Here is a 72,089-nt window from a genome sequence, read left to right as displayed (position 1 = left end):
GCATAGATATCGTCGGGCCTTTCGTCGAAGGGTCAGGGAAAAGACGATTTTTGATAGTAGCCACAGACTACTTCATTAAATGGGTGGAAGCTAAAGCCTTATCCAGGATCAGAGACGTGGATGTGTTTACTTTCATATTCCAGAACATCATTTGCAGGTTCGGCATACCAGCAGAAATCGTGTCCGATAATGGTAAGCAATTACAGGGGAAAAAAATAGACATGCTCTTCGATACTTTCAAGATAAGGAAGAACAAATCCACCCCCATATACCCTCAAAGCAATGGACAGGCGGAATCCACTAACAAGACCCTCGCCCTTATCCTCAAAAAACAATTATACGAACATAAGGGGCGATGGTGTGAACAGTTGCATAATGTGTTATGGGCATACAGAACAACAAGAAGATCTGCCACTGGGGAATCCCCGTTTCTCCTCACTTATGGAGCTGACGCAGTCATCCCAATAGAGATCCTCATGCCAACCACAAAGACCGAAGCATGGGAGAAAAATCTCACAACAGACATGATGTTAGAGAGATTGGACGATCTAGAAGGAAGAAGGGAAGCAGCATTGCAGAAGATGGAAAATTATCAACGAAGACTAGCAAGGGAGTACAACAAAAAGGTAAAGCTTCGAAATTTTATAGAGGGGCAGTATGTGTTGAGAACAATCCCACAGTATCAACGAGAAAAGAGATGGGGAAAGTTAGCACCTACGTGGGGATGACCTTTTATAATACACGACATTGCGGGAAATGGTTCCTACTACCTTCGCAATCTGAAAGGCGAGGTCCTCCGGCATCCTTGGAATGCTAAGTGGCTTAAACTATATTACCCATAGGAGCAACACAGCTTTGCATCTGCGTGAAGAAGACCAGAAGAAGAAGGAAGCGTGACCGCTCTACATGTTTCTATCTCTGGACGAGGAATTGCAGGCCTCAACCTATCAATCAAACAAGTTTTCTAAAATTCAAGTAAACAAAACCTATCAACGATATTGGGGAAAGTAGTTAATCTACAATCTCTCAGGGATCCCCCATCAGTGTCCATAAGTGTAAGACCAGGGGGAAGGCACCCAGCAGAAAGATATACCCAACCAATCTTAAGGCAACGGGTCGACGGAATGGGTGTATGTAAATATTTTAACCCCATATCCTAGAACGTTGCCTCGGCCCCCACCGTCTGGGAATCCTCTGGCCAAGGGTTCGCCAGCGGGGTGACAGGTCTCAAGACGATCACGAAGGTACCTCCCTTCGGTATCGCACCCAAACACTTAAAAAACTCTTCTTTTGTTTTTAGCGTCCTTCATCACAATTCTTAAAATAAACAACAAACTGATATTGCAGGTATATCAAAAAAATGATCCATTTCATAAAGGTTGGTTACAAAAAGCGGCAAGGCCATTACAAAGAATACACATCAAAAATATTCTTTTTACAAAATACTATCAAAATCTAACGGAAGGATAATGATGCCGCGGTCTCTACTTAGATGATGTCACCCCATCAGCAGGGTTGTTCCGAAGAGTTGAAGGGACGCTCCCACCAGATGAGGGTCCCGAGGATCCAGGCAAGGAAGCAGGTACTGGACGACGCGGATAACTCTTCACGAGGCCATGCTCGGTCTTAAGGCCAAGCTCAATCTTCTCCAACATCTTGTTTGTCTCCTCAGCCAATTGACACCTAGCCTTATGCATAATAACTGTCATCCGCTGTTGGGCTTGGGATAAGAACGAAGATAGACGATTCACTTCTTTAGAAGTAGCACCAACGGCCTCCTCGCGGGATGCCGCCAAACTCTTAAAATGATTAGTCTGTTCTTCCTGCTGCGCTAAGGCAGATTGAGCCTTTTCAAATTTTTCATTTGCAACGCGGAGTTGTCCCTCGAGCTCTGAAAAAGACAACATGGTAGGTTTCTAAAAAGACCTACAAACTAATACCGCAAGTGCACGGTGTCGATTGTAGCTTGTGCAAATACGGGTCGAATCCACAGGGACTAGGGTGTGAGTTGAATTTTTTAAGCTAGTTATCTAAATTAACAAGGCAGTAACTAAAGCAATAAGGTAACAGTGACAGAGAACAAAAAAAGTGAAATTCAGTGGCAGTGAATAAGAAACATTGAAACAAAGATAAACAAACCAAGGTTGTTAGCCAAGGGAAGTGATAAAGAAACAAAGGCAGGTCCTCCAGCTATGTTCTTGTCCCTTGTTAGTTATCAGTCAGCTTCTAGGCTTTCTGAATAACTAGATGACAGTTGCGGTTCAAAGCCGGCTGTTCATCTAAGGGTTGGTCTAGAAAGGAGGCTAAAGGCACTAAGATGAATTCTAAACCTTGTGATAGTTGGGGCTCTCACACTGCAACTACCCGAAAAGAAGCTTGCTTAGTGTTTTAACAACCTAAAAGGATGTTCAATCCTAGACAATTCAAGCACAACAAGATCAGAGCATGGATAGGATAAAAACAATTGAAGTTTACAACATCATTTAAAATAAAAACTAACCCTTGAGGCACTGGCTATTCCAGTCCTCTTGGGTGAAGCACTGGCTAGTCCAGGCATATCTTCAACACAACACCCACAACCCATATTTATAGTTACAATATACAGAATTAGGGTCACAGACATTTCCCCCAAATTCAAAACAGGGCAGTTGAATTAGGGTTACACAATTACCTAATTTGATGGGTCAAATCTTGCCCATGCTGACTGCAGCTGCTCCTCTTCCTCTGACTTCACTGCTTCATTCCCACGCCTCAATTTCTTCTTTAGCTTCACCTAATTCATCAATCTCTAACCTAGGGTTTCAGAGATAGGAAAGGTGCGAGATTGATGAAGTAGGAGGCTAGAAAGATGGGGGAAATGATGGGTTTCGCTTTTAGGGTGGAGTAGAGTGGTTTGGTGGTGTCAGGGAGTGGTGGCGATGATGCAGAAGGTGGTGACACTGGAGTAGTTGCAGAGGGAGTGGGAGGAAGAAGATGGGTTCGATGGAAAGGAGGGGAGTGTTTGGCGATGGGTATAGGTGTTAGGTGTTTGGGTGTTGAGCGGTTGCATCAAGTCTCGATGATTCGCGAAGCTGAGCCGTGGGATGCGGAAATGATAGATTGATCTAACGGCTACAAGTGAAGAGGCTGGTATCGACCGTCGGATTTCTGATACAACGAAACTGACGGCTCAAGATGGAGTTAGGTGCTGTAGTGTTAGACAGGAGCTTCAGACTTCGATGTACTGGCGATGCTGCGACCATTGGATTCAGATGTGATCCAATCTGAGGGATGACGAAGGAGACGGGTATGGATATTGGAAATGGGTTTGGGTAAGGGTTTGGGGCCTTGGGTATGCCAAGCCCATATCTTCTTTAAGAACAATTCTTTCTTGTTAAGCCCATTTCTAATTGATCCGGCTCTTGCAAACATCATTCTTCGCTGCCTTTCTGCGAGAGTCTTTGCCGTTTCTTTGCTCTTTTTGCTCCGTGAGTTAACCAGGCTTTATTTAGTACCTAAAAATGCAAAATTAATTAATAAAAATATTTATTCTTGAAAACAATGAAAATACAGAATATGGGATAAAATGTAGAATTAATGCACAAAAGATGAGTTAAATGCCAAGAAAAATATATAGAAATATGCACTTTTTAGCACTCATCACAACACCAGGGAGTTAGCACAGAAAATACACAATCACACTCGATGAAATAGGGTTATACCTTCGACACAAGCCGAAGCCTCTTCATACTCATTAACAACCGCATCTCGCGCTTCATCAAGATGGTCATATTCCGCGGATAATTTCTTATAATCTAGTTGAAGGTTGGCGAGAGTAAATTGACTGGCATCTAATTCTACCTGCTACATCGAATCCATGTGACGAAGGTGGTTGACTTCGTTGTTTATCTCTGATACCCCCTTGCTAAATCTATACATACATACTTCAAGATTTCTCTCAGACTCAGCCTGGCGAGCTATTTCAGCGCGAGACGCAGCAAGGGCCTTGCTTAGAGCCCCAACTTCGGCTCGGGCATCGTCCCTTTCTCTGGTAAGACACAGCATGCTCTCCTTAACTCCCGGAAAAGGAAGGGAGTGAGCCTTTCGTAATTCCTCTTCCAGAAGATGTATCCTAGACTCCAACAATGAAGTGCGCTCACGGGATTCCCGCAGATTCTCACGTGTCCACAGCATTGTACCATTGAACAAAGTACGGTCATGGTTATACAGATTCTGCATATCAACCATTTGAACATGCCTTGCGCGCCATACCTCAGCCCGAGCGTCCCACTTTTTGGCTTCGCTCTTAATTTTCTCGACCAGCTCTTTGATACGAGACTTTTGCCGTGCCCTTTCGTTTCGAAGCCATATCAGCTCGGGGACGCCACCCACTGGAGATAGGGTGGGGAGACTCAGACAGAACAACTAAGTAATATAGAGGAATTACGATGCACTGCGAGGGTAAAAGAGGAAAAAGAACCAAACCTGTGAAAGCTGAAACTTGCCCGCGAGTTTGCTCTAACTCAGCGCGAACGGCAGCAAGCTCTGAACGAAGACCAGCCTCCGCTTCACCCAGCCTTTCTTTCTCTTTAAGGCTTTTCTTCAGTTCTTCTATTTCCACCTCAGCCGCAGACAATTCCTTTTCTCTGTGACGAAGCTTAGCCTCCAGCTTCAAAGATTTGGCTTTAAAGAACTGATACAGCACATGGTTGCAATGCTCACTCCTCATCATCTACACATCAAAATGGCAAACATTATTACACCGAAGGATTTAATCGTCACGAAGAGATATGTAGGAAGACTTACCTCCAAGACACGCTGCTGAGGAAAACCATATTGGTACCCATCGGCTATGGCCATCATATTCGCGACAGAAGTAGGAGGCTCCGATATGAGGGAAGCTTCAGGAACACTCAAGCTTTTCCCCCACATCTCAAATACCCGCGCCTTGGAAGATAGTTCCATCATCCGACGGGTATACGCATCAGAATCCTTTTCACCAGCAACCACCGGGGCAGGATGAGGGACAAACAGCAGACCCTTTTTCTTGAGCCAATCCATTATATGTCCTAACCCTCAAACGTCAGCGAATGAGGGAAATCCTCGGAAGGCGAGTCAACCACGGACTTCCCCTTTGCTGATATTTCCCCATCAGCACAAGTTTCGGCATCAACATGCGCATCATGATCATCCGCGCCCCATCCTGAACAGTCGCGTCTTCCTTACCAGAACCCCCGAGCACATCCCAATCATCATTGGGGGAAAGCAGAGAGAAGTCTTCAGGAAAATCGAGAGAATCGTCAAAGAGTTCCCCTGCGGAATAAATCCTGTCAAAAGAGAACTCTTGAGAAATGGTGGGGAGAGTTTCCGCAGCTTCACCAGCAGGAACAGACATATCAGCGATAACACTGCCGTCAGCTACCGCGGCATTATTTCTCCCCTCATCACCATCACAACCCTCACGAATCTCCTCCTCGACATTGAGAGGGGAAGTATCAGCGCGTTCTTCCCCATCAGAAATCTCCTCATCCTCGGCAAACTCTTCGTTTACCGGACTGGTAACTTCTTCATGAACCTCAGCCTCACCCGTCACAATGGTAGAAGACTGCTTCGGCCCAATCTTTTTCTTCTTCGACACCTGCAAACCAACACGTTCCACAAAGAGTTATTTTTTCCTCGAACAATTTGATTTTTAAAAGGAGGAGAGGCGCGGCCAGAATCTGCATACCTTGGCAGTAGTGGCACTCTTCGGTGGAAGTATAACACCAGAACCTTCCTCCTCGTCTCCTTCAACGACGTCGAGGGCATAAGGAAAGTTCATGCCTTCGAAATTTAAACGCCAAGGACAGAAATCTCCATAAAGAGCAGGAGGAGATTCACGTGGCCTGCTACTCTCAGAAGGACGGCAACTGCGCGGACCGGGAATCCAACCGTACGCCCAAGGACCAACAATTTCAATAACAGTAGCGTGCCACTCATAATCATGGTCACGCTTGATCCTCTCACGTTCCGGAAAAAGTTTCCGCTGACTAGACCCCTCGGTGCCTGGAACATACTTCAGTTTGGCATCACTCACCTCACTTAACAGACGAATTTCTCCCCGAGGAGCAGCGAGATTCCGAAGGCTAACACTCCACGGTTTACGGTTCCTACTATTGACGTAATCACCGAAGGAGTTGTTGAAGTTTTCAGGAGTATATCATTCCCTCTCCGCAGGATTTGGAACGTAACACGTCATCGTCGTCTCCCCCTTACTCCGCAGATAACACTCCCTCAGTGCACGGAGATAATTCCCCGATAATTGCGACACAGAACGACTGTGAGTATTGGTGGAAGAGCCCTCACGACCAGCAAGCACATCGTAATAAAAGGAGTCACCAGACTTGTACACCGGCAGCATAAGACCCGCCTCGAAGGCTCCAACCGTAGTCAACAAGTGAAACTCATCAAACTGATACTTCGAGATGAGCTCATAAGTAATATCATCCTCAGGGGCATAGAAACGAACCTCGAAGGCTTGAAGCTCATGCTTTTCCTTGAAAACTTCAAGGTCAATATGCTTGAACGTAACTTTCTTCTTGCTGACCGAAACGCTGCGTATCACCGGGGCAGCCTCATCCTCTTCCGCGGGATCGGATGAACCAATAAAAGCCTCGGAAGCTCTTCTTTTCAAAGAAGGATTCTTCGAAGATTCAGCTCTCGGGACACCACCTTTGGTGTTCTTCCCTTTGAAAGAAATTATTGGAGGTGGCGGCAGAGGGTGCTGCACGGGCACTACAGAACGCAGAGGAGGAACATCAAAGGCGACAGCACGAGGAGGTGTCTGCGTACACCTAACGTCATCACGAGGACGAGAAACCGCACGATCGGCAGTGTTTCGAGACCCGGAAGGATTTTTTGAGGGACCCTCTTTCCTAGGAGGAGAGGCATTCGCCCCAGAAGAAGAAACTCTAATACCACGGGGATCCATTTGAGACTCTCTGCGCGGAGGGGATCTCGGTAGACTAGAACCCGGAGTTTGATAAGGAAGCCGCAGACGATCCGACATGGCTGCGAAGAGGTACAACATAAACAAGTTAGAAACAAACACAAGGACATCACCAAAGATCAAAAAACCACAAAATTAGCAGTCCATCTCAACATAGCACATAAACCCTAAAACTATCATACAAGCTTGAAATTCCCCAAAACCCTAAAACCCAAAACTCAAAAGTCCAATCAATACAAGTAAAACAATGGCCTCCTCGTTTTGAGACGAAGAACAGGGGCAAACTAGCATACAAGCATTAAAAGAGGTTCTTCATCACAAACAAGGGACGACAGCAGCAGAAATGGGAGGCTACGATACGATCAACAACAGAAAATTTACAATCAACACAGCTTAAAACAACAGGAACAAAGAAAAGAAACCTCACCACCACAAACAGCAGCAGGAAGAGGACAACAAACCAGAAACAAAGAAGAAGCGAGCGTGATTAATGCTAAGGCAGAGAGAATTTAATGGTTGAAGAACAAAGAATGAAGACTGACAGGGAGAATGAAATTAATTTTTAGGGAGAATGAAATTAATTTTCAAGGAGAATGAAATTAATTCTTCTTCTCTCCTTAATATACTCGAAAGAAAGAGAAGGAAATTAATGGAGGAATGGGAAATGTGCCCATTAAATGAGCAGTTAATGCACGAATAAGAAACATGCCCAAGTATCTAGGAGAAGTTATTAGGAGAGAGGAAGAATATGTAACGTCTGTTTTCTTCAATGCTCCCACTAAACATTCAAGCCCGAAGAAAAGGGGAAAATTGTGTGTACATATTTCATCATCGAACACGTGTATATAGGAAGATACGTGGAGAGCATGCAGGCAAAGTCATAAAAACACGATGACACACGCCCATAGCCAAGAAGCCTATCCCGGCGACGTAGGATCTTTGCCCGAACAAATCTAAGGGCAAAAGTTAAAAGATGCACCGAAAACACGATGTACTGCGGAGCACCAAATAACTCCCGAAGAGTTACTTTATCTCATCCCCAAAAGAAGCTAAGATCAACGGTGAAGAAAAAAGTTAACTGACATGGACGGGACAGGGGCAGAAGACACTTGTCTGACACGAGCAAGCGCCTCAACTACCCGCATTAAACACTCTGAGCAGTATACGTGTCGATCAACCCGTGGAACGAACGAGGATGGCTCTGCGTGATCAAGTAATGAACGAAGACCTCCGCGTGATGGACACAAAACACAAGAAGATAAGGTTCCAACGGCCCTCAGAGATGGGTCCCACACTCTAACCCTATAAATACCCACTCTCCACCAAGAGTGAGGGGATCGGAAAAATCAGGGAGAGAAGGAGAGAAAGATTGCGAGTGTAAGTTAGTCCTTTACAATATACAGACCTATGTAAACTCCAAAGTCGCTCGACTATCCCTGTAACCATCAAGTATATAGTGAAACAACAACCCCGTGGATGTAGGCCTTAGTGCTGAACCACGTAAATCCCTGTCTTATTTACATTTCAGCACTTTATATTCGCCTAACGCTCCTTGAGCTTTACTTTTATGCTTCGTTTTCTTTATCTTCCCCTGTGTAAACGCCCCTCACAATGTTATTAGATGAAGCTATGATAAACCCGAGGATTTTGAGCTAAGAAATCAATGCAATCGTATTATCAGTGTGAGACGGTACTTAGAGTGCGAACATTGTTTGTGAACATATAGATGCCTCGTGATTTACGTGTTCACATGTACAAAATAAATGAATAAGAAAATACATAATGATGTGTAGAAGTAGGATCTTTCAAAAATATTCTTGACATTGTAATATTCGAATTTTAAAGTTTTAATATGTCTGTTTTGTAAATTGCCCGTCTACACATAACATTAAATTTTAAAGTTTATAATTGGAAGTTAAATATGACTTATTTGCCATTTGAGGAACATAAGTCGCGGTATAATTTTTGAGCTAGCTTTGTGCGCCAATTATATGTTATAGAAGATACGATAAGATTGTCCACCCGTTCTTTGCAATATCTATATCCTCCTATAAACAGTCGAAAAAATCACAGCTCCTAGATAGAATGATGAAGCCGCTCATACGGAGCCTGCTAAAATGTCAGCATAGTAGTATACTCATCGTTTGTGAAATAAAGAGCGTCACGAACATAAATCATATTAAAACTACGACTCTACGCTGTATGCCTGCACTCGAAATGGTGCTGTTTTGAGGTGCTTGCAGCTTATCAAAATAAGAAAGTAAAAGCTAATAATACAATCTTTCATTTTTCATTTTACTATCTGTCTCTAAGGATGGTCATGGGGTGGGTATGGGGCGGGTAGTGTCAATCCCAGTCACCGCCCCGTTCGTAAAAAAAATATTCATCCCCGCCCCGTTACCCATATGAATTGGGGCGGGGCAGGTATGGGGAATACCCATATGGGGCAGGTTTCCCATGGGTTACCTGTAACACTGAGTTAATACATAAATTTGATTATAATCAAAACTTAAATATGATTCAAACAAAAATAATAACGTAAGAACGACGCATTCTGGAATCTTAAATTCAGTAATTTATCTTAAAGTGAAAAAAAGAATCTGTTAATGACTTATTAGTTTTTCTGTTTTTTCCTGTCCCGTTCTATCTTCGTCCACGTTAACCATTTCATTATCTGCTTCATTTTCTCTATTTTAACTTTTAGAGAATGTGTTTGATCACAAAAAAAAGAACGAAAGTGATGAATATACAAGAACGATCGAGAATATAATAAATGAAAGAAAGCTCGACTAAGTGGTGGAAGTATAAAAATTATACACATTGTTGCATAAAAGTCTAAACCCCTAACTTGTGAAAGATACGGGACGGGTATGGGGCGGGGACCTTGAATCCCATCCCCACCCCATCCCCGTAGCTTAGTTTTCGGGTATTACCCATACCCGATCCCATCTTCATTTGTGCGGGTAAAACCCTACCCGAACGGGGCGGGTACCCACGGGGATGGGTTTGGGTGAGGCAAATGGCCATCCCTATCTGTCTCACAAATTTATTTATGAACTCCTCTAGCAATCCTGGCAAGATTGGGGTATAATCAGATTCATTGGGGTATACTAGAGCTGGCAAACGGGCGGGCCGGGACTGGTTTGTGACCAACCCGCGGGTCACGGGTTAATACGGGCCAAAACTTGCGGGTTGATATTCTTCACCGGTGGTCATTTCTCCAACCCGCGCCCGTTACGGGTAAAGCTTGCGGATTCACGGGTTAGCCCGACTTATTTAATTAAAAGTAAAATCAAAAATTTATTAACTTAATTGATGAAAAATTACAAGGATCATACACAAATTACAAAAAATTCCCAAATACTAAATCTCAATATACATCTCAGACTTCATTGAACCATTTTCAGGCCTTTCAAATCATTCCTTGTAACACCTAACATACATCTAATCACTCCATTTTCAGCTCAAGTGCTCAACCCATCACTGCTTCAATTGCATCAAAACTCTTTCCACTATGCCTTAAGTAAGCTTCATTTATCGACAGTTTCAAAAATTCATGCATAAAAGGAGACGCCGGCTTATCCCTATGAAACATAAGAAATGCAACAATTCAGTACACAAAAACACTACTGGTTATCATTTAATACAATAGCAACGAAAATACCATGCAATTACCAATTAGTTTACCAAACCAAATTGTAGATGCCATAGTAAGTAAACACTAATCAGTAGTATATGTGGGGGCGAGGAATGGGATTATTAGTCAGCTGCTAGTAATATTAAGTAGCCCCTCGAAACGTCTTTTCTATAGGTATTCAATCTTTATATACCTTGATGCTATTAGTTACCAACATCAGTATAATTACTGTCAGTTTCTTATAATTGCTAACCAAAAACAAACTAGTGCATATGTATAAAAAGAAAAAAACAAACAAGATGAATCATAAACACTGAAGAGTACTGCCACAAAAGTTATTGTAGGAATTCAATTTAAGTTATTTTAACCCAATAACTTAAATTGAATCACAGCCCTAATCTTCTTCTTCTATCATTAACTCAATTCTCTTCTCAATTTCATAAAACCCCAAATTTAATTGAAGCCCTAATTTTTTATGGATTTCCCAATTTCAGTTCTTCACTGAAATTAATCCTAACTATTAGTATGATAATCTTCTTCTTCGTATTCTACTTTTAAAATCCACACTTAATCACTCACTTTCACTTCCAATCTCCAACTCAGAACCCACATTAGTTAGCCAACTAAAACTCAACCCAAAAACAGAAAGAAAAAGAAAAACGAAGAAGTAAATCCCCACATCAGTTACTTGAGCTTAAATCCATTATTGGTAAGCCTCAATTAACACATGCAAAGAAGAACAGACGCGGAGAAGAAAGAAAAAAGAAGATTGAGGTGGTGCTAGGAGGCGCAGAGAGCAGAGTGGAGAAGAAAGAAAATAGGAAAGAAAGAAAATAAAATCTTATAGGTTTTCTTTTTTAGTTTTATATCGTAAACGAACGGACATGATTAAAAATAATAATTATACGTTGGAAATTATTAGGAGCAGACAGGTTGACAGGGTTAACCCGCGGGTTTACGGTCCGGGACGGGCTAACCGGTTTTCTCACAAGCCGCTATTTCTCCAACCCGCGCCCGGCTTGTTTAGGACCCAGCCGGGACGGACGCGGGTTTTCAAGGGCCGGGCCGGATCAACTTGCGGGTTTTTGGCTGGTTTGCCAACTCTAGGGTATACCCATTTTATTCTCATCCAAATTAGTGTGCTAAGGGGTGTCTAAAAGGTGTTAAAAGACCAAATTGCTCCAAAAAAAAAACCATGCCGACCAAAATCCATCCAAAAAAATTTCAAAATCTTTTCCCAAAACTCTAACTATGAAACCAAATCAGGAAAAAAAAAACAAATTTGAATTATACGGGTTTTGAGATTGGGTATGATCCAAATTTTTATCAACAGTCGGCATGGTTTCTTTTTGCCGACCTTGCCGACTTGTATTAGTCGGGATCTTCCTAGTAGAATATTGTGCCGACTTTTCATCTCTGAAATTTGCATTTACAGGGTCGGCACGGTATTCATACTTATACCTTGCCGAGTATAGTTTAGTCGGCAGGTTATGAAATTAATACCTTGCTGGCTAATCATGCATTTGTAGCACCTTTCTCTGTATGTCAAAAATCCTATAGTCGGCAAGGTATTTTTTGTCGACCTTGCCGACTATAAGGTAGCCGGCAAGGTAAAAAATCAATAAGATGTCGACTAATGAAACATTTACAACAGTCTCCTGTGTGTCAAAAATAATAAAGTCGGCATCTTCTTCGTTCACCGACCTTGCCGGCCGGATATAGTCGGCATGTTATTCATCCGTAGACCTTGCCGGCCAGATATAGTCGGCATGTTCTTCATCTTTAGACCTTGTCGGCCGACTTTTCACAAAATTCGGAACTGGTGTTGATTGAACTCATGGGATAAAATTTTTAACCTACTCAATTAATCCATCTAAACTCAACTAATTAAGCTAATCAAATTTTTTAGTGTTAATTAAACAAGGGTATATTAGCCATTAGAAAATACATGATTAAGGGGTGGCTTCTTTTAATTCGAAATGACCTAGCTTTTGTCTCATTAGGTATACCCCAATCAAGCCATGAGTTAAGAAAATTTAAAAAGATATGCAATGGTAGTCACAACAAGGTATTGAAAGCGTGAAGAGAAGCGTGAACCGTTTTTTATTTTTAAGAAGCGATGCATGGGTTGAAGCGTGAAGCGTCGTTTCATGATTGATGTTTGAAGCGGATTTTTTTCCTATAAATAATACTAGTTTGTTATTAATAATTTAATATTAAGGAAGTGAATGATTGTATAAATTTAATACAAGTCTAGTTGATTTAAAAAACAGTAGCATGGCACAGTGGTTCACTTTAGTTTAAGTAAGTTGTAGGTCGGAGGTTCAAAACTCTCTTAGAAATGACTTGGCTAAGTCAAAAAGCGCATCAATTAAAGGAATATTCCGCTTCACGATAGATTCGGTCGGAGCGAATTAGAAAAATCTGGAGCGAAACGTAACATGAAGCGGCGCTTCTTGGTAGATTCGCTTCATAACTGCGCTTCAGAACGAATTAAAAAAATCTGGAGCGAAGTGTACGAAGCGTAGCGTGAAGCGACGCTTTTAAAAACCATAACAACCAAACATATTGCTTCTGTTTGATTAGAGCAGTGCTATCCCGCGCAGCTCCGCGGGAATACTAAATAAGCAAGCAGCTTATCAGTCGTAGGATTGTCTAGCTAGCCGTTGGATCAATATTAATAAAGCTTTTTCAGCTGGAACAACTGGCGCATTTATGTTCGGAGAGATATGTCCTTTTGAAAAGAAATTATTTCGTATAAGGTCCTTTTTTTCCTATCAAATCCATCTAGTAAGTTCCATGTGAAATAAAAATTTAATAGACTCAAGACATAAAAGGCACATCAACCAAGATCAGACAACATATAGCCGCCTCCTCCCTAAACTCTTCACTGGGAATGACACTCCAAATGAAGAAACGAACTGAAGTGCGCGTAGAGAAAAAGATGAAGAGAATGATTAAGATCGAAAAAAACAGACGACGATGAGCTAGAACACAAAAAGCGTGATGAGGGAGTTAACAAACAAACAAGACTGGTATAGTAGTATTAGGTGATGAGCAATGAGATAAATGAATCGGGTTTCTTATATCTGAAAAACACATTTGATGGATTCTAAGATAATTGATTTTCTGTTTATTCTTTTGATCTTGCCGGTGTAGACGGTAAGATTTAATTGATTTGGAAAGAGAAAATTTTATCTGGATATCTTTTATCTCGTTGACAAAAGAAATACCATGTTTCTTTCCTCTCATCTTCGTTTTTATCTGTAAAATTTAAAACCTAATCAAACTAGATTACTTAGATCCAAATCAAAATCCATCTAATTAAATAGGTCACCGCTTTAATTAATTCCTCAAGACTACTAGAGCTTTTCTTTAGTCCGACAGCCTCTAATTCCGTAGATAAGTTTCGTCGGAATCCTTGGAATCGAAAAGAGCACGAAATACACAGAGATAACAATACAGATTAATAAAGAAAAAGGACATGAAGAAAACTTGTAAAGGACCTGCATCTAATTACTAAAAATATGCCAGCTGTACTATAATTAAAAAAATTAACTAATGTTAATCCAACGGCGCACGATACAATCCAACCCTTGATAAGGAGTCCAATTTTGTGCAGCCCTCTAAAACCGGGTTCACATTCCTCCCTGCCCTATTGGAAGAACTGTTTGGTCAAAACCACTTTAACTCTGGTTTATCCCCTGTTCCACATATCTTTTTTATTTTTATTTTATTTTTATTAATGGATAATACAAAATAGGAAAGCTATTTCGATCGTTTTTCATAATCAGAGTTGGCTGATCTTCATCGCCCTTTCAGTAAAAAATCTTCATTATAGTCCTTTCAAAATAAGAATCTGGTTGAATTCATCTTGTTTTTTCTCTTCTATCTATACCCATCGATTTGGAATTTTCAAAGAATTTTTCTTGTTATCTTAATATTAAGTTGGAAAACTTCACCTGAAATAGATAGCTATCATGGGTTTTTCTTCTTTCTCTGCGATCTATGAGGAAATTTATAAGATTTAATTTTTGTGGACAAGGATTCCTGAAATGACAAAGATTTTGTGTAAGGGTGATTTGAATTTGAGTTTTCAATTACCATGGAATTTAATCAGTTGAGTATACACGGATCCACATACATAAAGTGTAAGGCTAATTAGGATTTTTTTTTTGGTTTGTTTGTTAAAAACTAATTAGGATTTTAGATAGTCAAATATGACGTGATGATATATACATATGATGATCAGCATTATAAACAAGTTAACCATACATACATACTCCTCTTTGATAATAGTCCCCAAACATTCTTGAGATTTTCTTTAAGCCAATTTTTGCAGTCTATATCTCTTTTGGAACGAAAGTTCATCGAAACAACGAACTCGAACACAATGACGAACTCAAAGACATTAGAAGAAGAGCAAGAGGGTGGAGCGAGAAGCGGGCAGAAATTTTTATTGAGTGAAAAAAGAAAATTTTGTTGTAGGGCTTTAGCCCATGGATGTGGGCGTCAATATAGTAGTTAGGGTCTTATTTCTATTGTATATAAAGGACTATATCTATGTAACATATATCTCCTCTAATGAATGTAATCTCTTTCTCTGCTTGCCTCTTTATCTTCTCCATCCATTGCAATACGTTATCGAGCACGAGCTCTAACCATGTGGCAATGGATTCTTTTTCATTTATTTTTGGGGTTGCTATCAAATCCGTGAAGGATTGTTTTGGATATATATTTTTTTACCGTATTATATATACTGTTTTGTTTTTTCTATTCACGGGAATCAATTGATTGGGAGTTAATTTTGAATACGTCGTATACCAGAATCAATGAAATGGTTTAATTTTATATTATATTCTATTCGTATGTTTGTGGCTTGATTGGAAATTGATTTTGATTCGTCTTATACGGCAATATTTACAAATGATTTCAGTTTTATAATATGTATTCCCATGTCCATGTTCATAGGCGGCGATTGTAATTCTCAGAGAAAAGAGGAGGAGGAGTACTGGTCCGATCCAAGTTATCGTGTCCAACTCGCCCCAACCAGGCCCTGTTCCGACTCGTCCCAACCAGACACTGTTCCGACTCAGTTTCAGATGTGTCCCGTTGTTCAGTTCTGACTAGTTTCAGTTCTGACCAGTTTCAGTTCAGATGTGACCCATTTTGTTCTGGTTTGGGACTATGCGCGACCAGGGACGTTCTGGTTTTACCTATGTACCGTAGGAACCAATGTATGAGGTATGTAACTAAAACTAATGTGGCTTTTTACATTGAATACCTGATGGGCTTATTTTATTTTTTTTAGAACATGCCTAGTTCTGTTTTTTTTTTCTTAAGATAAGTCCATACTATATAAACGGTCAATTTAAATTATTTTTGTTGATCTCAATCATTAAGAATTTTGATCTTAATGCTATTTGTTCTCTTGAATATGATATTGGGTATAGTTGAATGATGTTTATTTTTTGTTCAATTGGTTGTACCAACTCAATTCCAATGTATTCATTTGGGGCTTAGAAGTACTTGAGCACCATTGTTGGATACTTGATATTTTCCCAAAATTTTGAATGTTCTGTGGAATGTATCCACTTGCTCGACTATTAATCTGTCAGTAGTTTCAAAATATACGTTCAAATAAAATCACATGTATTCATATTTTTGTGGAAGAACTCACAAAAGATGACATGAATCATAAAATTTTCATTTCTCTACTGCATCGATAATACTAACGAACCGGTATATGTTGAAGTATGGCAACAAGAGAATTATCTTTAGTAATATATTCAACCTAAAGTAAGTGGTTGACGTGTGTAGTGAGATTCTCTTGGCCTATTGAGATAAAGAAATTTCTCAAATTAAGCTAAATGTAGCAAAAATTGAAAATGGAAAGAACCCCAAAGTAATGAGGGTTAGACGTACCGACTCATATAAAGCATGTGAAAAGGGACATATATATCATGAGACAAAAATATAATTTTTTTTCCCCAGCAGTAATGACACCAAAGTATAGGTATCAATTGAACATGGGATCAGCTAAAATTTAATTCTAGCTCCCATCATAAATAAAAGAGTTGGAAATGCACCTGGTCAAAGGTGCTGGTATATACACTGTAATGTGTACGTGTATCATAGTAACAACCAATTTTCACATCAACTTTAATGGCAACAAGAACCTTGCCTGGCCAACTGACTATCTTATCGAGCGCAACACTGCTCATTTTTTTCTTCAAGATAGAACAAAGACGTCGCAAAATATCTAGATGTACCAAGAGATAATCACACCTTGTAAATTCCCAAGTAACCCGTGCAAATGGATATCATGTTGAACATCGAAATGATGAGAATGTAACTGATTGCATCTTTTATAGTCTCTAATATATTTGGAGGGAAATATATTTTGGAGAAACTAATGAGTCAATCTAGTGCAATGTAATTCACTATAATATTTGGATTATTGAATCCATATTGACTCCGACGATGAAATGTTGGAAACTGACTCATACAGGCTTTGGGCATAACCATAAAGAAACTTTGGTTGTAACATGATGATTGTTTTGAAAGAACTCATACAAATATCACTTTATTTGAGTGAACGAAAATGGGAAAAAGATTGACAGAATGCAAAGTGACGACATATCTCTCAATGAGTGTTTTCTAAATTACTAGATGCACAACCCCCCTTCCCATTATGCTTTTAGGTAAGAAAGCATATCACTCATTTTTACAAATTCTTCAATAAAACAGGATCGAGACCATCCTAAGATGCAAATGGTAAAAATTCCATATTACAAAGAAAACAAGGTGAAATTTAAAAAATATTCATGCAGAATGCGGACCATTAAAGTGACTGATGGATCTGGTGAATGTTTTGATATTTTGGACTAGTTATAGTTCCCAAGAAATTTGCGTTTGAAAACTCCTAGCACATATTACACAATGCAAAGTCCAAAGGCTAACCACCCTTGTTAATGCTAGAGAATTTATATCAAAAGGACTTGATGAATATTGCATGTTTAATAGGATCAATATAGAGCATCTTATACCCAATGGTCTCGCAGAGGCTACCATCAAAGGTTACAGATGGTGTCTAAGGAATAGGTTATGCGTACCAACCTACCTTTTATTGCTTTGGGGATATGCAATATTACGCGCATCTTTACTTAATTCGTTTTAGAACCCAATATTAGTCAACCTTTTCTGCGTACCAGTTGGTAACTGAATTTAAGCCTGACATTTGTGTTCTTACGCATTTTTGGTTGCACTATATATGTGCCATTACGAGTCCACATCGTACTATGATGGGTCACTCAAAATGATTAAGTAATTTTGTTGGATATTTACTCTCAACAATTATCCGCATTTTAAAACCTTTGGGCAGGAGATCTCTTACTGCTAGATTTGCAGGTTATCACTTTAATGAGACAGTCTTCCCGTCGTTAGGGGGAGATAAGAAAAAGTATTTTTGAAGGGAACGACATGAATTGTCGTGGTGTGTTTGGTGGGCCCGGGAAAGCGTATAAAATTGAGCGTAATGAAATGCGGGCCTACAGTAATACCGCAAGTGCACGGGCGTCGGTTGTAGCTCGTGCAAGTACGGGTCGATCCACAGAGACTGGGTGTGTTTTGGAGTTTCTAGCTATTTTGGGTTCTAAATTGCTATTGTTGGGCTTTGGGTACCAATGGATTTTGGTAACCAATGGGTTATGATTGTGCTTTGGGCCTTTGAATATTTTTGAAATGGGTTGAACTGAGCTTGGGCTCAGTTGGTCTTTGAAGTGTAAATGGGCTTGTGATTGAAGTTGGCTTTGGCCTTATTCCTAAGAATGAACTGGCCTTAGTCTTTTGAGTTAGGCTTTTGGGTTAATGTGAACTGAACTGGGCTTTTGGTCTTAGAAACTGGGCTTGGTTTAGCTAGGCCTTTGGGAATGAACTGTGAACTAGGCTTTGGCCTTAAACTGGGCCTCAGAGGCTTTTGGGAGCTAGGCCTTTACAGTGAATTGGGCCTTAGACCTTAATGATGATCTGGGCCTTGAGCCTTTAGCTTGAGCTAGGCTTTGAAGAGGAAGCAGCAGCAGCAGTAGGACTTAGGGAGAGGCAACACAGAGAAGGCACCAGCAGCAGCACAAGGCAAAGATGGAAGCAGCAGCAGTACAAAGGGAGGCAACAAGAAAACAAGTAGCAGCAAAAGGCACCTGCAACAACTAGGAGAAAAAAGAGATGCAGTGCAAGAGATGCAATCAACAGGGCAAAAGCAACAGCACAAGCAGTGGTAGCAGACAGCTGCAAGAGAAGTGGAGTGGCAGCAACAGCTGCAGAACAAGGCAATATAGCAAAGGGAAAGACCAAGGCAGGGAATGCAATAAAGAAAACAAGCAGAGAACAGTGCAAAATGAACCAAGGCCTAAGGCCAAGGGCAGGGATGTGGAGAAACTGAAAGTGATAACAATGCAAGTAGTAACAGTGGCTCTAGGCATTCCAATGGAATGGGAGGAGAATTAGCTTGCTATGAGCACTAATTCCTCCCATTGCTCAATCACAACAATGCAAGAGAGTTAAGCATACAAAAATGGAATGGCAAGATAATCAGCTTGCTATGAGCACTGATTTCTTCCATTACTCAATCAATTCAGTGCTCTGAAAGCTCTAACCTAGCATACCATCACTTCTTAACAGTGAATTAAACTTAACAGTTTGAGAAACATGGCACTAACATGACAAATTAAAATTAAACAGGAACACATTAAACAGGAATTGATTGGAAATTAAAACTGAACATTAACAGAACAAACTAACAATTAACAATGGATAACAGTTAACAGAACAAACATCAACAGGATATGAAAACAAGAAATTAAAACATACACATTTAACATATGCAGTGAAATTGAACAGAACACATTGAAGAGGAAAACCTTAACAGAACATAGTTCTGGACACTGGCTAGTCCAGCATACCCTTTAACACTAATCCCACACCCATATTTATACCCAATACCCAATTAGGGTTTACAATCAAAATCCCCAAATTTCTCCAATCGACAGTACAATTAGGGTTTCCCCTTTTTCTAGTGTTCTGGGTCTAATTTTTCCCATAACCCTACTCTCATCCTCTCCTAAGCAGTTCTATTACATCAATTGGGGTTTTCTAGAAAAACCCTAAATTATAAAGAAAATTAGGGTTTTCAGACTTGGGAGAAAATTACCATACTCTTCTGATTTCGTTGTCCCCTCTGCGATTAAGCTCATACCCATGCTTCCACTGACATTGTAGCTTCATTCCCATGCCTTTTCTAGCTTCTCTAGCTCGATCTATCTCATCAGTCTCTTACCTAGGGATTAGAATAGGGGAGAGCTTGATGGAATAGATAGGTAGAGAGATAGGGTGGTTGTGATGATGTGGTATTTGGTAGTGACAGTGGAGAGTTGGTGGTGACAGAGGGTTGGTGGCGGAGCAGGTGGTGTTCTGGTGGTGGCAGGACATGGTGTTTGCAGAGCTGCAGAGGGGAAGGAAGAGGGGCTCGACTGTTTTGGGAAGAAGGGGGGTGTTTGGTTAGGTGGTAGGGTTCGGGTGCTCCAGTGTGTGGCGGCTTCATCGATTTTTGATGTTCAGCAAGACTAAGCCGTGAGATGTGGAGCTGGTAGGTAGATCGGACGGTGATGCGGAGGCAAGCGAGGAGCGACAGTCGGATGAATGGATACAACGAAACGAACGGTACATGATGGAGTTAGGTACTGTAGTGTAAGGCGGAGATATCAAACTTCGATGAACAGCAAGGGAGCAACCGTTGGATTCAACTACCATCTAATCTGAAGGCTTGGAATTTCAGCGCTGTGGTGCTTGGCAGAGACTTCAGATTTTGATGCTCTATGAAGGAGCGACCGTCGGATGCTTCTGAGAACTGATCTGATGGCTGAGAACGGAGGCGTTTTTGTGTGTAGAAAATGAGGTTGTGCGCACCATTCTTCGCGGCTTCCTTGCGTGATTTCTCCCGGCTTTTCACTACTTTTCTGCTCTTTTCGCTCCGCGACTCATCCGAACTTTATTTATTACCTAAAAATGCAAAATTAATTAATAAAAATATTTATTCTTGAAAACAATGAAAATACAGAATATGGGATAAAATGTAGAATTAATGCATAAAAGATGAGTTAAATGCCAACAAAAAGGGATAAATATATACAATATTTGGCACTCATCAGTGTTCCCACTGTGTCTCATACTGATTCTTGTACTCCACAAATGTAAATGTGAAGTGACAAAGAATAATCAATTTTCAGAATGTACACTGATGTCGCTAAAGTGACAAGATCACACATACTGATAGACACATTTTGTGTCTAATTTGTTCTCAATACTATATATTGTTGGCACTCGATTTTGAACTAATTTTGGTGTTTTATGTGTTTGTAGGCATTTTTGGAGAAATACATTTGTGTGGAAAAAGTTGCTCAAAAAGTGCTATTTGGACCCCCGGAGAAAAATATTAAAGGCACCCTCATTTTGGATAAGGGCACCCCAGGCACCCCCATACTGTTAAAGGCGCATGTGTTTTGGATCAGGGCACTTCTTCTTCTTCATTTCAAATTTAAAATTTGGCGGGAGATAGTGCAGACGCAGGCAGAACTAGGGTTGAAGTTTTGATCGTGTTATATGGAGATTCAAGGGCTGAAACTCATTGGGTTTGTCTATTTTGATCCAATAGAGATAGTAATGATCGTCGTTTATCCCAGAGTTGGCTAGAACGGTGGATATAAGGGTTGAACATATTCCCGAGTTTTCTTCCTGCGGAAACTCTGTTAAGATTTTGGTCACGTTGGAATGAGACTCGAGTACTGGATTTGGTTTCTTTGGGCCCGTTTGGACCAAACAGGGATGGTATGGTCGATGGTTTCGGTTAGAGTTGGCTGCATCGTGGGATTGAAACAAACAGAGTAACACGTTCGTGGGAGAGTTTTTCACGGGATTTGCTATGAATTTCGTGTGCTGCTGGGACTCTAATTCGTGTGTTTCTCATGTTTGGAAAGTGCTTGGTCGCTGCAGAGACGTGAATGAGTTAAGTAAGGAAGTTTCAGCACTGTTTGACAGCGTGAGAAGAGAAGAAAGGGAAGAAAATATTCCCAAGGAGATATTCTTTACTGCCGAGTAAATGGAGAATTATATGGAGTTATGACGGGATATTTCGGTGTTGTGAGGCTATATAAACTGTTGAGAAGCAATAGAAGAAGGGATGGAGAGTTAAGGGACGAAAAAGGGTGAGAAATTAAAGTTGCAGAGCTTGTCTTTGCTGCTGCCATTGAAGGAAAAAAACGAAGAACTTTAAACCAACAAGGACTGTCGTTCTTAACCGTCACATTTTGTATCTTTAAACGATAGTTCTTCTACGACCCCAAGAAGCAATAGTTCTTTGTAACAGTTGTGACAGTGAGTCTGTAACAGTCTGTCGGCGTTGCAAACTCGCTGCTTTTTATCCTTTTCACCTTTGTAACACCTTTTTGAGCTATGAATCCATATTTTGAGTGTGTTTCCAACCTAATGAACTAAAACCCATCACTGGGACAACGGAGGAAGCTGGATTTCATCCTTGGGGTAATTTAATTAATTCTTTATTTACTTTTTGCACCGATTTTAAATGATTTATGATTTCTATTAATCAATTTTTATCTTGTTAGATAGTGTATGCTTAGTCTTAGGTGCTTTAGATACACTATGCTTGTAATTTACAATTGATGTTTTACGAAATCTACTTTGGCAAAGAATAAAGTCATTGTTTCTTTTGTTTTGATCTATAAATGTCTAGGATAAATTTATGAATCCCATGAACATGAAAAGCAGTGGAATCCCGAGTCCCGGTCCCTCTTCATCCTGTGACTTTATTTTGTATATATATATTTTCTTATTTTTAGTATTTTCTTTTATTAAAACTTAAAATCAATCCGACAAGTCTGAGTGAACGTTCTTACCACTATATAAAATTCCATCAATTTTTGGCGCCGACGCGGACTTGTGTATAGATTTGTTTTTAGGTTTTATTTCTATTTCTATTATTTTTGTTCTTTTTTACGCCTTTTGGTATTTCTTATTTGTATTCAGATTTGGAGCTGAGCTAAAGAAAAAGGGAGAAAGTGCTGAAAACAAAAGTGAAGCCAAAGAAGGAAACAAAAGAGGAATCCAAAAGGAGTGAAGAAGAAGATTTTGTATATTATTTCTTTTTATTTTTTTTAGAAACTGTAATTAAGGTTTTTATTTTTGTAATATTTTATTTTTAGACATTTATTTTTTCTTTTCTTTCGGACATTGAATTTTGGGACTTTTTTTTTTAAAAAAAAACCCTACGAAAGGGTAGTTTTAAATATAAATTGTGTGCAGAGAAGGACGGCGATTACGATATCGCCTCGGACCCTCGGGTTCGTACATGACATGGGAGTCGTGGCCCGAGTCGACTTCAACGGTCCATCCCCCGTCTGGAACGCGATGTAAGAATTCTAAACACCCGCGAATCCCCTGTCAGCGGGTTTACTGGATGATTTTGTATGCATATATGTTGAGGACCTGAAATCGGATTTAATTTTCTAGTAAAGGGCAAGGCCTGGCCAAATCAAGATAAGGACTCGGATTTCATCACTGTTTCCTTCTTTCCCGCCTTAGGAACACGTAACCTACGCGAACCTAAGCTTAAAATACTGACTAGAACGAGACCGATAGGGTAGCGAGCTTAATAGGAAAGTCATTCGAAAAATATTGGTTACTCTTTTAAGCATACTTCGAAGTTCATGATGGTTTCTGTGAGTTGAATGCGTGACTGCGCCGCCTTGTAATACCGGTGAGGCCTTGGGTATCAAAGCTCCACCGAGCTTCCCTCGCCTCTATTCAACTTACTTTGACTCAGATTGATTCCACAGGGGTTTGCGCAGATTGTAACGAATTCCTTTCGAAAGAATAGAAGTTGGTCTAGAAACAATCTAAGTGGAGCCATCGTGCTTTTTGTTTGCTAGATAAAATAGGCTTGTTGTGGTCGAGTCAACCTTCTTTGTGCTTGTTTAGAATTACCTTGCAGTTAGGATGTCAAACTGGTATTATAGTAGCCAATACAATGAGTATCCGACTGAGCAACTTGGACATTATCCTTTTTATGACCACAGTGTGAATAGTGATTGGGAACGCGAAAGTTTTCAAGGTTATGGTCCATACCATTGTGAGACCAATTACTATCCACATACCCACAGGTTATACGAGCAAAACAATCCTTCTATTTCTCTAGAAGAGTCTCTCAAGAGTTTCAATGAGTCAACACGGAAGTTATTTATGAAAGAGACTTATAATATTCTTCTCCCATAAGAGTCCGTAGAACAGTCAACTAAGATTTCTCTAGAAGAGTCCCTCAAGCAATTTACTGAGAGTGCAAATAGGATTGTGGAAAAACTTGCTCAGGATAGTCTTAATTTCCAATATAGTATTCCCAATACCACCCTTGAAAATAAGGATAGTTTTTATTCACATAATCAAGATGACGAGGTTAGAATTGGTAACACTACTCGTTTAGATGAAGTTCGATCATTTTCATGTTATTATAATGATGATTATGATGAGGATAGTATTGATGAAGAACATAAAATATGTAGGCATAGTGATCAGGAATTTGTTACTCCGACTGAGCTTTATAATGATAGTGTTGTTTCTAGTACAAATCCAAATAATTTTAATAATTATTCACCTATTCAAAAGGATGAGGATTTGACTATAAATACCCCCGTTTTATACGATGTAGTATTTCCTTTTCACAAAGCCAACGAAGGTTTAGAGGAACGAGTTTATTTTGAGTCTAGCGATTTAGAAACAATAGTTTTAGACAAAGGAAGTGAACTCGTAGAGATGAGTGAGGATGAACCTGACTTAGAAGAATCAATTGACCATTTCCAGGAATCTGATAACCTAGAAATTAGGGAAGTTGTGACTAGTCTTTCTAGAGACACTGAAAACTCTAAGTTTGGGGGTGATTACCATTCTCCATGTTCTTTAACTCTTATAAAGGTCCCTCACTTGGAACTTGATATATGTGCCTCAACCATTGTGCCAGATTACCTTCATACTAGATCTCCCGAACCTAATAATGTCCAGGAAGAAGTTCAGTTGTTAGAAACCCATCCTCTGGTTGATGTGGTTTACCCAGACGATAGTACCCAAATTGACTTTGTTTTCCCACCAAATATTTTTCGACCAATTGTGGGAACGTATAAGTTTCATATGTGTCAATTATTAAGTTTTGAGACTAAACCTAATTACTTTAGGAGATTAGGGTCGACACATTTGTTTAAGGAAGACCACTACTTTCATCGTGGTCAACTGATTGACTTAAAGGATCCGCAATTATTTAGTTTATTATTATGTGCTTCCAAGTTTTTACTTGAGTTTTTATAGACTCTAATACCTGAATCGGACCTTAGCTACGAGGAAATGCAGTCCATGAAAATATTTTATCTAGACCCAGTTATAGAACCTAAACCTGAACCATATCTAGGTGTAGTTGTCTTAAACAGGAAACTAGACAAGGGCGTGCTTTATCTGTTAATTTTCTTGGCATGTTGCAGATTCGTTTTACTTGTGATAGCCCTATTTGGTTTTGGTGATCCGCAGTTATTTCGGCTATTACTTTATGATTCTATAAGGTGACTAATCCTTTCTTAGTCTGGCTGAAGACTTTAAACTTAGCACTTCTTGGGAGGTAACCCAATATTCATGCGACACGGTAATATATTTCCTTATCTCTTTTGCTTCAGTTAGTAACAGTTTCTCCTTGTTCATGCTTTTAATTTCATCTTTAGAACATTGAGGACAATGTTAGATTTAAGTTTGGGGGTATGGGAGAAACTTTTTAGTCGCATTTTTGAAACTTCTAGCGTCACATAGTATCCGGTTAGCTAAGTTTACATACTGTTTCTTACCGAAAAGAAAGAAATTGGAATGCTAGGGATAACAACCTATTGAGACATTAGAGAAAAAGACATTGAGATCCTTGAAATTCAGGAGAGAACTTATTCCTTTTAGAGGGTAACCGTGATGGACCTAACCATCCATGATGGAAATGCAAGTAGGTTAGGAAATGCTAGAAAGACAAAACAACCTCACAATGTAGTCTTAGTTACTGGATTACGACTCTCTCTCAGTAGAAACTTATCATCATCAACAAGCGGAGCGACAAGTTATAAGAGAAAATGATATAAGTTGTTGGAATTCATGATACCAAGACATCACAAGTTGCGAAGATCCAAGTTTTTAAAGTCCTTCTCTCATGTCCATGTAATTTTTTGTCTTGTAATTTTTGTGTCAAAAAATAAAAAATAAATAAATCATCATTACGTTCTTTTTGTTCTATAATTAGTTTTTTGTTCAATAAGGCCATAGGGAAGTAGAAATTTTTAAGTCAAGCAAGAAATCGAAGAGAAGAGTTAATTGTCAAGGTTCTATGAGGTCCGATAGTTTATCATCAACAGTTGAAGACCGAAGAAGACGTAGTTTCTACTGAGCACTATGAGAGAGTTGAAGAAAGATACATTTGGTTGCTTTGTTAGTCCGCTTTCAATCTGGCACAAGATCTTTCTAACACTGGTTCAACTCATCACGTAATTAGTCCAGTTGTGTAGCAGATGTCCCTCCCATCTTTATCTCTCTCCTAATCTTATCCAGTTGTAAAGCGGATGCATCTTACAATGTTTATCTAGCTGTGTAGCGGATATCTCTTTATCTAGAAGTGTTGCGGATGTGTCTCCCCTTTTCTTTAGTCAGCTTTAGAGCTGGCACCTTTAATTTCTCTGGCATTCTTGTTACTTGGAGATAGGTTGAGAATATGTATGTACTCATAGCTCTTTGGATACTTGTGACCAATTAGAAGTCATGGTTTTGTGGGTACACCTCTAGTAAACCCTCCCGAGATTAACTCGGTTTTATTTTTTATTAGTTTTGCTCGAGGACTAGCAAATAATAAGTTTGGGGGTATTGATAGACACATTTTTGTGTCTAATTTGTTCTCAATACTATATATTGTTGGCACTCGATTTTGTACTAATTTTGGTGTTTTACGTGTTTGTAGGCATTTTTGGAGAAATACATTTGTGTGGAAAAAGTTGCTCAAAAAGTGCTATTTGGACCCCCGGAGAAAAGTATTAAATGCACCCTCATTTTGGATAAGGGCACCCCAGACGCCCCATGCTGTTAAAGGCGCCCGTGTTTTGGATCAGGGCACATCTTCTTCTTCATTTCAAATTTGGCGGGAGATAGTGCAGACGCAGGCAGAATTAGGGTTGAAGTTTTGATCGTGTTATAGGGAGATTCAAGGGCTGAAACTCATTGGGTTTTTCTATTTTGATCCAATAGAGATAGTAATGATCGTCGTTTATACCAGAGTTGGCTAGAACGGTGGATATAAGGGTTGAACATATTCCCGGGTTTTCTTCCTGCGGAAACTCTGTTAAGATTTTGGTCACGTTGGAATGAGACTCGAGCACTGGATTTGGTTTCTTTGGGCCCGTTTGGACCAAACAGGGATGGTATGGTCGATGGTTTCGGTTAGAGTTGGTTGCATCGTGGGATTGAAACAAACAGAGCAACACGTTCGTGGGAGAGTTTTTCACGGGATTTGCTATGGATTTCGTGTGCTGCTGGGACTCTAATTCGTGTGTTTCTCATGTTTGGAAAATGCTTGGTCGTTGCAGAGACGTGAAGGAGTTAAGTAAGGAAGTTTCAGCACTGTTTGACAGCGTGAGAAGAGAAGAAACGGAAGAAAATATTCCCAAGGAGATATTCTTTACTGCCGAGTAAATGGAGAATTATATGGAGTTATGACGAGATATTTCGGTGTTGTGAGGCTATATAAACTGTTGAGGAGCAATAGAAGAAGGGATGGAGAGTTAGGGGACGAAAAAGGGTGAGAAATTAAAGTTGCAGAGCTTGTCTCTGCTGCTTCCATTGAAGGAAGAGAACGAAGAACTTTAAACCAACAAGGACTGTCGTTCTTAACCATCACATTTTGTATATTTAAACGATAGTTCTTCTGCGACCCCAAGAAGCAATAGTTCTTTGTAACAGTTGTGACAGTGAGTCTGTAACAGTCTGTCGGCGTTGCAAACTCGCTGCTTTTTATCCTTTTCACCTTTGTAACACCTTTTTGAGCTATGAATCCATATTTTGAGTGTGTTTCCAACCTAATGAGCTAAAACCCATCACTGGGACAACGGAGGAAGCTGGATTTCATCCTTGGGGTAATTTAATTAATTCATTATTTACTTTTTGCACCGATTTTAAATGATTTATGATTTCTATTAATCAATTTTTATCTTGTTAGATAGTGTATGCTTAGTCTTAGGTGCTTTAGATACACTATGCTTGTAATTTACAATTGATGTTTTACGAAATCTACTTTGGCAAAGAATAGAGTCATTGTTTCTTTTGTTTTGAGTTATAAATGTCTAGGATAAATTTATGAATCCCATGAACATGAAAAGCAGTGGAATCCCGAGTCCCGGTCCCTCTTCATCCTGTGACTTTATATTGTATATATATATATATATATATATATATATTCTTATTTGTAGTATTTTCTTTTATTAAAACTTAAAATCAATCCGACAAGTCTGAGTGAACGACAACCTTCTTACCACTATATAAAATTCGATCACATATCAGCTGCAAATATTCCTGCAAGGTTAGAAATCCTCAGTATGGGGTGCACCATAGACTAAGGTGTTGCAACTACACTTGGTGGAAGTGTAGTTGAGGTCGTGGCTCCAAAAAGGAAGATGGAGAGACCACCAGGTTCGATTAATGCTCACCTAGAAAGGAAGTAGATGAGTAAGGCACAACCTAATTTGTATCATTAATGAAATCATCTCATTTGATTGTCTCTGACTATGTCCATGAATCAACACTGGAGGACGCTCCGAAGTTTTAAATGATTTTAGAGAACAATGAAATCCTGACGGATTATGAGAATGCACACGAGTCAATGGAAGGATCATGCGTGCACAATGATGATATAATCCATAAATAGTTGCTCCAGAAGTAGAGCACAATGAGATCGAACCATGCTTTATTTTGATTAATTTCAAATAAATAGCATATTTGGCCTACACAATCCAGGTAGAACTTAATTCTTTGACAAATATACGGGTATTTGGTGTGGTAGTGCTAACCAACCAAGTGTAAAGCCTATTGGACATAAATAATTAGTTTGTCATAAAGTATAATGAGAAGAAAGTAGTCTTAAAGTACAAAGACTCGCCTTGTGGCGCGAGGTTTCTCACAAAGCCCTGGAATTCTTCTCTTGTAATGAACGCTATAGAGTTCCGCTACTTTGCTAGCTTGGTAATTTCAAAAGGATTTGAAATGCAGCATATGTATGTGGTTGTTACGTATCTCTGAAAGAATCAAGAGATAGACTTTTGTTGCCCAAATCAAATGACTCTAAACCACAGAGTGCGTTTACAGTAGATAAAACGCTCACTTATAGATTCAAGCAATCAGGCGGATGTGGTATACTCGTATAAGTGGTTATTTGATTTGGAGGGGATAGACAAGTAAGTTATTTTTCCTTGCGTATTCATAAGAAAGTTCCTGATTTGGAATTGTAGCTATTTATGTTGATGGTACAGACATGATGTGTACTCTTGATGTAATAAGAGACTTTAAAAGCTATTTAAAATTCGAATTTGAGATGAAAAAATTAGGGAAAGCTCGATCGAATACTGAGCTTGTGGTATATTATTCCACCAGTTTGCATATGTCTAAAGTTGTCAGGCAATTTAACAAAGACATGCATCCTGATAGCACTCCCATGATTAGTCGAGGTTCAAATGTAAGTAAGTAACCATTTCGTCCAAAGGAATATGACGAAGATGTGTTGGGAGATGAAATTCCCATATATAAGTACAATAGACGCATTGTTGTACTTAGTATAATAATGTACTCGATTAAATTTTACATCCTCGGGAAACTTGTTAGCTAGATATAGCTTCGCGCCAATGCAACGTCATTGGAATGGTATAGTGAATGTAATCATGTACTTAAAAGTAACAATTGACATAAATTTGTTTTATCCCTACAAAGACATTAAAAGGAATGCTAATGAAAGTGCAATCCAAAAGTTGTTGATTATGAAGGAACAATAACCTCTTCTCCAACGAAAGTAATCAGGGGGAGATACGGTGGACTATTTTCTAGGTCATTACCGATATTCAGTTTCGAAAAGTACATGACTATAGGAACAGTCTGGAACAACCCTGAAAGTAATCAGGGGAGATGCCGACATCAGGGGGAGGATCCAAGGATATGATGTCGACATAATTTACTTCGAAATTGAAGTTGTGTTGTACTCTTTTTCCCTTCGATGGAGAATAGTTTTTCCCAAAGGGTTTTGTTACTCAACAAGGTTTTTAGCGAGACAATACTAAAAGCATCAAGTATGCTGAACGTTGAAGACATAAAGATCGTGTTGATATTACTGAAAATATCTGAACCAAAGAAATGAAACGCGATAGTCCTTTAAGTAACGTAACTTCCAGAATCAACAACATGGTCTTATAAACATTCAAGTCACCAAAGTAAAGTTTGATTAAACTCCTTTTGACTGCATTAGACTAATGAAAATTGTCTGACATCAGAGGGAGCATCTAATGGTGTGTTGAACTATTTTTCTTCACCGAGATTGCTTTTTCCCACATGGTTTTGTTACTCGGAAAGGTTTTTAATAAGACAACAACAAACCCCGGGAATATAATTTCCAAGCTAAGGCTATTGTCTTTCCCACGAGGATTTTCTGCCTTAGGAGTTGTGAAACAACTAGTCAACTTCAACAGAGCAAAGTGATCATATGCAACAGATCACCTTTACATGCATTTGTCATGTTGTACTCTTTTTCCTTCGTCGAGGTTTTTATCCCACTGGGTTTTCCTTGTCAAGGTTTTAATGAGGCAATGTATACACATCTAACTGTGTTCTAAGTTTAATTAATATTGTACTCTTTTTCCTTAGTTCAGTTTTTATCTCACTGGGTTTTTCCTGACGAAGTTTTAACGAGGCAATTAACTTAGACTCGGCGATATATAAAGATCGTGTTACATGTGATGAACTACATGTAAAATACGAAACAACATGTGAAGAGTTGTACCAAGGTTTTGTCCCACTGGGTTTTTCTTTGTTAAAGTTTTAATGGAGCAATTGTCTTAGACACAATAGTCATCAAGAAGTGAGATACATTTGAAGACCTACATCTGAAGCACTGTATGTGAAGTACTGCATATGAAGTTCTATTGGACCGCACAAGGGGGAGTGTTGTAGGGCTTTAGCCCATGGATATGCGGGCGAATATAGTAGCTAGGACCTTATTCCTATTGTATATAAAAGACTATATCTATGTAACATATACCTCCTCTAATGAATGAAATCTCTTTCTCTGCTTGCCTCTTTATCTTCTCCATCCACTGCAATAATTAAAAGAAGAGCAAGAGGGTGGAGCGAGAAGCGGGCAGAGATTTTTACTTTTTATTGAGTGAAAATAGAAAATTACAAATTATAATAAAAAAGGCATTAAGTAAACAGTGGTTTTGTGACCAACTGTTGCTCCAATAAGGAGTTAGGGGTGTAAATTCGGGCAGACTGGGCCGTCCTGCCCAAAAACTAAGACAGGCTGGGCAGGCCAGGCTTAATATTTGTGAGCCCGTAAACAAATTCAGGCCGGGCAGGCCGTGCAAAAATAGATAATTTGCTATCCAAAGACCGTCCAAAGCCCGCCCAAAGCCCGCCCAAAGAAACGGGCAGGCCAGATCGGGCCGGACAGGCCACTATTTTGAATATATTTTCTTTTTTTAGAGTTTAAATTTTCAAATGAACGGTATTAAATTTATTTATTTTTAATACAATATCATTTCCTTTCTAACATTGCATACCGTAAGTGATAGTATTATTTTATATTTAAATTACAATGACAAATTTTTAATTTTAGCCTATAATAAATAATTAATTAGAGTACAATAAACTTTCTAATAAGAAAATATATTACCATTAATGTTTTGAAAAGGTTAATTATAAATAAAAACAATTATATATTTTATTTTTCTTGACACAAAATTGACAATTATAAAATTGTAACTTTTAAGTCTTTTTAAAAGGGTATTAAATGATTAATGTCACATAGAAAGACTTTCAGATCGGGTATCAGACCGGGCATCATAATTAATTACAAAACCCGATACCATCTACGAGGGGAGGAATGTGCATCCCGATGTTAGAGGGTGCAAAAAGTTGGACTCATTAATAAGCTGCTCGTTTTGTAAAAATGAAAAACAAACAGTAATGACCCATTCCTTCTTTAAAGGAGCAAAGGATAAAAAAAGCAGGGTATCCAGCTAGCAAAAGTAATTGCACATCAGCAAAAGTACTACACACAATTACAAATCAATCAGACCCTTCTTCCCCCTCTCTCTCTTCAATTTAAACCCTACGATGGTGATGATTATGGTTTTCAAAAAATATGCCAACTGGGACAACCTTGTTACAGCTGTAAACCATAATGTGTTAGAAAACCATTGGTCACACCTCTGACCTACAGCTCCACTTAACAGTGACTACTCGTACAACAGATAGAAAAAGTGGTCCCCTAAATGGGAGCCAGCTAGGTAGACGTGGCAACGGCTAAATTTTTTAAATATCTTCTTGAGTTTTGCGTCCTCTCTGCAGTGGAAATCCTACGTGTACAATGACATGGCTTTACTTCATTCATTAAACGTGTGATGAATTTGCTGACGTGGGAGTTCGAAGCTTATCACCGAAGCCAATCACTTCTGTTCTATTCTGCCTATAAATTGCTGCTTTTGGTTTTGTGTCTTTCACTTCACGGTATCACTGTAACTGAGTTGCTCTGGAACTACATTTATCTCTGAGTTTCTTCTTCTTCTTTTGTTACTTTCTTTCTCTGAATCAACAATGACGGGGCATGGGTTTGTTAAGATTTTGATACTGAGTTTGGTATTGAGTACTGTTTTCGTTACTCTAGTGAAATCTGCAAAGTTTGATGAGTTGTTTGAACCAAGTTGGTCTTTAGATCATGTTGTTTACGAAGGAGAACAGCTTAAACTTAAGCTTGATCATTCATCAGGTACTAATCAATTGCTTTTGAGTAATCTCATTTTTTTATTGTCTACAGTTATTTTTGTGATAATGCTCTGTTTATTAACTTTTACTCTGTTTCGATTAATTAAGGTGCTGGATTTGGGTCGAAAAGCAAATATCTGTTTGGAAAAACAACAGTACAGATTAAACTAGTGGAGGGAGATTCTGCTGGAACTGTTACTGCATTCTATGTAAGGAATTTCTGAAACTTTGATGTGTGCGTTAATGCTAGTGTGGATCAATTTTAGCGCCATTACTGATGACAATCTTGTTTTGCATGTGATTATTTGATAATACAGATGTCATCAGACGGTCCAAAACACAATGAGTTTGATTTTGAGTTCTTAGGAAACGCAACTGGTGAACCTTACTTAGTTCAGACCAACATTTACATTAATGGAATTGGAAACAGAGAAGAAAGACAGAGTCTTTGGTTTGATCCTAGTAAAGAATTTCATTCTTACTCCATCCTCTGGAATCAACATCAAGTCGTGTAAGTTCTCTCTCTCTCTCTCAAACTACTGGCTACTGTGTCGGTGGTGGCATGCTTTTTTTTTGCTTGTTTTACTGAAAAGCTTACAAACCTGAAGTGGTAGAATAGAACAGTGTTTTGATACCGCTATTTCGGATGTTTTTTATTTTGTTACAGTTTTCTAGTGGATGAAACACCGATACGCGTATACTCGAACAAGGAGAAAAGAGGGGGACCATTCCCAAAAGATCAACCCATGGGTGTATATAGTTCAATATGGAATGCAGATGATTGGGCAACACAAGGTGGACGGGTAAAAACCGATTGGACCCACGCTCCATTTGTTTCCTCGTACAAGGGTTTTGAAATCGACGGCTGTGAATGCTCCATCACAACTACCGCTGATCAAAATCAGAAGAAATGTAGTAGTGCTACTGGTTCTGGTTCTAGTTCTACTTCAAGTGGAGTAACTACTCAGAAGGCTAAATATTGGTGGGACGAACCCATTATGTCTGAGCTAAACATGCATCAACATCATCAATTATTGTGGGTTCGAGCTAACCATCAAATTTATGATTACTGTACTGATAAGACTAGATTTCCAGTCACGCCTCTTGAATGTGAGCATCGTCCGTGATCAAGTCTCTGCCCTGGGAAAAGATGTTGGAATTATGGTTTGGGTTAGGATGGGGGGAAGTATGGACTATGGAATGTTATGGGTGTGGGTTTTGTAAAGAAAAAGATGAACATGAGCTTCATGTTTCTGTAACTTCTGTTAAGAAAACCTTTTGTTTTTAGGCTTTTCTTTGTTCTTTTTGTACTGTAGATGTAAGATATTCAATAATAGAAAGTAGTTTTGGATCTTTTCTTTACTACGAATTACTTGTGAACCTTTTCTTTCGGGTCCACCTAAAAAACAAACAAGGTAAAAATTGCAGTGCATTATTGAGGAAGGGAGAGCACAGGCTTACTTTTCTTTATCCATGTCTTTGTACTTAATAGAAACTAGGAGGTACATGGCACACCCGCAAAACCTGCACCTCCATAGGTACCAAAAAAATCAGATACTCATGGGGAGTCGTGGGATCTGTACACTACCAATTCAGTTGCTTACTTGCTTTACCTTATAGTCCCCCACTCCTGGAGTCCGTCACAAAAATCAGTCCGGCATGTGAATTCTTGATATATGACCAATGAGCCTTGTGGTTCTGGGAATGGTGAGGCGGGAATGAGAGCCATGGCTAACTAATGAATTATTGGCACATCATAGCATCGTTACCCCAACTATAGCAATCACGAGATTCACGACATCACCTGAATACCCTTCGTATTTATTTAATTTGGCGAAGGACACAAATAAGTTTGAAATTTCATCATTGTACCTAGAGTTCCATAGAATAATGTAAAATTTCTCTGGGGCCAATTAGCAGGGTCCTAGACCTTCATGTGAATTTATATCCATCTTCACAAAAAATAATGAACTTCCTCGTAACTTTATCTTTGCATCTATGAGCTTCTCTGGTTTTGCAACTCACTAGTTCAAAGTTCTTTAGTAAACAAACAAGTTGATTCATTCATGGTTGTGTGGGGTTAAAACATACCAAACCCAGAAATGACTTGGTATAATGTCAGTACAGTCCAGCTAGCAACTAAAATTATTAACTCTTTTCTTCTTTTTAATAAGAACTAGAATTGTTATCACTCAGAAGTCAGACCTTGAGCTACTCTTCTTCTAATCTCTCTGAAAAAAAATATCAGGGTAAGTACTCATAACCAAAAAGTTAGGCGGAAAGTTAAAGTTGCCACTGTTTTGGAATTCATAGAGTTGCAGTAAAAATAGAAATTTTAGCTTGTTGCGTGAAGGTAATGGAAGATAAGGACAGGGCTAATTGACTATTTTCTACTTAGATTGATGGGAAACGGGGACTCATGGGGACTGGGTAATAAATGAAACGAATGAATTGGGCCAGTACTTAACATTTAGGAGGGCGATGAATGGATTCAGAGATACTAATTAGGTTTAATTATGTGTTTGTAAGAAGTGAGTAAAAGAAAGTAGGTGGGGAGCATTAAATCAAATAAGAAAAAAAACTAAAAACTCCAGTGTATTAGTTAGTTCAAAGGGAATGCTTTGCTAAGGTAAATTGATGACAAAAGAACTAATAGTTGCAAATGTATTTTGAAGTGTACAACGAGACGAGCATACTATTATAACCTACTGTACCTTAAAAACGTCGCATCTCGAAAGTTTGTCTTGTATGAAATGTTACGTTTGGGTTGTCGGCAGATTCATGTAAATATCTAGTGGCACTGCAAACATTTTATCCACGCTTAAGCACAACTACCATAATCACCATAACAGCCAGACCCATGAAAGAGGCCCCAATGACTTTGTCCATGTTGCTTGCAGCACTGGCATTTCCATTGCCATCTAATGAGACATCGTTATCTGGCCCCAGCAGACCTCCAAATAAGTCTTGAAAGAAATGGGACACATTATTCATCATGTCCATCACTGCAAACTTTAGGTTCTGTATGGATGACATAAACGCATTTTCAGAGGCTTGTGAATGCTTTGTATCGTCTTCATCGCCCTTAAAGTTCTTGGAGGATGTCTGATCGTCATGGCATTCGTTAACTGAAAACCAAAATATAATAAAATGTTAAACCTTTGCCTAGTATGCAACAAAACAAAAACCTTTTTATGAGCAGGCAAGATGAAAAATGAATAAATCTCAGCTTCATTTGTAAGATGCATCTTATTAAGTAATCACATAAAGGCTTCACTTAAGAAGAAGTACTCTTACTAGTCTGTCGCGATTTGATGAACTGCATCACCTTCTCATTTCGCAGCACCGCATCCCACAAATTTTTGTCCGAGGCCAGCGAAGCAACAACACTCTGCTTATTAAAAGCAATGGAATAGAGATTACAAGTGAGGGCTCAATTGAAGATCGCGGAATACTGATACTCGAATAATAGTTTGAGAATGTAAACTTCTTACTGTTGGACAGTAGGTCTAGGTGTTCTAACTTGATTAAACTTTTTTGAGTTGCCATGTGAAGTTACTGTTTTTTTCTGCTGTACTCTCCAAGTGAAAAAATATGATAGTTAAAAGCTTGAAGACCATTTTACACATAAGTCTTTAGGATTTCACAGGAATGTATGTCTGGTAATATTGGGCAGCGTTAAAGACAACCTATGAACAAGCACACAAAAATGACTCTTGCATCTGCACGAACAGTGCAACACAGACTGATATCACACAGTTTTATTTCAAAGCTCCAAGATATAGTGGTAATAGTTCGTTAGTTCATGTTTAAAGTGTTCTGATATATGCTGTCTTGTTTCCTACATGAGTTCTCCTAGTCAAGATGCAGGACAGAAAGCTGCAAAGAGGGGGCAAACACATAAATCTGCATCCCAAGTACTTCTACTAGGGGGATTCTCTAACATTGCATGAACAGAGGCTCTGCAAAGCCATGTAAACGGCTGCATTTTTATGTGTTTGCCTCCTCTTTGTTTACAGGAAAATGTTATATTGGCCCACATGAACACGCCTTTACCTTTAGTAAATTCTCAAGTACGAGGTCGTTTCTATATCACTTTAATTTTAACAAGGTTCTAGTTTTATTCACATTTGTAGTACAACCAAGATCGGTATATGAATTTTTATGTTGATCCGCTATGAATTAGCAGTATATTTCTTTAATTACGGGATGGTCATCACATCTTTTACTACCACATTTTACCATCTATTTTTTTTTTTTTATGGAAACACATTTTACAAAGTGTCACCACAATGAGTCTTCAATTTTGTGCAAATTTTCAAAGTGTGGTGGGATGACAGGAAGTACGAACCTGAGCCTCGGGACTTTCTTTTAGCAATGCGAATGCCTGAAAAACAGGTTTCGACTCCGAACAAAAGCCCACCTCAGTATCACTGGTAACACAAGCCTTGGTGTCTGCCAATTCTAACTCATGCTGTTTACTGATAATGGACGAATTCCTGCAATCATCAGGATTAGCATAAGATGAGTGCACCCTTTAAACATCACATTAAACCCAAACTAGTCCAAAAATTAAATAAACAATAGCCCCAATAAAACCAGAAGAAACTACAGGAAACTCAAGACTCGAGGTCATATGTACTTACATCTCCAAGTCTAATGCCTCTTTAAGTTCAGAAGTAGCTTCTTCAGCTTCTTCAAGAGTAGGAACACCTCCAAAGATAACTCTAGGCATGGGAGAGGATTCCGATAGCAAAACCTCTTCTTCTCCATCGGTGAATTCCCAATCATCAATCCTCCAAGATAGTGACTCGATTGCGCATGCAGATTTAATATTACAATTTTCCGATGATAAACAAGTGATAACAGAGTTACTTTCTTGGGTTTTTTCAGTGGAGATCGACTCAGAGTTGGGTTTCGAGAATTTTTTCGTTGCGGCTACTGTTGTTGTCGCTGATTTTTCTTGCAAAGCTCCACGGAAACCTCTATTAACGCCTAAGCCTGCAACTTTTGTTGCAGCTCTGATAACTCCACCTCCTCCCATTTCTATTTCGATTCTGATGATTCTTGAAACCCTAGGAAAAACTGAAAAGATCAGAAAAGAAGACGATAATAAACAAGGAAAAAAAGAAAAGATAGGGACCGAGGATTTGGCGGTTAACTAGAACGTCGCTACGCTACGTGTCAGCTAATTGGATAGGATGAATGTAATCTATGTATGGGCCCTATTAGATAGGATGAATGTAATCTATGTTTGGGCCCTAAAATAGAATGGAGTGGGCTGGTAAGGCCGGTTCTTATTCCCCTATTATTCGGCATAGTTTGCCACTTTGTATGGCGAAGTGGTGAACATAGCGAGGTGCGATATCGGCTCCACCGTCTTTATATCGCTCGCTGGTCAACATGTCTCTAGCGATAAAAAGACTATCGCTCGATGTTGTGATCATTGTTTAGTGATTCATCATTGAACGCTCAGAAATCCATCTCCTATAAGACTTCAAATTCATTTTAACTCACACCAGAATTTCTAAATCTTGCTAGAACTTCTCAAGCTCTTACTCACATTTTTCCAATCTAAAATGAAATACACTTATCCCACCTTTTCTACACTTCATAATTTCTGAATTTACATTTTCGACATGGCTAGTCCTCGCTTCACCGACATCGTTAGTGCTCGCTTCACTCTAGAAGAAGATGTTTTTCTTGTTCGACCATGCATATCAGTTTCAAGCGCTGTAAACTTCAGTTTAACCACTTTTATTTATGGGAAAATGTGTTTCAAAGGTTTATGACGTTAGTCAATAATGAGAATTCAAGAAGAACAGATACGAGCCTTCAACATATGTTTTCCTTTATCAATAAGGGGATCATCCTGTCCATCGACGAACCAGCGAGTATCTTACTAACTTTTTTCCGTTTTAACGATTGAATTTTGTTTAATTAAAATCATATTAACTTATTATTTGTTTGTTTTTTCAAAAAATTAAAGTTCAGTCTAAATTTTCTGAAGCCAACAGAAGATGGTTTAAGCATGATGAATGTTATGAACTCTATAAGATTCATGTGCAAGGATTTAATTTTGATTAAATGTTATATAATAACTTTGTCAGGTAATGTGATTGTGTTTTTTTAATTAAATGTTGGTCTAATTAGAACTTAATGAAATGTAAAACCAGTTTGCATTTGAACATTAATTTCAAGATGATTTTTATTAATAATAACAAAACAATTACATTGGAATGATCGAAATTACATTACATCCATAACTGTCGATTTCTCTAACCATTAAAGATCCATCCCATCAGGTATTCTGGATCAAGAGTTATGTTCAATATAACAGAGATCTCATTGGTTTGAGTGTCACTTGGTTATTGAGTATTATCAAAATAGTTAAAACCTTGAAAAGTAACCTGAGGGGGATCATTCGTGCGGTGGGGAATACGATATCAATCTTTAAATGGGTGAAATGCTTATGTAGTTGAGGAAATTGGGGTATATTGAGTAGATTACCTAACTGTTTCGATGTTCAACCCACCATCGGGAGTCATAATGACAGTTGCAATTAGTTAAACAGACCTCCAAGAGATGTTTCCGTGTTAATGATTTCATCACCTGCTTGTACTTGAGTATCCACCACTACATTTGGAGTAGAACTATCTACCACTAAATTTGGACTAGAACGACTTCTCAAACTTCTTTGACTTCCACGAATTTTCAAACTTTGTTGACTTCAACCACCAGGACTTGAACCTATACCACCATGACTTGGACATACACCACCAAGACTTGGATATACACCACCATGACTGAAATATGTCGGATTAGGGATGTCAAACATCAAGCTATCCTTAACTTTTTGTATCTCACTCAAGTGGAATCTTTAAAACCTATGTAGTAGATTATTTAAAATTATTCAAATAGATTTGATACTGTTGCGATGTAGCTTCTACTTCTAACATGGATAAGTTCGCTCGAGATCACTAGGAATAATTGGAACAACAATAATATCTCCATATGAAGATCTAGGTTGTACGTCCCTAGAAAATGGTGGCATAGCGGACAATGAACCCAATTGACTACTGGAATACGAAAATGTATTAGTCATCTGTGATGGAGGTTGAGAAGGAGGATGGCTCATACCTAAAGCTGGGAAATCCATCTGACCCAAATTTTACGGGTGCATAACAATATTTGGCTTGTAAATCATGTTAAAACAAGAAAGGTAATCAACTTCATCACAAGTTTCGTGGACTAAATCTTCAGCTTGTTCCCAATGTGGACCATTCCTTGTCAATTTATCCCAATCATCATAAGAAATCTCTCTACTTTGATAAGGGTTGATGGCTTTTACATTTCTTATTAGCAACTGAAGAAGATGTCTTTCGCCATAATATCAAACAACCTTTTCAGAAAAAAAACTATGTAACAGATTCCGTTTAAGGCTTAGCTGTAGCATACTCTGGGCTTCCACATCTTCGAGCTCAGGGATTATTGGTACAACATGGTAACAATGTTATTACTTTTTCTACACAACTATTGAATCCCATGAACAATTGCAGCATGTTGACCATCTTCATTCTGATTGTTTGTCCAATCATTAGCATTGTACTTTTGCCTGGAAAAACAACAGTGATATTATGAAGATAAGGTTCACAAATACGGAAGTAAGTACACCACTGTTTGTGGGCAAAAATGGTTTACAGGTTTTTAGGTAAAAGTGGTGGAGCAGGCAAGTGCTCGATGAAGCAAATTGTCCAAACCTTTAAACAAATGTACTGCAGGAGAGTACTTTGAGTTCGAGAGACTAATCTGTAGAACTCTGGCCTAAACCAGGATATTGGTCGTCCAAATTCAATTCGGTCACAAGGAAGGAGAATGGTCGGTCTATAGGGAGGGAAACTGAGAATGTGTGGAGATCAATGGAGATTGATTGATGTGTTGAACTGCTTTGAAGATGATTTCTCTGTGTAAGAGGAGAGAAATCCTTTATGCTTGATATGGTTGTTAGATGACTAATTGTTAGAGCACTTCTCGGTCGAACTCCCAAGCATTGCTATCTCAAACTTGTTTGTCAAGTTTAGTTGTCAAAACTATAAGTCTTGATTTATAGTCTACTTATAGGTATGTCTCGTATTAGGATAGAATGTGTAGTTGAGCTTTAGAATTCACGATGTTCATCGATTGAAGATGAAGAACTACGAAGGGGATCTTGTGGAACTTCATAAACAAAAGGTATATGGAGACTTGAACTTATATATCACTCAGAAGTTTATTCTATTCTATCTCCTATTTAGACAAAAGTCGAATAACTATGCTTTTAGCTTTAACCACGCTCATCATTATTCTTGACGAAAGTCAAAAGATGATCATGTGAAAATCACCTGGTAACATCTTACAAAATTTGTGTGAGACAGTCATTTGATGTAGGCTCGGAATGTTTCGTATTGATCATTCGATCACTTGAAAATTGCTTATAAACTAATAGTTTGTGTGAGACAACTATTGTCGTCTTCTAAGAATGTTTCAATGATTGAAATGGGAGTTAAGAGCTAAACACCATGTCTGGATACATTACGGTTTGTGTACTTTGTGTACGAACTATTTTGACGGAATTTAGGACCGCAAGTTTGCATACCCGTTCGCAAACTTATTCAACTGTTTAAGTCAGGGTACTTAAGTTTGCATACCCGTTCACAAACTGATTTAACTGTTGAAGTCCGGGAACCAAGTTTGCGTACCCGTTTGCAAACAGTTTCAACTTAATTAGGTCCGGAGCTAAAGTTTGTGTACCCGTTTGCAAACTGTCGGCTTGTGACCAATGTCGGAACTAAAGTTCGCGTACCCGTTTGCAAACTTAAGTGGTTCAAGTTCTTAAATCGGTTATGTATAATTTCATACTCATGAACAAATACATTTATAAATTAAGGAATGAAATCTTTGCAAACCATGGCTAAAATGTTCATGAACTGATTCTTTTGAATCAATCTGATTTTTCTTCAATTGTGTCTTTTATACTTCTATGAGAATATAAACAATTGAACATCTCTATGAGTAACACAATTAGATTCATTTGATTATCAATTGATCTAGAAGTGTTAAGATGAACAAGGTTAAGAGAAAAGTGTTCATATGGCTAACTTCGGTTAACTGCTATTAAGACAACTCAATATACACGTTTAGGTTCGTTACCTATATCTAAATGAAGGTATATTTCATTTGTGTGTAACAAGTTAAAGACCATCTAACAGTGGAAAGATATTAGCTTGAATCTTAAATCGTGTTCCATCTAACGGTGAATATTGAATGCTTTGTTACCAGGGTAACATTGATTGCAAACCCTGATTTGAAGTCTATATAAGGGATAACTCTAACAACTGCGACAACTAATACCCACACCTCATGTGTGATACTAGTTGCAACTAGAGTCGATTCTCCTTTAACATAGATTTTTCTTAAAACCATTATAGGTTAACGACTTAAAGACTTCATTGGGATTATGAAGCCAGACCAAACTATTTTCTCTATAGTTGCGTGTTCTGATCTTACTTTGTTCTATCATATTGAGTATTATTTTCTCTAAGATTTGCTCGAGATTTATCTCCAATAGGTAAGATATAAAAGGTAATCAGAAAGCTCTTCGTCTCATTCTTTGTGATTTCACAATAACTTGTTCTACTACCATATAGTTAAGTTATTGTGAGGTGATTGATATTACTAGGCTGTTCTTTGAGAATATAAGATCGGTGTATCAATTTTTCTTGTTCACCTTGATTTATCAAAAGACGGAACACAAAATTTAAAAGTTATTTCTATGAGAGACAAATTTATCTATTCAATAGACTTTTCTATATGAGATAGATTTTTGTATCAAGTCTTCGACTTTGGGTCGTAGCAACTCTTAGTTGTGGGTGAGATCAACTAAGGGAATCAAGTGCGTAGAGTGCTGCTGGGATTTAGAGACGTAAGGAACGTGATTGTAACTTAATCAGTGTGAGACTGGTTACGGCTCAACTACATTCCAGTCTGATGTTAACTTGTAGTGGGCTAGAGTCTGTAGCGACTTAATACAACGTGGTGTTCAAATCTTGACTAGCTCCCGCGGTTTTTATGCATTTGCGGTTTCCTCATTAACAAAACTTCTGGTGTCTGTGTTATTTCTTTTCCGCATTATATTTTCTTTATAATTGAAGTATCACAGGTTGTGCGTAGTTCAATCAATTGGTAAATCCAACCTTTGGTTGTTGATTGAAATTGATTGACGCTTGGATATTGGTCTTTGGTGCCATCCAAGTTATTTCTCATATTAGTCCGGCTCACAGATTCCTATATGTCCGATTGCAGATTGATTTGAGAAACAAAGATATAACTCTTGGATATATTTTCCTTGATTGAGTCTGACTGTCTAGTTGATTTTCTTGGAATTATATTGGTGTTAATCCATACAGATTACCTAAACGAAATACAGGGTGTGGTTGTTAGACCCCCTTTTTTCAATTGCTATCAAAGCAGGCAAACATGTTTAAGACCTCATAAGTATGTATTTGTAGCAATCTGAGTCTATGGAAAAAAACGCTATCTCAAACAACGCATCACCGCTTCAGAAGCATTCTGACTTGGTTCAAAGCTCTGTTTCTTCTGAGAATTCTATCACATCTTCTACATGGTCTGAAACTGTGTATAACTGGGAAGCACGCCTATATGAAAAGTTGGATGATCTTTCAGATGAAAGTGATCCAGACGATGGATTCGATGTTGATGAGGAAGTCTCGCAATACATTAAGCTTTTTGGTCATCTCATAAAGAAAAAGAAGTCAACATCTTGCTTGGCTGAGTTTCTGACTCTTCTCTGTCTAGAAAAAAAGAAAATGAGAAAGCTCTTTAAAGGATATGATTGTGGATATAATCTCTTACAATCCCTTCTTAAAGATCGAGAAAAAGATATGCGTTCAAAGAATTCTGAATGTGAAAATCTTCGTCGAAATCTTTTTTTGTTGAAAGAAGAACTTGTTGAATCTGAAGCGAAATATAGCTCTCAACAATGTTGTTTTAAAGACAGAGAAACGTTTTTCTCTCACGAGAGAAGCGATTGGAGGATGAGATTTCTGGTGCTCAGAACAAGGTAATTATGCTGGAGTAAAACTTGAAAATTTTTAATCTTAGTTCAACAAAATTATCCACTATGCTGGGAGCTTGTAAGAAACATCGTGATACGCGAGGTTTGGGATATGAGGGAATGGACGCTCCAAGCAGTAGTAAGACTAATTTTGTTTGTACTGGTAGAAATTTCCTGCAAAAAACTTGCTCTAATGGTAAAAATGGAAAATTACCTTCTACGGCAGAAGCTTCAATAAACAAAGGAAGTCAACCTCTTACTCATATGAGAAAGATTAATAACATTTCCTTCAGATGTTATTATTGTGGAAACAAAGGTCATCTTGAGAAAAGATGTCGTTTTCGCTTGCGGAATAAAAAACTTCATAACATTCTTATCTGGATGTCTAACGAAGTAATCAAACCGGTTCCGCATATTACTAGTCTTAAACGTCCAACTATCATACAAGAAAAGTGTTGTGATGAGCCAAGTCTTGCTTGTATGTAAAAAGAATTGTGGTATACGGACAAATGACTGCCTTGTTGATCCAATGAGTAAGGAAAACTCTTCAAACTCTTCTTCCGTGACTAAACGAAGTGTTCGATCAAAAGTGTCTATCGTTCCTGAATATATTCATATCAATAATCGTGTTTCGGAACTGAAGACCAGTATAAATAGACTCAAGCGCAGCATTAAGAAGGCAAGGAAGGGAGCAACTTCAGGTATCTCTTGTCCTCCTCTTGTTAATACTCTTGGGAAAAAGGGAAAATATCAATACCCATGATGCTCATCAAATTACAACTTGTCTGCTTACAAATGTGCATCCTCTTTGAGACCGTGTGAGGATGCTCATAATTCTCAATAATCTCTTCTTCTTGACAAAGTGGTCTCGGTTGTATCTGTTGCTTTTCAGTTTAAAAATAAAGTGATCATCTTACTGTTGAGCCTTGCTCTGGTTAATTATTACATGATGTAATATAATTGATCAATAAATCTTGAGAAATTTCTCTTTGTTGCTCACTTTGAAAATCTTTGTTTTTCCTTATTGACAGTCGATTTGTTGATTATCAACAATCACCTTGTGTTGTATTTATGAGCTAAGAGGTTCTGTCTTTAGAATTTGTTTTTTTTATTCTATTTAAACATACTTCTAAAAATAGGCTCCATTGGTTCCTTGGTTTTCAACATGGATCATAACCACGAATGTACGTGCACCCGACCCTTACCGAAGGTAAGCGAGTAACCCTAGGGTTTCCCTATAAAAATCTCGTATAAATATATATCATGGATTCTTTTTCTGATATATACTCGTTCCGTGACATCAAGATTTCTTGTGGTATTATGGTGTGCACAATGGATGGATGCAAAAAGGAAGAAAAAGTTGAAGAGGGCAAAGTCATTGAGTTTCACGAGAACCCTGTTTTCATAACCTACTACCATGGATCATGAAAAAGATCTTCTAGTTCAGATGTCATCTCAATTGGTACGAAATCTTCTTCGATATTTTGAGGTTGTTCGTGGTCAACTTGAAATTGCAACAAAGAATCTTGAATTTCTGAAGATTGAACTGAAGAAAGCAACTGATGAACTTGTTTTTGTTCGATCTCTGGTTGCTGATTATGTCTAAAGTTTTATTTTATCTAGGAAACTTCTTATGAGAATTTATTCTTGTGTTTTAAGAAGGATAACTAGGGTTTGGAATAGCTTATATTGTGATTACACATAGCTATTGCCAACGATTTTCATCTTGCAAGGTTTTTAGATTTATTTATTTAAATTCTAAGTTATTTGGAAGATGATTTTGCAGTATTAATCTTTATTGGTTTCATATATTGCAAATAATGCTATGGGATATGTGTGTTTACGTCCGTGAACTATGATTGTCCCATATATGTCAAAAGTTAAGTCTATTGTGTCATTATGCAAATATTGATAGAAAATAGAATGAACTTTTGAATTGTATGTCAAAGACTAAGTTTATGGTATCATTATGCAAATATTGATGAAAAATAGAATGAATCTTTGAATATTCCGCGGTATTGATCTTTCCCCGATCCACTTTTATGTGAAAGTACTTTGTGGCTCCGTAAGTTTTCTTATGTTGAGCATTTCCGATTAAATTAATCATTAAGGCTCCTTTGTGGTTAATTTAATTGAGTTTTCTGGATACAAATTCATGTTTCATGTGATTTGTTAATGTCCAAAGAAATCCTTCTTTTCTTGCAAAAGTAATCTCGCTCTTGTTGTTCTTCCGGGAATGACATTTTATGGGGGAGAGTTCTTAATTGAACTTGTGATTAATTGCCAAATCTTTGTGGAGAGTGCGGCTGTGGAATATTATAGGAGTTATCTTGTATTTTTATATACTCCTTGATGAATACACTAAGTTTCGACTATGTAAAATCATCGAAATAAAGTTGATATGTTCCTTTTTAGTCAGGAAGTATCTCTTTGAAAATTTCATTATGATCCCGCTAGTTTTCGTACCTTTGCCAATTAATATTGACAAAAAGGGGGAGAATTATTTTGTAGTTCACACTACATATACATATGGTTTACAGATCATTATGTAAGGGGGAGTGGTTTTCATTGTGAGATGAAGTATTGACTAAGGGGGAGTGATACATATCACCGTAGTATTATTGTCAAAGTTGTGATACAATTGAACTTTGATGTTGTGTAATAATACTATGACACTGTATAAAAGTCATTAAGAACAATTGTTTTCTTATTGTTATGGATACGGATCTTCAACAACTACGATGCTGAGTTGAACACGTTCAGAATCACTGGAGTACTTGGAGTGACGAAGAATTCAAGGAATGTTGAAGAACCAAGGAAATCAAGCATTTGGATGAGAAGCTACAAAGTTTATTTATTTTGTAATCCATATGTATTGATAGTTTTGTCACTAAAATTGATAAAGGGGGAGATTGTTAGAGCACTGCTCGGTCGGACTCGCAAGTGTTTCTATCTCAAGCTTGCTTTTCAAGTTTAGTTGTCAAAACTATAAGTCTTGATTTCTAGTCTACTTATAGCTATGTCTTGGATTAAGATGGAATGTGTAGTTGAGATTTATACTTCACGACGTTCATCGATTGAAGACGAAGAACTACTAAGGGGAGCTTGTGGAACTTCATCAACAAAAGGTATGTGGAGACTTGAACTCATCTATCACTCAGAAGTCTATTCTATTCTATCTCCTATTGAGACAAAAGTCGTATAGCTATATAGACTTCACATTATACACATTTGATATTTCGAGCTGACTTTAACTCGCTTATATCTTTCTCGAAATATTTGTTGGAAAGCTTTTTTCTTTAACCACGTTCGTCATTATTCTAAGTCAAAAGATGATCATGTGAAAATCACCTGGTAAAATCTTACATGATTTGTGTGAGACAGTCATTTGATGTAGGATCAGAATGTTTCGTATTGATCATTCGATCACTTGAAAATTGCTTATAAGTTCATAGTTTGTGTGAGACAGCTATTGTCGTCTTCTAAGAATGTTTTAATGATTGAAATGGGAGTTGAGAGCTAAACCCATGTCTGGATACATTACGGTTTGTGTACTTTGTGTACGAACTGTTTTGATTGAATTCAGGACCGGAAGTTTGCATACCCGTTCACAAACTTATTCAACTATTTAAGTCAGGGTACTTAATTTTCATACCCGTTCGCAAACTTATTTAACTGTTGAAGTCCGAGAACCTAGTTTGCGTACCCTTTCGCAAATAGTTTCAACTGAATTAGGTCCGGAGCTAAAGTTTGCGTACCCGTTTGCAAATTGTCGGCTTGTGACTAATGTCTGGAGCTTAAGTTCGCTTATCCATTTGCAAACTTAAGTGGTTCAAGTTCTTAAATCCGTTATGTATGATTTCATACTCATGAAAAAATACATATATAGATTAAGGAATTGAATCTTTGCAAACCGTGGCTAAATTGTTCATGAACTGATTATTTTGAATCAATCTGATTTTGCTTCAATTGTGTCTTGTATACTTCTATGAGAATATAAAAAATTGAACAAATCTATGAGCAACATAATTAGATTCATTTGATTATCAATTGACCTAAAAGTGTTACGATGAACAAGGTTAAGAGAAAAGTGTTCATATGGCTAACTCCGGTTAACTATTATTGAGCCAACTCAATATACACGTTTAGGTACGGTTACCCATATTTAAATGAAGGTATATTTCATTTGTGTGTAACAAGCTAAAGACCATCTAACGGTGGAAAGATATTAGCTTGAATCTTAAATCAGGTTTCATATAACGGTGAATATTGAATGCTTTGTTACCAAGGTAACATTGATTGCAAACCCTGATTTGAAGACTATATAAGGGAGAACTCTAGCAATTGGGAAACCTAATTCCCACACCTCCTGTGTGATACTAGTTGCGACTAGAGTCGATTCTCCTTTAACCTAGGTTTTTCTTAAAACCATTATAGGTTAACGACTTAAAAACTTCATTGGGATTTTAAAGCCAGACCCAACTATTTTCTCTGTAGTTGTGTGTTCTGATCTTACTTTGTTTTATCGTATTGAGTACTATCTTCTCTAAGATTTGCTCGAGATTTATCTCCGATAGGTAAGATATAAAAAGTGATCACAAAGCTCTTCGTTCCATTCTTTGTGATTCCACAATAACTTGTTCTACTACCATATAGTTAAGTTATTGTGAGGTGATTGATATTACTAGGTTGTTCTTCGGGAATATAAGACCGGTGTATCAATTGGTTCCTGTTCACCTTGATTTATCAAAGAAGTAACAAAAACTTCATAGGTATTTCTGTGGGAGATAGATTTATCTATTTAATAGACTTTTCTGTGTGAGACAGATTTATTATATCAAGTCTTCGACTTTGAATCGTAGCAACTTTTAGTTGTGGGTGAGATCAGTTAAGGGAATCAAGTGTGTAGAGTCCTGCTGGGATTCAGAGACGTAAGGAACGCGACTGCCCTTAATCAGTGTGAAAATGGTTATGGCTCAATTACATTCTAGTCCGAAGTTAACTTGTAGTTGGCTAGAGTCTGTAACGTCTTAATACAGTGTGGTGTTCAAATCTGGACTAAGTCCCGGGGTTTTTCTGCATTTGCGGTTTCCCCGTTAACAAAACTTCTATTGTCTTTGTTATTTCTTTTCCGAATTATATTTTATATATAATTGAAATATCACAGGTTGTGCGTATTTCAATCAATTGGTAAATCCGACCTTTGGTTGTTGATTGAAATTGATTGACGCTTGGATATTGGTCTTTGGTACCATCCAAGTTATTTCTCATATTAATACGGCTCAAAGATTCCTATCTGTTCGATTGCAGATTGATTAGAGAAATAGAGATATAACTCTTGGATATATTTTCCTTGATTGAGTCTGACTGTCTAGTTGATTCTCTTGGAATTATATTGGAGTTAGTCTATACAGATTGCCTAAACGAAATATTGGGTGTGGTTTTTAGACCCCCGCTTCTTCACTGATATTTAATGAGATGAATTCAGTTCTTTCTAAGTTGTGTTAAATTTTTCATATTGTAGGTTAAGGAACCTATTTTTATTGCAGCACATCGATCTCATGTAAGTGGTGACGGTTGAAAGAAGTAAAAGAATGGGGAAGTGGGAAATCGTGTACTTACAAGTTATGCTTTGCGTGAGAGACTTGGTTGATTGACCATCCACTATTCTATTTACTCCTTCAACTACCAGCACGAATTACTCACATTTGTCATCGTGGATGCGTTGCACATCTCACGTGCTGTAAGACGCAATACCAAAACCCTAGTGAATATCCCCCCATGAATTGATGTCTCTTGTGAAAATCTTCCTTGCAGATGTATATTATGTGGTCAATCATTGACCTAGTTAGACTATGAGTCTTAACTGATGAATTGAACATAGTTTGTAATTCAAGGTTATGATGGATGAAACATGGAGTGTTTGATGGAACATCAACATGCTTTGTGGACCATAGACGTTGAACCTGATAGGTCACTAATTATTGCAACATATCATTGCGCTAGCTGAAGCATCAATGTTAGTCGAATGACTTGGGTTAGTAATCGTATGTTGAATAAGATTACATGATCAATCATAAACGATTATGTTGATGCGTCAAGCATTTGACAGAAGTCGTATTAATATGATTATTGTTGAATGATCATATAAGGTTCATCCTCGATCTACATGTCGCGAGTAAGTCGAATGACAAGCAGAGAGATTATATTATTAAAATATTGGATGACCGACAAACCAATTAGGTTTTAGTTGATGGACCAACAAAATACTGATAGCTGGATCAGTATGGCCTAATGCTTCCTTGAATATGGATAGTTGAATATTGCTTTGCAGAGCAATTGATAGTTGAATCAATAAAATAATAATTAAAATATTAACAAAATATTTGTAGCCAAACCAATTATTAAATTATTAAGTAAAATATTGATTTCTAGAGCAATATAAAATTATTGGTGTTTGAACCTGTTCAGAATTATGCTCGGCAGAGTATTGGGTTCGAAATCCAAATTTTTATCGATGGATGATTTACCAATGATGGAATGAGGATCAACCATGGATGAGAGAGGACTGGCCATGGTGGTGATAGACCGACCATGTGGCCCCCAGGTGCTCGGTTGAGCATTCACCAACGCCAATCGCATAGCATTCGATGAAAGGATAATTAATTGATATTTAATCATGATTAAAATAGTGCTCTGTCGAGCATTAGATAGTAAACCCTAATTTTGGAAAAGGGAGGAGTGACCAAGGGTGTAGGAACCGACTATTGGTGGTCGTGGGACCAATTGATGATGTATGGATGATGGCCCAAGTTGTTGAAGAGAGTTTGAACCTGAAAACGTGGGGGTACCAAAATACATCACCAACTCTTTCTTAGGCAATATGTATGGACAAACTCAAATATAATTCTGAGAGTTCAACTTAATGAATCTCAATCAAGAAAGAATATTCAGAGTTATATCTCTATCTCTCACAATCAGAACGTTTACAGAGACAAGTCCGTGAACCTGATTCCCGGGCGAGGGTACTTGGTGATTCCAAAGATCAATTTCCAAGAAACAATCAATTCGTATCCAACAAACAAGGATGTATGTATCTACTTTGATTGATTAACGCACAACCTTTGATATTTCAATTATAAAGATAAAAAATATAATGTGGAAAAATAAATAACACATATACCAGAAGTTTTGTTAAGGAGGAAACCGTAAATGCAGAAAAACTCCGGGACCTAGTCCAGATTAAACACCAAACTGTATTAAGCCGCCACAGACACTAGCATACTACCAATTAACTTCAGACTAGAATGTAGTTGAGACCGAATTAAACCCTCCCAACAATTCAGTTACAGTCGCACTCCTTACGCCTCTTGAATCCCAGCAGGACCCCGCACAATTGATTTCCTTAGTTGACGTCACACCAACTAAGAGTTGCTTCAACTCAATTGAAGACTTTAAATTAATCTTCCTCCCACGTATAAGCCTATATGTGATTTCCTTTGCGATCAAAAAGTTAGATCAAGGTGATGGAAATCGATACCAAAGACAAAGTCTAGCTTACCTAAAAATATGGACTTATGCAACCCGAAGTGCAACCTAGAGTATTATTCACCTCACAAGTATAAAACTTGTGGAATCGACAAAGTCTGAGACAGAGAGAACTTTGATGATTTATATCTATCTTGTTCAAGTGAGCATCTCAACGATCAAACCAGATCAGGATACTCGAGCTATCAAGATAAACAATAGCTGGACCTGGTTTCAGGAATCCCAATGAACTCCTTGTAGTCGCTAAACCCTAAAAGGGTTTTATAAAGAGGACGACTCTAGTTACAACTAGGAGTCACCAAGGAAACTAGTGTCGGGATTCAAAGATCCTAGTTGTTTGAAGTTCCCCTTTTATAGACATTCAAAGTATAGGTTGCTTTAGGTTTAAGCTAAGATATCTTTGGAACCAAGCAACCAATATCCACTGTTAGATGAATCTTTGAATCTGATTCACATAACAAGACATACACTCTGGTTACGATGAACCGTAACCGAACCGTGTATAAGACAACGCTCATGAATTGTTAGCCGAAGCTATCCAACTAAACTATAATCTTGAGCATTTTCATAAACACTTAAGACTTAACTCGAAACACAATCAGGTGATCAAATATGTGTATGGTGTTTTCAAAGATTATTCAAATACAAATTATCTCGGAGAAATAATTTAAGTGCATAAGTATTTAATCGACGTGGTAAGTAGGTGTACAAGGTACAAACACTTAACCGAGTTCGTGAACAGTTATGTCACGGTACGTGTACCGGTATGTAAACCTTAAGACATAAACGAGTTCCGGAGTTCACAAATTTTTTTTGGTATGCGTACTGGTATCGATACCATTAAGCATAACCGAGTTTTGTAGTCCACGGAACTTTTGTGGTAGTATACTGGTATGAATACCATTTAAACATGTAACTTGTTTTTATATATTCATTTTGTACCAATAATATTAATGTTAGAGGGAGAAAGTACGAGTTCCCATACGTCTTGTCTTTTAAACTGATTTATCTCTTCATGCATAACATTCACCCAAAAGGGATCATTCAGAGCTTCATCAACATTTTTAGGTTCCACTTGTGAGAGATAACAACCAAAATTGCAAATGTTTCGGAGTTGATTTCTCGTCTTAGCAGTGGATTCCGTACCTCCAATAATATTGTCAGCATCATGATTTCTCTGAACCCACAAATGTTGTGGAGTGGCACGTTCAACAGGAACACCAGAGAAGGGATTTTCTCCTCGTCACCAGAAATATCATAATCGGTAACCGTTGGTACAACTTCCACCGATTTTGGAACTTCTTTGACTTTCTCATTTGTCTCCAAAGGAGGTAATGCAATAGGAGAGTCATCGTGACGAAAATCTTTCAAATCATTAATGATTACATTTGCTGATTCCATCATAACACGAGTTCTAAGATTGTATACTCTAAAACCACGATTGTCAGATGCATAACCAAGGAAAATACCTTCATCGCTTTTTGAATCAAATTTCCATTTATGTTCTCGATTTTTAAGAATGTAGCACTTACTGCCAAACACACGAAGATAGTGTAGGTTAGGTTTCTTACCGTGCCATAACTCATAAGGAGTATTTAGGGTTCGTGAGTGCAAGTACACACGGTTGATCAAGTAGCATGTCGTAAAGATAACTTTTCTCCAAAAATTTAGAGGTAAGTTTTTATTGTGGAGCATTACTCTGGCCATTTCATGTATAATTCTATTCTTTCTTTCTGCAACTCCATTGGCTTGCGGAGTTATGGGTGGTGAATATTGTTGAATAATACCCAGTTGATCACATAATTCGAACACTGTAGTATCCTTGAATTCAGTTTCCTAATCGCTGCTAATTTTCTTTAGTTTGCGACCTTGTTCATTCTGAATTCCATTAACAATGATCTTGAACTCACCAAGGGTCTCATTCTTGTGTGCCAAGAACGGCATCCAAGTAAATCTGGCGTAATCATCAACCATTACTCCCTCCAACAGTAGGTTGTTGAATGGGTCCAAAGAGATCCATATGAATTAAATCAAGTGGAGCCTTGGTGGTAATTTCTCGAGATGATTTATGTGGAACTCTTACTTGTTTACCTTTTTGACAAGCTCCACAAACACCGTCAATCTTAGCATTGATTTTTGGAACACCTATGACAAGTTGTTTGTTAATGATCTTGCCAAGAAGGCAAAAATTAATGTGACCAAAACGCTCATGCCGAAGATGCGTAGATTCCACCTTTGTCAGATTGCAACAAGGATTAGACTGAATATCCAACAGATAACAATTGTTTTTGCCACGAATTCCCGGAAGAATTACTTTTCCAGTCATATCTTCAATTTCACATCCTTCAGTACTGAAGATAACTTTATGACCTTTGTCACAAATTTGACTAACAGAAGAAGATTTGCAGTCATACCTTTGACGTAAAATACATCATGGATTTCAGGCACACCAGGAAGCTTGATCGTTCCCTTTTTGCTAATGTAGCAACAACTCCCGTCTCCGAATGTTACAGATCCTCCATCAAAGTCGCTCGAATTTACGAACCATGGAAAGTCGCCTGACATATGTCGGCTACATCCGTTGTCAAGAAACCATTGAAACGGTGATGTTGACTTTAAAGCAAAAGCTCCCATATTAACATTATTGTTCCTAATGGAATATTTTTTTATATTTTTAAGACTCATGAGGTTAGAAAAAAGTTTTCTAGTTTTCTTATTAAGACAACTAGCAACCTTTAATTTCTCCCCGAAAAGCTTACATGTATGTTGATAATGATTGAGAGCACCACAAACCATACAGGAGCTAATAGTTTTGAAGTGACATTATTAGATTATTTTGAACCAATTTGAGTTGCATCGGTTTTCTTAAAGCCTAAGCCTCTTTTATCTCCAGACTGACGATAATTCTTTAGAAACAATTAATAATATGATTTCAGGTGATTTTCCTCTGCTGTGGTTAAAAGCTGAATCAAGCTCTATTTTTAGAAAATTTTGAAATTTTTGTTAAGTTTTGAAAATTTGAATTTGAGGCCATGAACACAATCGGCAGATAATAAGCCTCACTTATTAACACAATTTATTTCCGATTATGGTAGTACTAAAATTCGAAAATTTGGTATATTCGGAGGTTAAAGTAACACACTTTACTACCGATTATGGTAGTACCAAAGTTCGAAAATTTTAGGATTTTGGCAAAATCATATTTTGGGGCCAATATACATTCGGAAGTCAAATTTACTACCAATTTATGGTAGTATTAATATTCAAAAATTGAACATATTCGGAGGTTAAAGTAACACACTTTACTACCGATTATGGTAGTACCAAAATTCGAAAATTTTAGGATTTTGCAAAATCACATTTTGGGGCCAATATACATTCAGAAGTCAAATTTACTACCGATTATGATAGTGCTAAAATTCGAAAATTGAGTATATTCGGAGGTTAAAGTAACACACTTTACTACCGATTATGGTAGTACCAAAGTTCGAAAATTTTAGGATTTTGGCAAAATCTCATTTTGGGGCCAATATACGTTCGGAAGTTAAATTTACTACCGATTATGGTAGTGCTAAAATTCGAAAATTTAGTATATCCGGAGGTTAAGGTAACAGACTTTACTACCGATTATGGTAGTACCAAAGTTCGAAAATTTTAGGATTTTGGCAAAATCTCATTTTGGGGACAATATACATTTGGAAGTTAAATTTACTACCGATTATGGTAGTACCTAAATTTGAAAATTGAATACATTCGGAGGTTAAAGTAACACACTTTACTACCGATTGTACTATTAACTACCGATTATGGAAGGGTAATTTTACCATTATAAAATACGCGAGATAAAGGCTAGCTTCAATTTACGTTTGGGTAATCCTATTTTGTCTTATTATTGTTGGCCCCTTATTCTTTTGGGTGGCCCTAAAAATGCTAGGCTTTCTTTCGTTCTTTCTTTCTCTAAAAACCAAAACCCCAAATTATCTTCCGTACCTTCTCGCGCTTTCTCTTCTACCACTCTATCTCGGATCTCCAGTGGTTCCTATATTTCTTTGATTCGATCTTTCTAACTGGCGTGTCTACTTTTCATTATTTTGTTTTGATATTCTTTGGTTTCAGAATCTGTTGATTCTGATTTTGATTGTTTTGATTTCTTTTTTAAAGGGTTTAATGGGTTGTTTCATAATGGAATCAGTTAATTGGGCTATGTATAAATCTTTCTTGCAAACCCTACTTCCTATGCTTTCTTTTCTTTTTTTCTCTTCTTCTGTTTCTTCTTAATTGGTGATGTAATTGAAGTCTGTTATTGATTTGATTTTTCGTAATCATAATTTTTCTTGCAGCGGTTCCATGAAGAGGCTATCTAGAGGAAGTGTTAGAACTGTCAGTGTTGATTTATTTAATTCAATGGCTGCTATTTCCTCTGCCGCGGAATTGAAAAGCTACCGATTAACAGGAACGATATTTTTGTTAATATGTAAATTCTGTGAAATTGTATTATTAATTTCTGTTGCAGGAGAAGGAAATCATCTTGAGTTTTCATTTATGGAGACTATTTCTCATTTTCTTCACCTTATTTTCTCATAAGTATGATGATCTCTCTGTGCCACAATAATTGATCATCTGAAATAGTCTCAAGGTAGAAAGATGCATTGGAAGTGTTTGTCGATTGGTTTCGGATTTCAAATTTTATTTCGTGATAATGGACATATAAGTGGCCCTGTAAATGGATCTCTTCCCTTAATTAGATCTTCCTGTAAGTAATCTATTCAATCAGTATTTGATTAAGAAGGGTGCTTATTTTTGTTCACGTGATAAAGTTTGCTTATAATCATATTTCTGTTGATAATCGTCCACTGCCTTTTATTATCGATTTAATTGTTTTATCTACTATGTACTCTGAGCTTATATTTTTACTTGCTCATCTGGATGATACGATGAAGAATCTTTTGCTGAATGTAGAGTTTTCATAGGTACACAGTAGAAACTTTGAGGTGTTTTTTTTTTTTTTCATCCTCATCACCCTTTATATATAGGTAACGAAATTTTAAATCTGTTTTTTGCTATATTTCTTACATGGTACACTATGGATCAGCTCATGGCACCAGGCTTACGATTTGTTTCTTATATATTGTTTTAGATTTATGTTTTATGAGGGTACTAAAATGTGTGATTGCGTTTTAAGGTCACGAGCAGTAACTGATTTCGTGATGAACACAAGGTATTTTCAACTATAAGCTTCTCCAATGTTTGGCGTGTATGAGGTTCGTGAGTATTCTTAAGTCGAAATTTTGATGGTGTGTTTCTTTAACCTTGAACTGAATTTCCAATTAGTCTAATGTGGTGAAGTGGTTTGGGTCAGGTATTTAAAGAATCGAAACCCACAATTACTATTTTGCCATTTATCAGTTATTGAGGCACATTGTGTTCGGGACCAGGATGTGGGGTGATTACAAAGTGTGGGTATCATGGGGATTAGCTTGGAGGATGAGAATCAAGATACTATGTGATTTTGGAAAATCCAATGTGGGATGTGACTGCCGATGTATTAGAGTTTCCTGTATAACATCGCTTTTTGGTTGCTCATATAAGTTCCCTGAGTCTCCCAGTGAAACGTTTGCCAATTCAGATAGAGATATATGTAAGTATGTTCTCATGAGAATGCGAATTTTAGTTTTGATGATGTGTTTTGATTTTGTTTTGTTTTGTCTTGATTTGATTGGTGTAGACTCTGAAAAATACCTTGAGCCTCTCAGTGAAATACTTTCCATCAATTGGTATTTGTGTTTGTGCTTACTATTTTTGTGTTTGTGCTTACATAATCGAGTTGACATAATGGAGTTGACTGAAGTAAGAAAAATATCTCCTGCAGGCTGCAGCAAAATCAAAAATACTTGGGAGTTACTTGCAGCAAAGCGAAAAGCAGTAGAATAAGGGGTGGTAGTAATTGTCTGCAACATCAAATTAAGTACCCCACCATTGTCTGAACGGAACTTATGTATTGTCATGAAATGTCATCAGTTTAGTTGTATAATCTCTGTTTTTGTTGGTATGGATTGTGCAAATCAATGTTAAGAAAGAACCGTTAATTGATTGTTTGGTATAGGATTGCTTTAATCAAATCTCGTAAAAAGGTATTGATTTATTTTTTCTCCTTTTGTTGGTTCCCATTTATCATTATTCTTATGTAATATGTTGAAAGCTGAAGTCGTTTGACAACGAACATAATTATATTAGAGACTCTAATGTTGGAAGATAATCGTGCCGCCCATGTTGGAATATAATTGGGCCGCCCAATCTGTTCCCGTGCAGAGCACGGGCGTGCAACTAGTTAAGAGAATTTCTCAAATCGTTAGGGAGATTGGAAGTTTCAACAGAATTCGAAATCCCAAGAGTTTTATCGAGAGCGGATACAAAATGATCTGCTTCAGCAATGAACCTTTTATTAATTTGAATCTATCCAATTTTTCTTGGAGAATTTTTTTCCTTTCATATCCTTTTCGAATATTAGAATCTTTAACGTAAACTTCACACTGAAGTTCATCGATTTTCCTTATCAATCGTTGTTTCTCATGACAGTTTTCCGATCATCTTGTTCAGATCACTATCAAAATCAACATCGATGGTTTCTAGAATATACTCGGGATTTGGCATAATCCGAGTTCCGGACTTCACATAACTTTTTCGGCATGCGACTAGTATGGATACCATTTAAGCATAGTCGAGTTCCGGAATCCATAGAAATTTTGTGGTAAGTGCACTGATATGAATACCATTTAAACATAGCCACATTCCGGAGTCCATAAAATTTTTCTGGTACGTGTTCCGGTACGGACACCAAGCCAGTTCTGTAACCCACAGTTCCTTTCTAGTACGCTTACTGGTTTGCGTACCAATCCGGATTCACGAGTTCCCAGAATTTTAAAGTTGTGCATACGAATATGCGTACCAAAAATCTGTTTGTCCACATATAGCTACTTCGTTTCCGGATTCACGAGTTCCCAGACTTTTAAAGACGTATATACGAATATGCGTACCAAAAATCTGTTTGTCGACATATAGCTACCCCGGTTCGTGTACTGAGTACATGCATTACATCTTCAGACTTATAACAGTTTTCCCAGTTTGTAAGACTGGTACGTACACTGTCTTATATACGAATCTATAGTAGTTCTATGTTTCTCTAAATCGATTCGAAACATTCCCGAATAACATCAATGACACATATCACTGTTCCAGGCTATTTTCGAATGGTAAAACTTGAATCATGATTTTGATTGCGAACAATAAATTTCCCTTAACCGAAATTCATCAAGTATGAACAGTGTTCATTTAGCTTAGTCATATTTCGAGAACTAATTACAAGATGAATCTTGACTCGAAATTCTTGACATGCTTATGATAGTCTAATTAGTTATGTGACATCGTCTCATAGATAGAAAGATGAATATAACTTGAGAAATAAGTGGTTCAATCTTCACTTACCTTTTTTTTGAAGAAGTTCTCCAAAGGTTCGTTTGATCTTCGCCTTCAAATGGTAGAACGTCGTGATGTCCGTTTCTCAACTACACTTTTATCATAATCTGAGACTTAACTAATTGTAGACTAGAAATCAAGATATAGTTTTGACAACTAAATTTGACAACAAGCTTGAGATAACAACATTTGTGAGTTCGATCGAGCAATGCTCTAATAGAACCAAATATGAACTCTAGAAGATTAATTAGGTCACTAATCATTAATGGTGGTGTGGCCGTGTTACCATGTCATCCGCGAACTATTCCTGAGAATTTTGGTATTCTTACGATGGTCGATCGAGCATTATTTTGTATTTTCAGAAGAGTTCAATCTTGACTAAAACTCTTGATTTTGCTCGAATGATGTAGTAGATTTTCGCTTGAATGACCAATATTTGGAAATATTAAAATAATATTCTTTTAACACTTTTATGGTAGAAAGTTATATCATTGCGGGACCACTTGCTTTGCAAACCATATGGTCCATGAAGCAAGATTTGAAAAAAAATATGGAAAATCAAAGAATTTGATTGAAAGAGCCTTGAAAGATGAAACCCTAAAATAATAATTAAATAATATTTTTTCTCCCAATTTCGTTTTTTTGTTAGTTTTCCATATCCTTGTTCATCCACATTTATTGATGTTCTTTTGAGCATTATTACTAAATACGCCCGTGCCTTTTACTCATGGTTTACTCGGGGGTGCCTCTTATGCCTGAAAGGAATCCATCCAGAATTAGCACTAGATTAACGCCTTGTATTAGCAGATAACCTGTCTAGAAGCGCTTTAATTAATCGCCTTATACTAGCAGACAACCTCTCTAGAAGCGATTAATTGATTCAGACATGAGATGGCATCATCATGTTTGTTCTGAATATTATTCTGGGAATGGTTATAGCACCAGACATCTTTCAAATGTATTTCGAACATTCAAAGGAATACTGAGTTGCTCAGCATGAGATACATGGAACATTGAGAGCTCTTGAGCAAGAGGCCCTGATATTGCCGCGATTCACTTCTCTCACGGAAGGTGAAGACATAAAATCTCTTATTCTTTCGATGTGGTCAGAGATACATAATTCCCGATGTGATTTTACGGATCGGACCTTCGTCAAAAATCCACTATCAACAACCACCAATACTGAAATAACATTGTGGGTTAGTATATTTACCATTTTAAATTTTTTAATGAAAATAACAAGGTATCAAAGATTTCTGCGTAGTAAAAGTTGGAGAAAGAAGAGAAAGGAAAAAGTATGAAGAGGAATGGTGGATGGTGTGGATATTTATAGACATGATAAAGTAGACCGTTGGCGATATTCATTATATCGAACAATATAGATAAGTCGTCAGCAATAAAGACTCTATCACTAGCGTAGTGTTGTAGTCAAGGTCGCTAAATAGCATCTCCATCACTTAACCGTTTTCCCATCATGGCGAGGCTGGTTTTCGAGGCCAACTAGGGAAATTAGGAACTCCCAAATGCTAAATTGACCCATTTATCGGGCTTGGTACATACGTGGTCTACAACTAGAAGACTACAATAGTACAACTTGTCAACAAGAGAAAATCTGAGGCGGATAAACTGATAAAGGTCAAGGCCAGTAGGTTACTAGGTGCCACAGTTTATCTTGAGACTTGCGGGGACTGGTAACTAATACCATCACCAAAGAAATTATGATTCATTTAACAAAATATAGTCACAAAGACGGTCTTTGCCTGCATTAACTATGAAGCAACATATATTCTGGTAACAATGGAGGTAATAATGCAGGTAGTTTTGCCACTACACATTCTTTGCCGTTGCGTACACGTCATGCATCCAATAGCTTATTGCCACAAAATTATAGGAAACCCATGGCACAGAAGAAGTTGCAAACGAACTAATATATACTGCACCAGCTAAATCTCAAGTGTTGCAATAATAAAACAAAAGTTATAAAACGTCTAAATTTAGGTTTCAGAGGGACGAATAATAATTACAGACACAAAAGATAGATCTGTACATATAACTTGCAACATCTTCGAGAACTATTATCTTTGAACAGTGAATGCTTTGTATGTCAGAACATTTACCTACGCTTTAGAATAACTACCATAATCACCATAATTGCCAGTGCCATGAATGAAGATCCCTTGATTCTGTCTATAATGGTTGCCCTTGCATTCCCATTGGCATCTAAGTGAATGTTGCTTCCTGATGCTTGACCTCCAAACAGATCTTGAAATAATGTAGATAGACTGGTCATCATCTCCAATACTTTAAGCTTGAAAGTATCTACTGTATTGGTAAACATGTTTCCTAAACCTTCAGTCTGTTTAACGTCTTCAAAGCACATCGAGGGTTTTTTATGCTCATGGTATTCGTTATCTGCAAAGGGTTTTAGAGTACAGCAAAAACACTAAATGAAAACCTTTTGTAGGAGAGACGGAAGAAAAGGTAAAAATATTTTTGGGTCCACATTTTATCTTTACTTTGCCAAATTGTTGATGAAAGGTTCAAAGTAAAAGAGTTGCTCTTACCAGTCTGATGTAATTTCAGGAATTCCATAACCTTTTCATTTCCCATAACAGCATCCCAGACATTTTCGTCACAGGCAAGTGAAGAAACAACACTCTGCATACAAAATCATTATCTGAAATCAAATCACACATTCACTAGCAGCGAACTAAGCCACCTAAGGGACATTAAAACAGCCACAGGTGCTCACTGGGATATGTGAATATAAGCTGCTATCATGAAGTTTCACTGAGGAAAACTGTATGGATGTAAGATAAACGTGTTCAAGGGCCTACATGTAAATTTCCTCTCAAGGACAACCATTCCTAGGTTCCTATGGAACAACGATAGATATGTGCCCATGTGTGAGCACAAAAGAGTTTCAGCCAAATGCAACAAAATGACCAGATACTGTTTAATCGGAATAAACTCAACACGTCATAATCGAGCAATCTGTGAACAAGTAAACTCAATTCTGATGTACAGACATCTACTCACCATAACTATGTCATGGTCTCAGGTTTAATGCAAAAAGGAAAGTCTAAAGAAATCAATTGCAATAAGGGAAAGTCAAGTTCAAGTTAAAACCTGAGCTGCAGGACTTTCTTTAAGCAATGAGAACGCCTGCAAAATAGGTCCCGACTCGGAAGGGATAGTAATCGGATCCTCACTGGAGGTAGTAACACATGCTTTAGTTTCTGAAATTTCTGACTCATGCTCTTCATAATCAAAGGAAGATGTCCTGCAACCATTAATACTATCATAGCATTAGTACATATGTCTAAAGGAACATATGCTCCAAAAGAAAAAACCTAACTTTCTCAACAATACAGCATAGCTAGTCTAAAATTATTATCACGATTATCAAAATACGAAACAAAGTAATCAAATTTTAATTATGTGAAATTGTAATAGACATAGAATTATCTATTTTCTGCCATACACACTGGAGTTTTAGTCGTTTAGCTGGTCAATTTTCATGTTTGGAAGACTTTGTCTAAGTTATAGCAGCATTAGGGGAAATCAAAGATAAAACGAAACAGAACATTTTGTACATATATAGTGCTGCAAAAGATAAATTTAAATCAAGAGGTAATAAGAGGGATCCTTACATATCATCAAGAGCAACTTTAAGGTCTGAAGTTGCTTCTTCAGCTTCCTCTAGACTCGGAACGCCTCCAAATATTACCCTACTAGGCATATTTTGAATGGAATCCGATAACAAAACTTCCGCTTCATCTTCCTGATCAGCGAAATCCCAATCATCGATTTCCCACGACGGCCTTCTAGTAATCGAAGACGAAGATTTGATTTTGCTTTCATGATTATCAGCAGGTACTAATGAAGGAGTTCCGCGAAAACTGAAACTCGCAATCTTTGCTGCTGCTGTTCTCATGATTCCACCTTCTCCCATGTTTCTCTAAAAAACCTAGCTGCCGAGTCTTAGAAGGTTGAACGCGAGAGTCGAGACTAATAGATCGTATTGTTAGGTCTCACGGCGTCGACAATGGACGAGCAAAACTATAAATTTGGTCCAAAAATGGGCTAAACCAAATATGGTGGGTTTGTTTCAAGGTTCGGGAGTATATTTGGACCGAAATCCGCACCAAAACTATATAATGGGAATGTTATAAATATTTTCCATTTTTGTTAACCTTACACATACTTTTGAGGGGTAAAAATATTTCTTTTGGAGTCAACTTGAGAAAGTTGCGTCCACTTCTGAAAGCAACTTGTGCTAGTTGCGTCCATTTCTGAGAGCAACTTGTGCTGGTTGCTTCCACTTTTTAGAAGATACGAGTATTTTTAAAAATTGAATAAAAATATATTTTAAGGTGCGAATTTTTAGGAATATTTAAATAATGTTCCGAACTACATATAATCGAGCGAAGGTCAAAAGTGCGACTGTTATCAGGCATAGGCATGGTAAGTATTTGGAATGTGTTATACATCCGTATGATGGTGAGGCAAATATTAAGTTTTCGTATGATGGTGGGGCAGATGTTATACATCCCCTTCAATCAGGGTCAAGTATAAAGTGGGGCGGGGTATAATGTTCGCTTAATGACAACCGAAGATTTAAACTACGTTTGAACCATACGAACGTATTACGTGCGCTCGATCAAATTTTGCTCCCGCACCGTAGCGTGGCAGCACGGAGTAAGCCAAAAAAAAATTTAGTTTTCTTTTTTAATTTTTGTTTTTGCTCTTTGGTTATACTCGCACCACTAGAGTCTATAGTTGTTCTTAGACTTTTCATTTTTGGATTCTTTAAAACAGAAATTGATAAAAATAAACGTGTTCCCTCCCTCCGTCCAAATCTAATTGGGCCGCCCTCCCTCCGTCCAAATCTAATTGGGCCGATCGACCGGAGGGCCGAAGGGAAAGAGTCCCTTTTTTGTAAAATGAAGCATAAAGCAAATGTGTAATTTGACAAAAAGATTGGAAATGGTTTGATGGTAGTCTTTGGGACCTGAAAATCCAGAAATATCCCTCGCTTTTAGTCCAATTACAATAACTCTTTATGTATCCAATTTTTTCAGGGGCATAATTGGCAAGCAAGCTAGAATATAACATGTCTAAAAATCTGTGTCTTAGAATTGTACAAATTTTATCTCGTTGGAAAGATTTTAAAGAGATCTACACAATGAGTACAAACAACGATATCAAATTTAGAATTTTACGAAAAATCCGGAAGTGTTTATCATCTTAGGCACAATTTTTAAAAGGGAAATTTTGAGTTTGGTGACTATGAAATGGTATACCTTTGCGTTTGGTGCCCAACTTTGTCCATATTTGAGTTTGGTGCCCAGTCAATAGATTGGCCATGTTTGACTGTTTTTGAAAACGCCAGGGGTACCAAAATACACCAACAACTTTTTCTTAGGCAATCTGTATGGACAAATTCAACACAACTCCGAGAGTAAAAACTCAATCAAGGAAAGTGCCTAGAGTTATCTCTCTCTCTCTCTCTCTTGTTGTTAGAACGTTTATAAAATGGAATCCGTGAACCTAACTACAAAGAGAGTTCTTGCACGGTACCAAAGACCAATGTCCAAGGATCAATCAAGTCTTATCCAACTAACAAGGTTGGACCTAACTACTGCGATTGGTCAATGCACAACCTGTGATATTTAAAATATAAAGATAAACAATATAATGCGGAAAAAGAAATAACACAAACACCAGAAAATTTGTAAACGAGAAAACCGCAAATGCAGAAAAACCTCGTGACCTAGTCCAGATTGAACACAAACTATATTAAGCTGCTACAGACATTAGCCTACTACAAATTAACTTTGGTTTGGAATGCAGTTGAGCCCGAACTCAGTATCCCACTGCTTCAGGTACAATCGCACTCCTCACGCCTATTGAATCATAGCAGGACTCTGCGCAATTGATTCCCTTATACGGTTTCACACCAACTAAGAGTTGCTTCAAATCAATTGAAAACCTTTAATAAAATCTGCCTCCCACAGATTAAGCCTATTATTGATTTCCTGATTTACGATCTAAACGGATGATCAGATCAAACGATAGATCCAGGTGATGGAAATCGATATCAACTTAGACAAAAGTATGGCTATCCTCAAAATGCGGACTTATGCAACCCGAAGTGCAGCCTAGATTATTACTCGCCTCACAAGTATAAAAGTTGCAGAATCAACAAAGTATGAGACAAAGAGACTTTGTTGATTACTATCTATCTTGATTGATGGAGCAAGGCTCTACAAAAAATCAAGATCAAGATATTCAAGTTATCAAGATAAAACAATACTGGACCTGGCTTCACGAATCCCAGTGAAGTATTTGTATTCACTAAACCCTAAAAGGGTTTCTGGAGAGGACGACTCTAGATACAACTAGGACACACCAAAAAGCAGTGTCAGGATTCAAAGATCCCAGTTGCCAAAAGTTCCCCTTATATAAACTTCAAAGCCTAGGTTGCTTTAGGTTTAAGCTAAGATAGATTTGGAACCAAGCAATCAATATTCACCGTTAGATGAAAGCTTTAAATCTTATTCACATATACAAGATATACACTGTGGTTAGGTAAACCGTAACTGAACCATGTATAAATCCTATTTTCAACATAGTTAGCCGAAACTAGCCGATTTGAACTTAAAAGCTTAACACTCATTTTCATGTTCACTAACACATTAATATTGAGTCATAATCATGTGATCAAATTAGTCAAGTGTTAATTAGAGAATTGATCAAATGCAAATTACTTCATAGATATAATTTAATTGCAATTGAATCATAATCGACACAGTTTGTAAATGTACAAAGTACAATTACTTGAACCGTTCGTGAATCGGCTGAGTCACAGTACACAGACCGGTTTGCAAACTTATATGCAACAACCGAGTACCGGAGTTTATATAACTTCTCAGTTCATAAACCGGTTTGCAAACTTATGCAATTACCGATTTCGGACTCTACATAACTTTTTAGTTCACATGCCGGTTTGCAAAATTTGAACCAACTCAAAGTTCTGGAGTCTACACAACTTTTTAGTTCACGTACCGGTTTGCAAACTCAATACCTTTGCCGGTTCCGGAGTTCACAGAACATTCAGCTTGCGTACCGGTTTATGTACTAAATTGGTTATATAACATAGAACTGTTTTGGCTCGCATACCGGTTTGATTATTTTAACCCGATTCTCTTACCACAGTTCCATAACGGTTTGTAGACAAATATATATAACTATCCGGATCACGAAACAAACAGATTCTCCCATGATGTACATACGAGTATGCATATCACACAAATCTGAAAGTCGATTTATAGCTACTCCGCTACGTGTACAGATACATGTAATATGGCTTCAGACTGGTGTGATTTTTCAATGATGTTGTAGTAAGATGATTCGTTCACTCAGATTTGTTTTAAGACTTAATAAAGAAAATAAGGAAAAATATATATACACAATTTGTCACAAGATGAAGAGACGCTGAGACGCGGGATTCCACTACTTTTCGTATTGTTATGGTTCAGTCATTAACTCTAGACAATATAGCTCAAACAAAAGAAGTTGTGACTCTAGTTCTTTGCCAAAAATAGATTTCGTAAAATATTATTTGTAAGTTAAAAGCATGACGCATCTAAAGTATTTAGAACTAAGCATGCGACATCTAACAAAATAACAAATAATTAATAGAAATCATAAAACAATTAAATCTATGCAAAAAGTCAATAAAAGAATTAATTCATTTACCAAAATCATGAAAAGTTGCTTCCTCCGTTGTCCCAGTGATGGGGTCTAGCTCCGCATGGTGAAAACACAATCAAAGAAATTTTTCATTGCTCAAAAAGGTGTTTACAAGGAGAAAAGGTATAAAACAGGGCCTTTGTAACAGTTATAATTGTTACAGAAACAACAATAAACTGCTATTGATGTTGTAGCTTCTATGACTGCCACTATGTGTCGCAACCACTGTAGCTATACGACCCACGGCTAAGTGTCGTTGTCACTGTTGGAAAACTACTGTCCTGGTAAGTCTGTTCTTCATGTTCTTCAGCTTTGCAGCAGCATAAATGGAGTTTCTGCAGCTTGATTTTTCGACTCTGTGGTGCTCTATTCCTTTCCCAAACTCTCCATTCCCCTCTCTGGTGCCCGAGAACCTATTTTATACTCAACAGGGTCATCCAATCTCTGCATTAACTCCGGAAATCTCTTCATAACTCGCCAGTGAAAAAAATATTCTCGGAAATATTTTCTTCCCTATTTTACCTCCTCACGCGTTGATTCTCTGCCAGCACACTCTGAACAGGTCAATACACGTTCCAGAATGTTGATCGAGTCATCAGAACATGTTCAAACTCTTCAAAACCCGTGAAATATTCTTCCCGAGAAAGTGTTGCTCTATTTACTTCTACGCGATAATCCAGCCAATTTTAATCGATCAAATCACTCATGATAGTTTTGTAGGGACATATCACAACTACCCAACAAATTTCAGCCCTTTAGTCTACCTAGAACTCCTTCAAACTTCGATCGAAAATCACACAATTTGTTCTTCATTTTCCCGCCAAAATAAAACTTTGAATTTGTTGAAGAAGGGCACCCCTTATCCAGTGGTCGCCCCTTATCCGTTGCTGGAGTCCGAATAACATATGTCCTCCGGGGTGCCTTTAACAACTTTTTGAGCCGAATTTTCCATCAATATTTATTTCCAAAAAATACCTACAAACACACAAAACACCATAATAAGTACGAAATCGAGTACTAACAATACGAAACATTGATGACAAATTAGACACATAAATGCGTCTATCAAATACCCCCAAACTTATTATTTGCTAGTCCTCGAGCAAAACTAATAATAAGAAAATAAAACCGAGTTAATCTCGGGAAGGTTTACCAGAGGTATACCCACAAAACCATTACTCCAGACCCTAGCTATCTATGCAGAACCTTGGAAGGCACTAAAGAATCTCCTTGGTTGGAATACCTATTGACTACAGGAGGAAGTACCCTGATGCGAAATTCCAATTAATGTACACGAGTTTGCACTCAAGCATACTAAAATTCATATAAAGTGACAGAGCTCTACTCAGATAGTTTCTGTACATCATAACCGGAGTCAACCAATCACATGGAAAGATTAAGAAGATGGATAAAGAGAAAAGATAGATGGTGAACAATGTTTCCCATATCTGTCTGAAGGCCTATGCCAGGATGAACCTATCCTAATGGACTGAGATACCGGTCAGACTAATATCAACACAACTGGCATATACAAGGGGGCCAGCGGTCGATAATCCTAACTCTAGGTCAACACAACTGGCATATACAAGGGCACCAGTGGTCGACTTTATTGAATTTATTCCGGTTGGTCTGATGGTCTGGTCTTATTTTTTTTTTTTTTTTTTGGTGTCTCAATCACCCTATTTCACCCTAGCAAAGGTAACAACTTGAATCGTGTGCCCCACCAAATCACTTAAAAAATAAAAACAGAAGGATTAGGATTCAACGAGATGTGGCGAAACTACCATGTTTTTTTTTTTTTTTTAAATTCTAACACCTGAGCTCTGTGCTTTTATGAATAGACTCTTTAGATGTTTCCATCTAATCAGATTGGTTCCTCAACTCCTACAACCAAGATGTTTCCATCCACTTAGATAGGTTAGTGCTATCCTTAATATGCATAAATGTCTAGGCTGGAGTTAATTTATACTGCAACTAAAAAGTTTCTCCCATACCCCCAAACTTAAATCTAACATTGTCCTCAATGTTCTAAAGATAAAATTAAAAGCATGAACAAGGAGAACTGTTACCACTTAAAGCAAAAGAGTTAAGGAAAGAAATAAGGAAGAATATTACCGTGTCACATGAAAATGGGTCACCTCCCAAGAAGTGCTAAGTTTAAAGTCTTCAGCCAGACATTGGAAGAATTAGTCACCTCATAGAATCATAAAGTAGTAGCCGGAATAACTGTGGGTCATCTGGATCAAAAAGTGTTACCCACAAGAAGAGGAAACTGCAACAGACCAAGAAGATACCAAACATACCCTTGTTTAAGACAACTACATCTAGTTGTGGTTCAGATTCAGGCTCTATAAAAGGGTCTAAATAAAAGGTTTTCCTGGAATGGATATCCTCAAAGGAATTCTGAAGATCAGGATGAAGAGTCTGGAAATACTCAAGTAGGAACTTAGAAGCGCATGACAAAAGCCTGAATAACTGGGGATCCTCTAAGTCAATCAGATTTGACTCACCCAGCTGACCATAATGAAAGAGGTGGTCTTCCTTAAGAAAATGTGTCGACCCTAATATCCTAAAGTAATTAGGTTTAGTCTCGAAACTTAATAACCTACACATCTGAAAATCGTAAGTTCCCACAATTGGAAGAAAAGTTTTTGGTGGGAAAACATAGTCAATCTTGGTATCATAGCCTGGGTTAACCACATCAACCAGAGGATGGGTTTCTAACAACTGAGCTCTCTTATGGACACAACTAGGTCCAGGAAAGAGTGTATGGAGATAATTTTGTAAAATGGTTGAGGCACAAATGTCAAGTCCTATACGAGGGAACTTAAGAGTTAAAGGTAAGGCACCGGGAAAGTGATAATAACCCCTAAACTTAGAGTTTTCTGTGTCTCTGGATAGACTAGTCACAGTCTCCCTAATTTCTAGGTCATCAGATTCCTGGAAATGGTCAATTGATTCTTCTAAGTCTGGTTCATCCTCACTCATATCTACGAGTTTGTGGTATTCTAAGATTAGTGTTTCTAAATCGCTAGACTCGAAAACATTATTCTCAGAGTAAACTCTTTCCTCTAAACCATCATCACAATCATATAAAGGATTATCAACGAAAGTTTCTAGTAAAGGCTCATTAACTAAGGTGTTAATCATGGTTACTTCCTCCGAAGGCACATCAAATAATGGATTATCCAACACACTGCAGGCTAAAGGATCATGAACTACATCGTCTAAAACGGTGGCATCTCTAGTCAAATCCTCATCCTTTTGAATAGGTGAATAATTATTAAAATTATTTGGATTTGTACTAGAAACAACACTATCATTATAAAGCTCAATCGGAGTAACAAATTCCTGATCACTATGCCTACATATTTCATGTTCTTCATCAATACTATCCTCGTCATAATCATCTTTATAATAACATGAAAAAGATCGAACCTCATCAAAACAGGTAGTGTTACCAATTATGTTCTTCATTTTCCCGCTAAAACAAAATTTTGAATTGTTAAAGAAGGTCACCCCTTATCCAGTGGTCTCCCCTTATCCGTTGTTGGAGTCTGAATAACATATGTCCTCCGGGGTGCCTTTAACAACTTTTTGAGTCGAATTTTCCATCAATATTTATTTCCAAAAAATACCTACAAACACACAAAACACCATAATAAGTACGAAATCGAGTACTAACAATACGAAACATTGAGGACAAATTAGACACATAAATGCATCTATTACAGACATATAACAGTTTTCTCAGTTTGTAAGACTGATAACACTGTCTTGTATTCCGAATATAATAGTTTTATATTTCTCTAAATCGATTCGCAACATTCATGAATAACATCAATGACACATATCACTGTTCCAGACTATTTTTGAATGATAAACATGAATCATAATTTGGTTCCGTACAATAAATTGTTCTCCACCGAATTTGATCAAATATGAACAAATATTCATTAAGCTTAGTCATTATATTTCGAGAAATTCGTAACTAAATAATCAGTTCTCGACTCGAAATTCTTGTCTATGCAAGCTAGTCTAATTAGTTATGTGACAATAGTCTCAAAGATAGAAAAGTGAATATAGCTTGAGAAATAGGTGGTTTATTCTTCACTTACCATTTGTTGATGAAGTTCTTCAAAAGCTTTGGTTGATCTTTGCTTTCAAACGGTAGAACACAAATGATGACTGGTTCGTTTCTCAACTCCACTATCCTAGACCGAGACTTAACTAATTGTATACTAGAAATCAAGATATAGTTTTGACAACTAAATTTGACAACAAGCTTGATATAACAACACTTGTAAGTTCGACCGAGAAATGCTCTAACAGTTTTGACCGTCCAAATAAAAGTTAAACAGCCGAAATTACTGAATATGAACTAAGTTTACGTTTACTAACTAACCCTACCATGAGGAAAGTTAGTTGTGGACAGTCTAAGCCACCTTGTCTTCTTCTTCTTCCCTAGCTTGATCATTGGATTTCTTTAATTCTTTCTCCATCCTAACAACTTAAAGCACCTGTTTCCCACCTCTTTGTAGATTCGAACACCAATCTCATCCTCTTCCATCTATCAGGAACAACAACTTAATTCTTCATTACTTTTACTCAACCAGACCTTCAGTTAGATCCCCTTCCATTCTCACAAATTCTGCCGCTAACTTAAAAATCCATCTCAATTCCTTATCCATCTTGGCATTTAAACACTGACCTGACTCTGTGCAAAGGCTCACCAAAATCAATATGACAAACTTGGAGCAATAAACAGGTAACAGTTGAACTAGAAATTATGAAGAAATGATCTCTCAGTCGTTTTCTCAAACATATGTTGTGTGTTCTATTGGTGGTATAGAATTTGACTTGATGGTACTTCTTAAACTCCTTTATCTCCTTCCGTGCAATTTCTAAAAATAATCCAACACACATAAATCATCCAATCATTCATAACCATCACTATCTCTTTTTCATTTTTAATGGCAGCAATATCTATAGCACATTGAATTCTTGGCTTGTAATTCAGCCAAAACTTACCCAAACAGACCTTTTTGTTTCTCGGTGGAAAAACTCACTCTAAGTTGAAATATGATACCTGTAACCTGTTTATTGTTGCCTCTACCTGGCAAATCTGTTTTGGTCTTACCAATAAACAACATGACCCAATATTTACGGACATGAAGGGTTTCATGGAGTTGACGGTCGCACACAATCCCCAACACCGTCAACTGATTAATTATTAATGAAAAATAACATTTAAATTATGGACGGTCAACAAGTCAGCAGTTAGGTCAAATGTTTGACCGGGACCCACAAGGCACCAAACTCAAATTTGTACAAAGTTAAGCACCAAATGCAAAGGCATACCATTTCATAGGGACCAAACTCAAAATTTCCCTTTTAAAAAATTGGATGCATAGCCATTATGCAAACCACCACATAAGATGCATAACACA

The 72,089-nt window shown here is 37.6% G+C and overlaps 4 protein-coding genes across 10 annotated transcripts; 2 read left to right on the top strand and 2 right to left on the bottom strand.

Moving 5' to 3' along the window:
* The first annotated feature begins 32,476 nt into the window (after positions 1-32,476).
* On the top strand, positions 32,477-34,112 carry LOC113303955 (xyloglucan endotransglucosylase/hydrolase protein 9-like). The gene is made up of 4 exons (XM_026553043.1): positions 32,477-32,751; positions 32,856-32,956; positions 33,065-33,258; positions 33,415-34,112. The coding sequence occupies exons 1-4, from the start codon at positions 32,580-32,582 to the stop codon at positions 33,872-33,874; spliced, it is 927 nt and encodes a 308-aa protein (XP_026408828.1). The 5' UTR covers positions 32,477-32,579; the 3' UTR covers positions 33,875-34,112.
* A 1,181-nt stretch (positions 34,113-35,293) lies between these two features.
* Positions 35,294-37,852, bottom strand: LOC113303945. The gene is made up of 4 exons (XM_026553032.1): positions 37,394-37,852; positions 37,099-37,246; positions 36,045-36,138; positions 35,294-35,875 (listed from the first exon to the last, which is right to left on the bottom strand). Exons 1-4 carry the CDS (start codon positions 37,789-37,791, stop codon positions 35,559-35,561), a joined length of 957 nt encoding a protein of 318 aa, XP_026408817.1. The 5' UTR covers positions 37,792-37,852; the 3' UTR covers positions 35,294-35,558.
* A 17,525-nt stretch (positions 37,853-55,377) lies between these two features.
* Positions 55,378-57,563, top strand: LOC113303923. 7 transcript variants are annotated; one of them, XM_026553006.1, is made up of 5 exons: positions 55,378-56,161; positions 56,591-56,669; positions 56,844-57,046; positions 57,134-57,182; positions 57,278-57,560. In XM_026553006.1, exons 2-5 carry the CDS (start codon positions 56,665-56,667, stop codon positions 57,390-57,392), a joined length of 372 nt encoding a protein of 123 aa, XP_026408791.1. In that variant the 5' UTR covers positions 55,378-56,161; positions 56,591-56,664; the 3' UTR covers positions 57,393-57,560. The 7 variants fall into 7 exon arrangements, 1 of the variants encoding a protein (XP_026408791.1); XR_003337918.1 differs by lacking the exon at positions 57,134-57,182 and having other exon boundaries at positions 56,768-57,046; positions 57,278-57,563; XR_003337922.1 differs by lacking the exon at positions 57,134-57,182 and having other exon boundaries at positions 56,591-56,702; positions 56,815-57,046; positions 57,278-57,563.
* A 3,222-nt stretch (positions 57,564-60,785) lies between these two features.
* On the bottom strand, positions 60,786-62,907 carry LOC113303915. The gene is made up of 4 exons (XM_026553003.1): positions 62,535-62,907; positions 62,011-62,164; positions 61,446-61,539; positions 60,786-61,293 (listed from the first exon to the last, which is right to left on the bottom strand). The coding sequence occupies exons 1-4, from the start codon at positions 62,834-62,836 to the stop codon at positions 60,995-60,997; spliced, it is 849 nt and encodes a 282-aa protein (XP_026408788.1). The 5' UTR covers positions 62,837-62,907; the 3' UTR covers positions 60,786-60,994.
* Positions 62,908-72,089: the final 9,182 nt, after the last annotated feature.

This window comes from Papaver somniferum, chromosome 1 (assembly GCF_003573695.1).
Source record: "Papaver somniferum cultivar HN1 chromosome 1, ASM357369v1, whole genome shotgun sequence".
NCBI lineage: Eukaryota > Viridiplantae > Streptophyta > Magnoliopsida > Ranunculales > Papaveraceae > Papaver > Papaver somniferum.
This window is presented reverse-complemented; position numbering and strand designations above follow the sequence as displayed.

Excerpts from the sequence above, each read along its gene's own strand:
- LOC113303955 (XM_026553043.1), top strand. The coding sequence starts at position 32,580 with ATGACGGGGCATGGGTTTGTTAAGATTTTGATACTGAGTTTGGTATTG. Across the intron at positions 32,752-32,855 it reads TAAGCTTGATCATTCATCAG|GTGCTGGATTTGGGTCGAAA; the intron begins GTACTAATCAAT and ends CGATTAATTAAG. Across the intron at positions 32,957-33,064 it reads GAACTGTTACTGCATTCTAT|ATGTCATCAGACGGTCCAAA; the intron begins GTAAGGAATTTC and ends TTGATAATACAG.
- LOC113303945 (XM_026553032.1), bottom strand. The coding sequence starts at position 37,791 with ATGGGAGGAGGTGGAGTTATCAGAGCTGCAACAAAAGTTGCAGGCTTA. Across the intron at positions 37,247-37,393 it reads GAGGCATTAGACTTGGAGAT|GAATTCGTCCATTATCAGTA; the intron begins GTAAGTACATAT and ends TGATGATTGCAG. Across the intron at positions 35,876-36,044 it reads CATCAAATCGCGACAGACTA|TTAACGAATGCCATGACGAT; the intron begins GTAAGAGTACTT and ends TTTGGTTTTCAG.
- LOC113303923 (XM_026553006.1), top strand. Across the intron at positions 57,047-57,133 it reads CAATTCAGATAGAGATATAT|ACTCTGAAAAATACCTTGAG; the intron begins GTAAGTATGTTC and ends TGATTGGTGTAG. Across the intron at positions 57,183-57,277 it reads GAAATACTTTCCATCAATTG|GCTGCAGCAAAATCAAAAAT; the intron begins GTATTTGTGTTT and ends TATCTCCTGCAG.
- LOC113303915 (XM_026553003.1), bottom strand. The coding sequence starts at position 62,836 with ATGGGAGAAGGTGGAATCATGAGAACAGCAGCAGCAAAGATTGCGAGT. Across the intron at positions 61,540-62,010 it reads AAGAAAGTCCTGCAGCTCAG|AGTGTTGTTTCTTCACTTGC; the intron begins GTTTTAACTTGA and ends TTTTGTATGCAG. Across the intron at positions 61,294-61,445 it reads CCTGAAATTACATCAGACTG|ATAACGAATACCATGAGCAT; the intron begins GTAAGAGCAACT and ends AACCCTTTGCAG.